Source organism: Chinchilla lanigera, unplaced genomic scaffold (genome assembly GCF_000276665.1).
Source record: "Chinchilla lanigera isolate Chin_1 unplaced genomic scaffold, ChiLan1.0 scaffold00014, whole genome shotgun sequence".
NCBI lineage: Eukaryota > Metazoa > Chordata > Mammalia > Rodentia > Chinchillidae > Chinchilla > Chinchilla lanigera.
The window spans coordinates 28,725,920-28,797,754 of record NW_004955415.1 but is presented as its reverse complement, the minus strand read 5'-3'; the positions used below and the strand labels follow the sequence as shown (position 1 = coordinate 28,797,754).

The 71,835-nt window shown below is 48.2% G+C and overlaps 1 long non-coding RNA gene across 6 annotated transcripts; it reads right to left on the bottom strand.

The window, feature by feature from the left end:
• Positions 1–28,462: 28,462 nt before the first annotated feature.
• Positions 28,463–54,528, bottom strand: LOC106148105. Of its 6 annotated transcripts, none has more exons than XR_001233269.1 (6): positions 54,285–54,528; positions 46,809–46,906; positions 38,856–38,935; positions 37,547–37,643; positions 29,000–30,066; positions 28,463–28,852 (listed from the first exon to the last, which is right to left on the bottom strand). It is a non-coding gene; the product is annotated as an uncharacterized LOC106148105 (long non-coding RNA). The 6 variants fall into 6 exon arrangements; XR_001233267.1 differs by lacking the exons at positions 38,856–38,935; positions 46,809–46,906 and adding exons at positions 30,169–30,305; positions 32,256–32,488; XR_001233268.1 differs by lacking the exon at positions 46,809–46,906.
• Between the last annotated feature and the right edge of the window lie 17,307 nt (positions 54,529–71,835).

Here is a 71,835-nt window from a genome sequence, read left to right as displayed (position 1 = left end):
AGAAATGTTTTTAAAAGAAACCCCACTCTCTACCAGGGGCAAGGATTTGTAGGTAGGTCTCTTAGGGTGAGCTTTTTGTTGATATTTCCTAAACAACTTTGTTGTGCTGTCCTGAGCAATTTTCAATTTGCTTTAATCTCTGCTTCCGAGGGCTGAGTTGAATCACCCACTAAGCTCACAGATTTTATTTACCCATAGCTTTTTAGTTAGCCTTTGCTTTATATTTTTCAAAGTGAAATTGCTAGGTTCATGATTGTTTTTTCTCCTTCTTCTTCTTCTCCTTCTTCTATTTCTTTTATTTGTTTGTTTTTTCAATGGTCAGGCTTGAACCCAAGGCCTTAGACCTGCTAGGGAAATGTTCTACCCCTGAGCTATATCCCCAGCCTTCATTATTATTATTTTTTTAAATAAATTTTCAGACACATAATACTTGTATGTGGTTGAGGGCACGATGTAATGCTTTGATGCACACATGCATTGCATAGTATTCAAGGCAGGGTTGCCATGTTGCTATAGTTTGGAGCTCCAAAGGCTCCTTATTTGCAACTTGATGCTATTGGGAGGTGACAGAAAGAAGGAGTGGGACCAAGTAGGAGGTCTTATATCACTGGGGCCCTGGCCCCTTCATCTGCTATTTTGCCTCTTGACTCCACCACACGTCCCCTGCCATTCTGGGCTGTCCTCATCACAGGCCAAAACCAGCAAGGTCAAGTGGCCATGGACCAAAACTTCTGAAACTGTGAACTAAATAAACTGTTTGTCTTTATAAGTTAACTGTCTCAGGTACCTGTTATAGTAACAGAACGTTGACTAACATACTTTGTCTATGTTCTTAAATATTTATCATCTTTTATGGTCAAAACATTCAAAATCCTTTCTTTTAGTGTTTTTTTTTTTTTTTAAATAAATAGTGCATTGCCATTATCTATGGTCACCTACTGTAGGATAGAGCACCAGAGCTTATCCTTCTTACAGCCCTAACTTCCCACCTATGGACTGACATTTCCCCATCCTTCCTTTCCCCCATGCTGCAGTTCCAGATGGCTTTGTCATAATTACAGGTGTTTCCTCTTTTTAAAATATCTGTTGCACATGCCTCTTCTCACTTTAACACTTTTATTGTAAATCCTTTTTTGTCTGCTATGAACACAAGCTTCCTTTGGCTTAGCTTTGCTCCGGATATCTTTTCTCAATATTTTATTTTCAATCTTTCTGCATCAAGTTGGCATAAACTCATTTGTAAAGACTCTGACTTATTTTTTGTTTTTCAAAAAACACAAATAGCATCCAGTCATAAATCTGGGATGATTAAAAAAGAGAAGAAAAGAAAAAATTGTCCTCAGAACCAGGCTTTCAAATACTTTAAACAACCTGAAAATCCATAGGAGTCATAGAAATAAAATTAGTTCCTTTCTTTATTTGCCCATCTGGACTTGGGAGTTTTTCACACCCCAAGCTGCTGGCTTTTTTTTTTTTCTTATCTTTCAGGGAAATCTTGGACCACAGCTCCGAGATGCTCAGCCTTAAAGATCATCCCTAGTATGAAGGCAATAATGGTGTAACAGCTCTCCACACCCTTCAGGGAGTGTTATGTTTAGATGAGAAAAACATCCCTAAAAGCATTTGTGAGAGATGACTGAGTGTTTTTATCATCGGTGATAGGGACTTTTCCCCCACAAATATGTGGCATTCAATAACACAATCTCCTTCCCAGACTCCCTGCACGTGTCCTTCAAAGGTACTCTCCCTCCAGCCATGTGACCATTCAGCAGAGAAGCATCAGCCAGTTTACATAACAGCTGTTATGTGCGCGCTGACATATTACTTCAGGGCCTTCCGCCTATAATGGGTTTTTCAAATGTGTTGCCGTGTTCAGTTGATTAGTTGTGGGTGATCTGAAATGTCAAACTATTAGCCTTGACAACTACTGCCAAGGTTACTATCTTCAGAAAATATCTTTTTAATAATATAACTGTTTGTAAGTGGAAAAGGTGATGTTTGAAACACAAAGTGACAATAAGTATGGATTGCTGAACCGCCGATGGCTCCAGTCCCTCCTTCTGTTTACCTTGCCTGGTCTGGGCAGACACCCCGGGACCCCCTAGGCCTCTATGAGTGACACACACACGGATTCTAGGGTGGGAGATGGAAGGCAGAGAAGAGAAGAGACAAAAACTTTTCACTGGAGATTCTACCACCTTCCTCCCACCCATGGTTCAAATGTCATGGTTAAAAAGTCACCTCAAAAACCACTCACGGATGAACATTTCTGAGTTAGGCTTTGGTATGGAGGCAGCTTAAAATCTGAATTTATACATCTCAGACATGGAGCTGGAGCCAGCAGTGAGGGTTCCTAGGATGGGACCCCTCTCTGCTCGTCACTTTTTCCTCTTCGCTATATTCCTCCCCTCAAGGCCCCCCTGCCAAGGGCACTGGTGTTTTCAGCAGTCTTCTCACCAGTGACCTGCCTATGATAGTGAACCCTTCCCTGGCCTTGTCCTCTATATCGGAGTGAGATTTCCATCGCCTTCCATTCTTCTATCTGTCCCCTCCTCTCCTGATAAGCCCTCCCTACCTGACAGCTATTCCCAACCAGCAGGGGACTATGACTTCTCTCTGTGACATTCTCTAGAGTGAAATGGACACTATGAATATCACAGTGGGGCCCAGGGTAGCCGGGAACACAGCCAGGTATGCGGGACGTGTGATCATCCCAAAGTACGGGGTCAGGTGGCACTGTGATTGGCCCCTCCTGGAAACTTGATCTTCATGAGAACACCAGCTTCCTGGAAATTATACTTGAGCAGGGGGAGTAGGGGGTGCTGCACTGGGGAGAGCTGTAAAGCGAACCAACACCCATCTTCTATTATCAGAGTGACCCTGAGACCCATACAACCAAAGAAATGAAAATCCACAACTAGACTGAGCCACCAAAGCTACCATTTCCCCAGGCACCATGTCCCAAGTCACTGCCACGACCTGACCCTCACCAGGAAGGTTTCAGCTAGAGGCAAACACCTGTCACGATGTGCGCCCTCTAACAGGACTTGAGACTAGGTGGTGTTTTCTTTGTCTTGTGTTTCCCAGAAACAGCAGCTGACCTCTTCTGCAGCAGTCTGCTTTGTTCAGTGGGTAACGAGAAGAGGTTGTGTGGAGAGATGGAGCGATGTGGCATTTTATAATGCATGGAGACAGCGGAAGCTACACCTTTTCTGTGTGGTTTTTCAGTGTCACCAGACCCCAGTCCAAAACAGATGAACAGTGCCAGGCTGGAGGGGTGAAGGAAACTTTATCACAATTTAGAGGACACTGAGGAAGGCTGCCAGCTCTTGTGAGAAGCACTTGAAGACAAGTGTGGGATTTTCAGGTTCAGTATGATTCTGGCTTTTGCCGTGTGCCCTGCACCCCACCCCCCATCCTGGAATAGACTACCCGGAGACAGGGATGCCGACTCTCATTGGCATATTCCCCATAAGATAAATGTAAATTTCAAAAGAGGGCTTATTTAGTCATCTCTATATGACCATGATTAATAAAAATTGAATGAACATCAATTGTAGCAGATTTTAGTCAGAATAGGCACAAAGGTAGGACAGAAGAGACCCTGACTGGGCGTGGCCCTGAATGAGCTCCAGTAGTCCCCAATCAGATGGCATCAGGGGAGGGAGTTCTGCATGTGTGCGTTGCTTATTTGCACAGGTCTCGACTTCTTTTTGTTGAGAATAGTCTCAGAATACCAAATGCATAAAGCACATAGAATTACAAAGGGAACCGCTACTTGGAAATACAGTTATCAAAATGTTTTCAAGTGTAATGCAATAATATGTGCATTGCTTTTTTTTTTTTCCAGTACTGGAGATTGAACCCAAACCCTTCATGCTGAGCTACACTGCAGACCATCTTTCATATATTATTTTGACACAGGGTCTCACTAACTCACTAAGCTGCCCAGTCTGGGTTCAAACTTGTGGTCTTTCAGCCTCACATGCTTCTTTATTAGTACATTAAATCACAGGGCTTTGTCATGAGCCTAGTCACCCCAGAATTTGCCACATATGCAGCTTGGTGTCTTTGCAACACCAGTAATGTGAGGTGACATAGTCAGATTTCTACAGTGACACAGCATGGGCACTTCAGATACTGCTGTGCTTTCCTATTAAAGGGGATGGAGTTCCACCAGAGGTCTGTGGAAATCAGGCTATCATTTTTCCTCTTCTAAGTTCCAGGCCCTCTGAAGTTCCACCATAGACCTTGTCTTGGTTACTTTTCTCTCCTTGCTGAGACAAAATACCCAACGCCCAAAATGAAGGAAGGAAAGGTTTATTTAGCTTACAGTTTGTGGAGGTTTCAGTCCATACTTGGCTGGCTCCGAGGCAGAAGGTAGCAAAGCAACAAGAGCAAGGGGGAATGGCAGCCGAACAGCAATGCAGCGAGAGCAAAAGGGAGAAATGGCGGCAAGCAGCTTCTTTCCCTGCCTTACATTGTAAACAGGCTACCCCCACCTAAGGGGCATGTAGCTCTCACATAATCTCCATGCCCTCCTCTTCCACAGGCTCAGAATGTATACAAAGTAAGCACCCTGGCTTCCTGCTGAGTCACTTAGCCAAACCTCTAGACTCCCCAGGTTGACACAACGTATCAACCATAACAGACCTCTTGGGGATCGCAGGCCAAGATTAAGAACTGAAATAGCCCTGTACACTAGGCTGGCTGTGTCAGTGCCTGGCTGATACCACAGCCCCGCCACCATCCTGCCTGTGAAGCTCACTGAGGCCACCTTGGAATCCTTGTCCTTCCCAGCTTTGGTCCTGTTGTCCTGGGGCAGTGGTGGTGATGTAGCAGAAAATGCCCCCACCCCAGCCAGTATACTGTTTCTGTTAGTTGCCCAGGTAACAGTTCCTGTTACAGTTCCTCTTCTGTCTCCTAGAAACAGCTGGTCACTATGATGCATATTGTAAGAACCAATCAGAGACAGCCAAGTACTCTACTTCTGTACTTCCCCTTTGCAACCCCATAAAAACCTCCCTCCCTGAGTCTTTGGGGCCTGACTTCTTTTTTTTTTTTTTTTTTTTTTGATTCCTTGTCAGCGCCCATTTACATAAAATAAATCTGCCTCAAAATCCTGCGTGACCTTTTTGGTGTTTCTGTTTGCTGTTGCAGTGGCAGCTCCCAAGCCTTGAGAACCTTCTCTGCACCACATCAACCTCCCAATAGCAAATCTATGGAAGGTGAGATGGAGCAGGGAAATGCCGCTCACATAGATAACGCCTTTGGTGAGTCTTGAAATTCAAAAAATTCCCAACTCCTGCTCAGAAGCTGTGGCAGAACAGTCTTTGGCTAGTCAGTTTCCAAGAGGAAAAAAGGAAATGGATTTTTCCTGCAAAATTTCTTTCACTTAAAAAATTATTTTCCTTAGAGTAAGGTCATTGCAGAAACCAACACAAATTGAACTACCATGAAAGGCAACAGGCCCAGAAATCTTCAGGACTACAAATCTGGGTTTTCATTCCATCAGATATTTGCTAAATGTGACCCTGGGCAAGTATTCAATCTCCCTGAGCCTCAGTTTCCGTTGAAGTGAAATGTAGACAGTAACAGGTATCCCCAGACTGTCGCAGGAAGAAGCGCAGAGGTGAGATGTCTGCCATTAGTGTCCAGGCCAATAAGGGGAAGGTCCCATGACTCTCCCCAGTGCAGTTGTGCCAGACACCCCCTTTCTGTCCTGTGGGTCCTTCTAGGAATGGCACACATGTCAGTGCCCCATCAGAAAAATTGGTGCCTGCTCTTGAGATTTCTCATGAAAATGTTAATTTGAAAAATGTATTTTTACAGCACCTGGCAACTCTCCAACAAGGAATAAATGCTAAATTGCTAGCACAGAAAAAGTATTCCAAATAGAGAGGGAAAGGAGAATCAAAGTTAGAAACTGGTAAGAAACAAGCATATTCTGTCTTTTGAAGTTCTGGGCCAAATATCAAAATCCTAAAGGGATAAATTGGGATTCCCAACACCAAACACATTCAGCTCTTCCCAAGGACAAAGCTACTGATTCAAATAACAAAGCATGCTGTATGAATTATTGTGTTCTTTTTTATTTTGAGCCTGGCAAAAAATTGATTGTCTTAAGCATCGCTTCAGTGCCATTTACATTGGCTCCACATTGTTTTAAGTTCAGTTTTTGATACACATTGTATCACGCAATGGTTTTTGATACACAATGGTTAGCATATAATCTAAAAAGATTGATGCAGGTAAGATAGCAAGGGAGTTTTACTATGTCATGGGTTGATCTTGCTGCTTCCTGGGTCTACTTAGTAAATTTGGGTCAGGTTTTGAGATTGAAATGTAAAGAGCTCACCTGTGAGGTAAACAACCTGCAGCACCCTTCCTTGTGCACACACTTCTTCCCTCTAGCTGTATTTCAACATCAAATATCTTCACTAGTTAAGAATTATAACAGTCAACTTTTCTTGAGCACTTTTATATGTCAGTCATATGAATTCCCTCATTATCCTTCACCAAAACCCCAGTGAGCAGGTATAGTACTATTATACCTGTGTTACAGATGTAGAAACTGGTTGATAGAGATGCAGTGGATGTGGAACAGAAAGTAGTTGGGAAATTTTCTGTATCAGTCAGCTTTCCTGTTCATTGCTGGACACAATACCGGACACCCACAATTTAAAGGAAGACAGGTTCAATGTGGCTCACACTTCTAGGGCACTCAGCCCATGGTCAGTTGCTCCAAGCCTAGAGCATCATGGTGGAAGGGTGTGGAGGAGCAAAGCCACTTGACTGATGACAGCCAGGAAGCAGAGCTGGGAAACAGCACTGAAGAGGAGGGGACAGGGACCAAACATAGACCCAAGGCCAGGCCTCCAAGAGCTACCCAGACACACCTGAACGTGTGCTCCACCAATCTCACAGGATCCCAAAGCCAATCACCCTAACTGCTACAAGCATCCCCTGAGGGCTGTATATGGCACAAAGACACATGCTCAGTGTTGACTCTCACCATCACCAACTGAAATGCATCACAGCTAGCTGTCTGTCCACAGCTCTGCTTTACATGAAACTACAAACTCCCCAGCATACTGCTGGCCAGCAGCTCTCACCACCCCTGAAGTGCTCAGCCCAGGAGATTGGGTCCCAGAAGTCTGGGCAGCAGAACCAGCCAAGGCAGGCACAGCAGACTCTATATCACGGCTTCCCCTGTGGCTGCCCAAGGGCAGGGTGACCACCAGGAGCCAAGGTCTGGGAGGTGAGGACAAGGTCAGCAGTCGGTCAAGGACAGACCCTCTTCCTTACCAGCACTGAGAGGTAGGAAACCACTCCTACCCTTCACAATGTTTCCTACTGTGGGGGTGGGGGAGAGGGAACCTCTCAGAAAGACACTAAACGAGCAGCATTGTGGGTAGAGAGGTAACTTCGGAGATGGGGGCAACTAGAATTTCAGCGTTTCAGAGTTGCTTCCCTCTGAATGTGATCATCTAAGTCCCCAAGGAAGTGCCAATGTCAGGAAAGTCCAGCTCTGCAGTCCTGGACTCCTCCCAAGACACAAGAAAAGCACCTACTCTGCAATGCTACCAAAACAAAGTTTCCCTTGCAGATTTCAGAGTAAGAGCTGCATTTTAACAGCTTCTACACTGGCTGAGATGAAGCCCTCAGGACATTACCAATGGTTTTTGATTGGTGAGTTAAGCTCAGTTGTGTAAAACCAGTCAATAAAATTGAGGAGTTTAACTTTAACATTCCATCCCAGTCATGCGGTGTCAGTGACAGCACCAGAACAAATTTTAATATTTAGCTTTCCAGGAGTCTTCCCAACCTACTAAAGGAAACTACTACATGTGCTTCCTTATGCACTGAATTTCCATCATCTTACTTTTAAGAGTAAATATGTCCTGGACCACATACAGTGCTACCTGAGTTTATGAACTTAGTTTGTTTTATGATTCTGGGGAAGATGGCTGTGTTTGTTTCTGTGGGAAAGAAGGCCGTGGTTGTATTTGTCACCCAATGCAGAGTGCAAATAGAGGCAAAATGTTGCCAGATTCTTGTTTGTGAACCAACTTGTTAGGGTTTGTGAATCGAGATATGCTGTATACAGAGGGATCAAAGACCAAGGAAAGAAGGACCATGACGGCTGTCATCAGGCAGCACCATGTACTCAATCAGTAGGTGTAGCTTGTCACCTTCCAGCTTCCCAACACTTCTCCAGGCTCTGAGGAGTGAGCAAGAGAAAGAATTCAGCATGAAAATAATCAGCGGCACCATTTACCAGGTTTCATTCCAGGCTAGGCCCTTCCCACTCATGGTGTGCACACCTTGACCCCGAGTCAGTCCCGCATAGGAGGGCTCTGCACCTGTGGATTCAACCAGCTGTGGAAAGAAAATATCTGGAAACATACTGCATCTATACTGAATACGGACAGGATTTTTCTTAACACCAACCCAAACAATAGAGCGCAACGATGATTTGCATACCATTCCCAGTGTGTCGGGTATTACAAGTGCCCTTTAGAGTACACAGAAGGACAGGGCCAGCCATAGGCAGACTCTTCTATTTTAGAAAAGGTTGCTATAATTTGAATCTTAAAGGTCCCCCAAAGGCTCACGTGTTGAGGGTTTGGTCCCCAGCACACGGCACTCCTGGGAAGTGATAAACACTTTAAGAGGTGCAGCCTGGTGGCCTTCTGGTCACTGAGGAATTGCCCTGAAAGAGGACAGAGAAACCCCAACCGTATCATCTGCCCCTCGGCTCCTGGTTGGGAGGTTCACGGCCCCAAAGCAATGAGGCCAAGCGAGCGAGCATGGGTGAAAACTTCCCAGGCAGATCTTCTCTCTTTACAAGCTGATGGCCTGAGCTCTCTGAGAGAAAGCTGGCTAACTCAAGGTACTTTGGCATTTATGGATTTTGGGGTTGGGGGTGTCCTTGAACCAGTGTTTCTAAAGCTCTCCTGTGGTATCCAGAGGAGGTTCCTGGAACTAAGTTCCTGGAACCATAAGACAACAGGATCCTAACTTCCATTTAGACACCAGGCAGCTTAGACTCAGAGAGGGGAGGAGAGTCCCAGGCTCCCCTACATGGTGAGTGGCAGAGCTAGGACTTGAACTCATGTCCTTAATCACTGGTCCTCACATGATCTCTGTCCTGAAGAATCACATCAGCCACCTGGGAATGACTCATGCACCTCCAAGCGTGATGGTGGTAATCCCACCAATTGGGAGGCTGAGGCAGGAGGATCACTGTGAGTTCGAAATCAGCCTGGACTACAAAGTGAGTTCAAGGCCAGCCTGAACTGCATAGCGAGACCCTGTCTCAAAAAGACCAAAAAAAAAAAAAAAAAAAAAAAAAAAAAAAGACTCATGCACAAAGTGTAGCTGGGTGACCTGCTTAGAAGAGCATTTACAGGGAGGCTGGAAGAATACAAAATAGGATCCCCATGAAATGTGCACATCTGTTAGATAAACTTCCTACTGGGATTATTTTAGCAAGTTTTTTCCCCAGTACTGGAGATTGAACCCAGAACCTTCGCACTGAGCAACTCACCCAGCCCTTGTTATTTTGTTTTTTAAGACAGAGTCTCACTCAGTTGTTAAGTTGCCCAGGCTGACCTTGAACCTGCAGTCCTCAGCTTCCCAAAATTCTAGGGTTGCAGGAGTGCCCATCACACCCAACTGGAGCAAGATTTTAGAGCCTGAATTTCTCACTTTGTGCCATGCTCCAGTCAGAGGTGGCCTGACACTCATGTTTCGCACTAATTTACCCAGCCAGCTATTTCCCTTTAGGCCATAACAAATGGGCTTTCAAAACCTCAAGAGTAACAGCACTCCCTTTCATATTCAGATCGACTTCTAATGATATTCCAGGGAATTGCTCAATAATAACTCTCCCCACATCCTGATGAAAAGATAACGGTGTTTCCGCAGGGTAACTTTTCTTCGCCATGGGTGAAAAACGAAGGCACATAAAGGCTAATAACGTTATCTAAGGTTTAACAGCAAATCAAATGAAATTATAGGTGTGAAACAGCTTCACCAGTGTAAAGAGTGCTATCCAAATATAAGCCATCATTATGAAGAACTCTGGTACTCCATAACTTTTTGACCGTCACACTCCAAGTAAATTTTTCTGATTTTCACCTCGGACTTCCTACTTCAAGTATGGTTTTTCTAATTCCTTCATTCACTCAACACACTCTCAAATGCTAGACGCCACGCTTTTGAACTAGGAGCCAGAGACTACAAAGGAGAAGAGAGAAGAGACAGAGACAAGCAGCTTTTCTTCCTGCTAGTAAGAAATAGAATTTAGGGTACCCAGAATTATACAGTAAAGCGTGTGCTGAGTGAGGAAATTTTGCTTCAATCCTGCACACCCCAGGCAACCAGGAAATGGGCGTGGATTAATTAGCAGGCTAAATGACAGCCAGTGAGGGAGGCATGTTGGGAGAGCAAGGTGATATGCCTGACATCCAGGATGCTCCAGGCCTCCGTTATTCAAATGCCACACATCAAGACATGTAATCCATTGATAAAATATATCTTTGCCAAATAATTTTTCACAGCTCTTTGCCTGAGAGCCACGGTTATATGGTCACTTTGGAACCCTGGTCTTTTCTCTTAAGAATTTGAATTTTTTGCTGCAGTTGTTGTTGAAGAAAGTGCTTCCCATGGCTGTCCGGGACTGTGCTGTCTGCCCCGGGTACCCTGCCTTGACTTGGTGCCTGCCCTCATCAGAGGCCCAGCCTTTCCTGCCCATGAGCCACGGAGCTCATGTAAGCTCCAACATCCCCACCTGCAGGAAATTGTGCAAAACTCACCTCAGCTCCAGGCTGTTTTAGCAATAGGATCAAGTAGCACACCTAGGACAATCTCATCTGGATTTCCTTTTCCTCTCTCTCTGTCCCAACTTTCCAACTCTCTTCTCATAGAAGTGCTCTCTCTGAAGGCCACTCTCAAGCCATCTTCTGCCTGGTCCCAGAAGATAATGGCAAAAGGAAGCATTCCAACCTCCCTGCCTACCGAGCAGCAGCCTTTGTTGAAAGGCACCCAGACGTCATGGCAGGGACGCAACACCTGAGACCTCCAGCTGCCAGAGGAAAAGGAACAAAAATAGAGATCCAAGGATTCCACGCATTTCTCTGACTATGTTGAAAGTATTGGCAAGAGTTTCAGTGAGTGATGAAGTTAACAGCAGAGCAATCTCAGAAGAGCTCATGCTGGCACCGAGGCATTCCAACAATGCCGCCTTCTCAGAACATTTTTATGTCCCTTTATGAAGGTCTATTGGATTCAGCTTAAGCCAGTGAGTGATTCTATCCTGACATTATTCAATAAACTCCACCAACATCAGAGGAAATCATTCCTTTGCATGGTAGCTAGGCAGTTCATCCTCTTTAGGTTTTCTCCGGTAATAACTGTTAGCCCAGCATTTCTGACAGAACTTTCTGGAATGGTGGAGAGACTCCTCGTCTGTACTGTCCAATGTTCTAACACTGTGACATGTGATCCTGAGCGCTGGGAATATGTAGTGGGACTAAGCAGCTGAATGTGTAGTTGTCTTTAATTTTAGTTAATTTAAATTTCAATAGCCACAGGAGACCAGTAGCTACTGTGGTGGACAATGTGGTCTGTGGCAGCCAAGTTGCAGTCACAGCCTGGAGTTTGCAAGCATCTGGCTTCTGATGACTTTTGTCAGCCGCATCGACAGCAAATCTGCTGCCTCCAGTTTCTTTCTGCTTCCTACACAAGTGCATTTCTGCTCTTAATTTTCTTACCTCCATATGTTAAAAATAGTCCCTCCCCCGAAAAGAAAGAAAAATGGGCAAACATCTCAGAGAGATTCTTGAGTTTACAATTAAAGTCTTTTGTTTTCCCCAAGCTGCATTTGTTTCCATATTTTCTATATTTTCTAATTAGAATCAACTCACTATGCCCAGCCTGATGGCTCAGGTGGACATACATATCCACAGGTTCTGCACCTATAGGTTCAACTCCTAAATATTTGTGAATGTAGCATCCTTACTGGATATGCACACACTTTTCTTATTAACATTTTAACAATGCAGTATGATGTCCATTTACAAAGCACTGACAACATTAGGTATCATAAGCAATATAGAGGTAGGGGACCATGGTAGGGGACCACGGTTGGTTATATGCCAACACTATGCCATTTTTGATAAGGGACCCAATGTCTATGGATTTGGGTACTTGCAGTGGTTCTGGAATCCTGTTGCTATACCAAGGTACAACTATTCTCATCATTTGACCTCACTCCCTGATTGGACAGATGGCCTTAGCTCTGCAGCCTGCTGGTCTACCTTTCTAGGGATAAGCATTGGCTAAGCATTTACCTGTGTTTTCCTAAATGGCCTGATGATGCCATCACCTGGGAACTCCTGACCTGAACTTCCAGGACCCCTGCTAGACCTGTTGACTCAGTATGTAGGAACAGAGGCCCCAGTCTTCATATTTGATCAGATCTCCAGTGCTGGTGCAATCATACACCAGCCACCAGCACAAGGGCAGACCTGTGGGAAGTCTTGGTCTTCCCAATACTGAGCATGAAATTACCAACAGAGACATTTTTAGGGGTTATATCACTCCCAAAGCCTCATACAATCACAGGGGGTGTTTTGGGAGGTGACTGGATCATGGGCCATGATACTTATCAGCGGATTTGACCACTGACGGGTTTATAGCTAAATGTAATGTTTGGAGGCAAAGTCTGATGGGAGGAGGGGGTCACTCAGGGTGCGGCCTGGAAGGATCTGTCTCCCCACTTCTCCCTTGACCTCTCTTTCTGCTTCCTGCCTACCATGCCATGAGCTGCTTGTTCTCTGCGCTGCCCCTTTGCCATGCCACCCTCACACACACTTGGTGCCAGCTGATTATGGAGTGAAACCTCTACAAAGGATGAGCCAAAATGAACTTCCCCTCTTCGGAGTTGTGAGTGTCAGGTATTGTGTCCCAGCAATTAGAATTAACTAAGACAAATATCTTCCCCACTCCATCTCCACAGCTGGTCCAGCAGGGGTTTGAGCAGAGGAAATTGGAGTTGTTTCAGATAGGCAATTTGTGGTTTCAAGGGCGAAAAACTGCTTTAAGCTTACACTCTCATTGGGAAGTTCTCCCCACCTCAGGGAATTTGAAATGCCCATGGTACTGTTGAGATGTGGCAGAAAACGCTGCAGAGCTGACCAGGAAGCATAGTTCCAAGGTGCTCAGCTCAGACGAGAGGAACTCAAGCTGCCATGCCAGCCATCATTCCAGGTTTCAGGTGAGCAGAAAGCCAGCTGAACAGATGGGACCAAGGGCATGCCAGGATGGGATGGCAGAGGACACCAAGAGAAGAGGCTCCAATCCACACCACCTTCGTAATGTCACCAGTTCCTCTGTGAGGAGGAACTAATGGCCTATATCAAACTCTGTCAGATCTTAAGATCTGACAGGCACACACACACACACACACATACACACACATAATCGTCATTATTCTCATCATCATCTTAGGGATGAGAGGAAGGGTTGGGAAATGACTGATGTGTTTATGGCCATGATGGTAGTGATGGTTTCACAAGTGTGTACTTATCCCTGAACTCGTGAAGTTGGATACCCTGAATATGTACAGCCATATACATGTCTATCATACCCAGATGAGGTGGTCTGAAACAAATCTCTTTGCAGTTATATTCCCAGTTTAGTTTCAGTCTGGCAAAATACATATGATCCTAGCTCTCCAGTGGGAGTCCAGTCACCTTGAAGCCCTTGCACTGTCTTCAAACACACCCCAAAAGAATAAACCTTGAACGCCTGAGCTGTCTGCAGCCCCTTGTGCTGAGCAGACCACGGGGTTCAGTGCAACCTCAGCAAGCAGCTTCCAGTACAGAGTGGTGCCTGGCTGAGGTCCCTTCCTTCAGGGCCTCTGAAAAGCAGAACCTTACAGGGTTTGAACTGAAAGCCTAAAGATGATTTGTTTTTTAATCTTTTCTCTCCTTCCCATTGTATTTCTAGACCAAAGACTTTAGCTATTTACCTAAAGTATGTTGGTTCCATCTTTGTCTTCCTCTCTTATTCCCCTCTCTCTCTCTTTGGGGAGCTGAGGCAAGTTTTCCAGAGCTTTTTTCCACAGTGTGGAGAAGAGGAGATGCATAGCACTGATCACACAAGGGAGCGGCAGGAGAGAAGCTGATTAGGTGCCATGCTGTGCGCCATGAATGCTTCATTTGGATTGTGATTGAGAATTGAGCCTTAAGAATTAAGCCTGAAATGTATAAATGTGTCATCTCCTTTGAATGTGGGTAGATACTGGAGACTCGGCCACCTCGTTCCACTGAGCACTCAATAATTCAAGAGGTTTCCCTTTATTTCTTCACTGGAAATTTCTTGGGGTCTTCCAGAAGTGGGGACCTGAAACCCAAGAGGTCTGCCCTTTCCCTGGTTGTCACCCTGAGCGTGGGAAGACACAGGCTACTGGGGAGAAGGGGATATGAACAAAGCAGTCAGACTCCCACACCCCTCACCCAGGGCCTGACACTAACTCGCTCATCGTGATTCCGGGGGCTCTTGTTTTCTGCTTTTGAACATTTCTGCTCTTGCTGTATTACACATCTTGCTTCTGTTATTAGGTGCATCCGTGCAGGCAAGTTTGCCATCATTTATCTCACTTATGGTTACCTTGAGCGCACCATTAGTATTGCTTGGAATCATCCCAGCACCAATGAAGATGCCTTAATAGTTTTGAAGGAAAGCCACCCACACTGCAGTGCGTGGGGGAGAGAGTTAGCGGGTCTATAAATGTGGAGATCGCCAAGCATTGGGCTGCATTCTTTCTCATTCATTTTCCCTGGAGCAGGTTAAGCCTCTTGAATTAAGATCCATGCTCAGATGCCAATGGAAATGGAGTGTGTGTGGAAACTGGTGTTTACTTGAACGTGTTTATTGCTTAAGTGTCATTTCTCCCTTTATCCCTTTCATGGCCTTTTTGAGCTTTCAGAAAGGAATGCAATATTTTCAATTATTTTATCCTTTCTCCCCAGTATGTGCTATTTGAGCCTGCTGACAGCCTTAACGACTTTGGCTTGTTTTTTAATCATTGCTCTCGCCAATTATTAAAATAATAGTTGTGGAAGCTCTAGTTGTTTTCAATTAAGAGATGCTATATAATTGCCTTCAATTCCAACGGTAAAGCAACAGTCATGCTGCTTTTAAGATTCTGCACGCCTCTTCAGTCCACGGACAGCCTGAGGCCATCCTCTTTCTCTCCGGAATTGCATCTCAGAGGCAGGAAAACAGCTGTGGCCAGTGGTAGAAAGGCTCTCAGCGGTCCTCTTCCTCCATGCCTCTGTGCTTGTGCGCCCCCTGCTGGTATGCTTTATGGTAACAGATGCTGAAGAACGACCTAAAGGATACAGTTACACAGAAGAAACTGAAATATCTTTCATGATCTAAGCTTTAAGGAACTGACACTGTCACCCCAGTGGGCAATAATGAATATTTTTAGAAATTTTCTCCTTTTTTCATGACTGTCCCAGGAATCACCCATGTTTTCAAAGCACCTACTCACAGCACTGTTTAACATTTATTTTATGTGCATATGTGTCTGTGTGTCTGTGTGTCTGTGTGTCCCTTCAGTATGGGCGATTGACCCCAGGGCCTTTCGCTGTGAGCTACATCCTCAGCCCATTTTTTATGTTTTATTTCAAGACAGCATCTAAGTTACTAAATTGTCCAGGCTTGGCCCAATCTTGTGTTCTTCCTACCTCAGCCTCCCAGAGGTGCCGGGATTGCAGGTGCACACCGCCATGTCCAGTGAGGCCCTCCAGTTCTTAGAAATACAGGCCCTACTGCTTCCTCTGTCCTCTGCCAGGTGTTATCCAAATGCAGCTCCAGGCCTCATATCCACTTCCACCATTTGCAGCCAGGCAGCTGCTTCTGGATGGGAACTCTGGCCACACCCCTCTTCCTGGGGCTGAGATGTCTCTGTTTCAGTGTTCACCTGTACACAATGGAAATTTACCAAAAAAAAAAAAAAAAAAAAACAATGGAAATTTACCAAGCGGTGATTCTGAAATTCTCTTGAGCCTGCCAAACGTACTTGCCTCCCCAGCAGCCACACTCTGCTAATCAGCCGCTCCCCTAAGCGGAGCCGTCTCACTGCAAGCAGCCAGCTGCAGCTCCAGCTGTGCTGGCTCTGGATCCCGTCAGTCATGAGACTGTTGGAGAGGGGTGGGCTGGGCCTCTGGGCACACTTTGAACAAGATTCTGGCAGTGTCAGACAACTCTCCTTTAGGTTCGAGACTTAGGACAATCACTGTAGGACAAATAGAGCATGTCCTTGGATGGGTGCAGAACACATACAGCTTCAGTCTTCATGCCACCATCCTGGCAGGAAGGACCTGTGTGTCAGGCCTGGGCTGAGGTGCATCTCACCAAGCCAATCTCACTTTACACCACCAACATCCTGTCTGCACCCTGATGTCAGCCCGCCACTGTTCATCCCATTTCCTATGTCCTTTGTACAATCTGCTCTTCCACTCCCAGCCAGAAGGCACCTCAGCATCTCCAACTGGTCCATCTCACCCTTTGGATGAAAACTTTTCAAAGGCTTCCATTGCTTTCACACAGGAAACCTTCTAATTCCTATCCCGCAACATAGCTTGCAAGGCCAGTGAGGCCTCTTAGTGACCTTTCCAATCAATGTTGCATCTGGATGGTCCCCTCTGTTTGCACTTTGTATTTTACAAGTGCATCAAAGATCTAACTTTGAACCATTAAAGACAGCACAGGAGCCAGTCACTGTACCCATGGCACCTCATGGTGAGCCTGGCATAGAGGAGGTCATCAGTGATTGTGACTCTTAGCTCGGTAAACAGGTAACTCAGGCATGGAGAGCTCCAGCCACTGTGAGAAGCAGTGCCCAAGGCAAGGAGCACCACCCTTCCCGGAGTAGCAGGAAAGAACTCTCTTAGCAGCAACACTGATGACGTGGCTGGCTTTCCTACTCAGGTGGTCACGTGGGTAACAAGTAATGAATTGCAGATCATCAAATGGACCAGAAGACAAGGTACTGTGCTCTAGCAGAGAGAGCTTGGGGATGAGCAAAGCCATGACGTCCCCTGCTCAGATGTGGAGAAATATGAAGAGGACCAGAGTTCCAAAAATGTATCCAACACAGCTCAAAGAAATAGGCTTTCTCTTCTCATTATCACTTGCCAAGTTTTTAAGCGTAGGCGCATCAAATCACCAAGCAGTGTGCATACTTGCGGCCATAAAACACTGGACGACGAGCATAGTATAGTGGTTCAGAAAATGCGATAGAGACTATGTGTTTTAAGAGTTCCAGCCTATGTTGACCCACAGGATCTTAGCACAAAAGTCGGCTTTGTCTTGAGATATTGTCTCCCCTGACTGCATTTCTAATGCGATGCTGAAAGTTTAAACATGCTTACAATCTCAAAACAAAGTTTAAATGCATCTCAGTGCCATTTATAAACCTAAATTTGAGGCAATTGCACGGTCTCATCAATGTATTTACTTGGAGACCTTTTATCATACAAACGCCGACCAAAGTTAGGGGGATCTTTGTGTTCACTTCGCGTGTATTTTGGCTGCAGCAGTAAGTCAGGTAAATCCTAGGTGGCTTTGCTTTGAAGAGTCAGTGTACACATTGCTTCATAAGAAAGCCTCCTGGTGCCCAAGAGTTTCTCTTCCCCCGGTCTTCCTGGAAGTATAAAGTTGGAGGTCGATTTAGGCTCAGTGCATTAAAAATGCTCCCATCAGACCATACTGCTTCAGTCCTTCTCCTTTGAACCTGGACAGCCCAGAGCCCACTCCAAAGCTCCCAGCAGCTTCTGTTGTCAAAGAACTGAACTCCAACCCCTCTGCAGTCCCTGAGACCCCTGCAGCCTGACACTGCCCCCCCCCCAGCCCCTCTCTTCCACACCAGTCTCCTCCTGGCCCTTTCCAAGCCTTGGCCTCCTCCCCTGAGGGAAACACAGGCTGTGGATGGAAGCACTTACCAGCGGGGAACATTTCTAGACATCTCTGTCCAAGAAACTCTCCTGCAGACTTCTGCCAAGAGCCCAGCAGAAAGGTGTCCTTTGGCCACCCCCGCCCCCCCGAACTCTTCTGCTGCCTCTGATGGTCTTGCCCCTCCCTGGAGCAGGACATATCCTTCAAGGCTTGGGGCCACAGTTCACTCCAGCCCAGAGGACTGTCTCAGGATGTTCCTGCTGTAGGTGGCTTGCTGGTTTGAGTGTCTTCTTTCCTCCCCAGAGCTCCTCCCTAAGTGGCACTACTCTCTACCCCAGTCAGGGGAACACCCTGATCCACAACTGCACTTCTGCACCCAAAGAACCTGACCTTACTGGAAAATTGAAAAATATACATTTTCCTATTTTTCCCCATCCAAGAAGCAAAGGGACAAAGGCCAAGGATTAAAACGCAGTTTGGTTTTCTAAGTTCATGAGGAAAAGAGTCATGCTAGGAGCCGACAGGAAGCTCGGGTGACAGTGCAGGTGTTGACGACCTTCACCTAAGAGTTACTGTCTCATTTTAGAAGCTCTTATGCAAAATGGCTCTGGCGGACATCACCCTGCTTTGACTTCAAACAAATACTTGACTTCTATTTCTTTCATTCAAGTCTTTGGATTAAAAAAAAAAAAAAATGAACCAGAAATGTTAACTCCAAGCAGATGCCCTGGCACCAGAACCCTGATTTCTAACAGAGAGTTCTGTTGATTTCTTGTAAGTGACCCAGAATGACATCTCTGTGTGTCTAGCAGTCTCAGCTTTGACTCTGAGACCCATTTCTGCTGCTGTTAACAATGATTCCTAAGAATTCTGTCATCAACCGGAGCATATCTTGCTGGTTTCAACAAAAATCTACTTAACTCGGGTCCTTTCTCCAGGAAGGCATCACTACCACTGGGTCTGGTGCTGTCCTGACTGCACATCTCTGAGGGGCCGTGGGGCTTGAGTGTGAGACCCTGGATGACGATGCCATTCCTGGGGGGACAGGGTCCCCTCGGCCACCTGTCCCCAGCCCCTCACCCACCTCAAGAAACAAGTGTTTGCTCTCTCTCCCTGGGCCTTCCTGCAACAGAAAGCTCAAGTAGGAGTTCTACTCATTGTAAAACTTTCCAGACAAGAAGGAAACCCATCTTTCTTGTCTCTCGACGCAGTCCCACCCAACCCGTCTGACAGTCACTTCTCGGAACCCCTGGGAAAACTCCAAGCACCCATGACAGCATCCCCCAGCTATTTTGTTTTGTCTTAGTTTTGTTTTCTTTTAAGTTGAATTTAACTGACAAATACCATCGTATCTATTTAAGGTGGACATCATGTTTTGAGACGCCTCTACACTGAGAGATGATTACGACAATTAAGCTAATGAATGTGTCTTCACCTCACACACTTATAGCCGTTCTTCATCCCCTCCTCTTAGAACCCCAACAACTCTAAACAAAAAGAAAACGCGTCTCATTTGCAGGAATAGATTGTAAAAGTTAAGTGAACACTATTGGAGACCATTTCGTGATAGCTCTAATGCATTTTTAAAAATAAAAATTTGGCACTGGTTGTATACTATTTTGTGTAACCTGCTGTTTCACTTAACAGATTGGAGTAGATTCTTTCTGATTTTTGTCAGTTTTTGAGACAGGGTCCCACTAAATAGTTTGGGCTGGCCTTGAACTCATATGAAGCTCACACTGGCCTGAATTCTTGGCAGTCTCCTGCCTCAGCCTTCCAGTGCTCCCAAGGTGTGTGCCACCATGACTGGCTTTTTTTCTGATTTTTAAATTTTAGTGTATTAGTACGTGGGTGTAGTACGCAATGCTTACTTTCCTTGTGGGGCTGGTACATGTATATCACCTTCTTCATTCCCTTTTTCATCCCCCCATCTCTGTATCTTGTTCCCCATGAAGGCTGATCTATCTCCCTACCTCCTGTTACTTTTTATTCTGTTCTTGACTTTTACTCTATTTGTTTCCTACACTAACCCTTGTGCACTTGCTCACCTCATCTCCTGCCACTGACAGTCCCTCACATGCAGGACTTTGTTTGTCCCTGTCCCCACTCTGTCCCCAGCACCTACAACAGTGCCTGGCACACGACAGGAGCTTGGTACAAATCCGTCACTGGATTGTGGTCAGAGTAAGTTCGTTAGCGGGGCATCAGTTTTCCTGATACTTTCACACAAGATATGGATCTGTGCAAAGCGACCAAATGGAATGAAAATGTGGTCAGGGATAAGGAGACAGAGAAAGCAAGACTTAAGATCTGGGTGAGCCACACGGAGGCCAGTGGGTGACAGATCCCACCACAGCCTTGGACCAGGGCTCCCCAACCTTGAATGTGCACCAGAAGCCCAGGGGACGGATTTTGACTCGGGGTTCCAGGGGGCGCATCCTCCAGGGTCACGTTACACCCATGCCTTGGCCTGGGGGCCACAACACGTATCGCCTCTGGCGCTTGAAATAATCAAACCGCTCCTTTCACTTCCAGGACTGAAAACCAATCAGGTGGCCGTGTTGACTGTGTTTTTGTTTCTGCTGACTCTCCTAATTCCAGGAAGCACACAAACAGCCACAGCAGAAGTCTCCCAAATAGGGAAATAAGCAGTCTGATGGGTGGCAGGCTGAGATAACGGGGGAGAAACACAGTTTGAGGAGTTCTGTGGAGGTGGTTCCACGCCTGTTAGATGGCATATCCTGTCTCTTTATGGCCCTGATGGAGAACAAATATGCGCGGGCAGATAAGGAAGGGAATCTGGAGTCTGCACACACCAGTTCACGCCCCACAGAAGTTTGGCAAGGAAAGAAAAGTGCTTCAGAGCCCAGAGCGTCTCCAGCCCACCCCGCAGAGAGCCCGTCCAGATCCTGCGCTGGTGTGGCCCACGCACCGTTCGCCTCTTCATAGGGAATATAAGATGTATTCTTCCTTGACTAGGGCAGAAATGGTGCTCGGCCCTCCAGATGTGTACACAACAGAGAGCTAAAGACAGAGGGACAAAAGAAGACCAGTTCTGTGCGGGACACTGAGAGGTCCATTCATCGTGCAGGACCCGCTGACTTCCACGCTGGAGCAGCTGTTTATGTAAAGTCACCAGACTAGGGAGGCTGCTTCCCTGCTGCACAGGCCCTGGCAGGAGAAACCCCGAGGAGGACAGGGGTGCCTGGCCCCCTCCGCGCAAGGCAGCCTCGGGGGCGCCTTGGAAGGGACAAAGTCACTCAGAGTTCCAACCTGTTTTCTAGCCCTGTCCCTCAGAGGGCTGTGGCCCCCTCACCCTGTGTTCTGAAGAACGGGGAGCTCACTGTCTGTATGGCATGAAGACCCAGGGAGAGGCTCCTGAAGGACAAATGCTCTGCCCAGAGCTCGGTGGCCGAGACGGGACTAGCTGTGTCACAGCTCGTCTATCGGTTTGCCCATCTGATGAGTGGAAATTAAAGGCAGGAGGCGCCTGCTGAGAAAATGAAAGTGGGACCCTGGCCCTGGATGACAGATGTCGGGGACCGGGTTATTGCTCTGAGCCAGCTCTCCATCTTCCAGCCCCCAGAAGGGTGTGGCCTGTGTGTGTACACTGGTACACGCTCACAGTCGTGCACCCCGCACACCCTCAGCGCTCACTGAGAGCCCCCTGCTTGCACACCCACAACAAGAGCCCTGTGTGCCTCCTATCCACTAAGCTCCAACACAGCTTGAAGGAGTCCCTGCTCCGCCCCACTTCTGGGTCACCTGTGGGCACAGCAAGTCCTTCCTGAGTGGGAACTTAGCAGATCCTATACAAGCACTTCCCAATTCCTGGTTCTCAGGGCCCTGTACCCCGTGAGGCTCCATTTACATCGAGCCCTGTCACAGGGGAGCCTGCCCTCCACCTCAGCAGCCTACCTCTCTCCCCTGCACCCCCTCCTCAGCAGCTTCCCCCACAGCATCTCCCAGGTCGTGAAACACTGTCTGGCTTGTGCCCTTTGCATGGCCTGGTGTCCTGTCCCTGCTGCTGACAGATGTCCTCAAGGCCGGCCACCTGCTTGGGTCTCTGTGAAGTACCTACCTCCGTGGCTGGGTTCCATGGCTCACTCTGTGTGCCCAGAAGTCCAATTATCTGGGCCCACTATCACCTCTTGTTGGACTCCCCCAACCCCACGGTTGCCTGGGTGACCGCTAGTTGCCTAGAGCCGCCTTTAGCCAGCCAGATGGGCTTCCTGTCATTGACCGTCCTGGGGCTATCTCAGCCCTCCAACACCTGGACCACCAAGATCCATCTCCCAGGCTACTCCAGCCCCCATTCCTGCATCCATCTTTGTCAAGAGAGGAAATTCTTAGATAAGCAACACTAAGATAAGCCATTCTAACAACCTTCAGGCTGTGTGCAATATCACTGCTGTATTACAACAACCATGTGATGCCACCTCCAAGAAATGGAATCCAAAGCCCCCTCCTAAATGTCCTTTAGCGAATTAGCATTTCTTCCGAGCACGCCACTATAATGGACCTAACGGGTTTCCCCGGACAAACCAGATCTTGTAAAAGGCACACACAGCATTTCACATAAAATGTAAAGAGCTCTGAATTCCTCTTTAAGCAAATCAAGGAAATATTTTAAATCAATCTAATAATGTTCAAGGAAGCTACCATCAATATCAACAGGATGTCACATCCCAGAAGAGAAACTAGCTGCTAAAGAAGGAAAGTCTGTACATATATGTGTCCAAAACAGAGGTGACAAAGACATCTGTGGCTCTAGTTGGAAGACACGTGCTGTGTGGATTTGTTTCTGTGAGTCGGAACTACCTAATGGAGGGATTCTAGGAAAGCTCTACACAAACCTTTTGAATCCACACTCGGAGGACAGGTTTGAGTCTCTATCAGGCCACACGTGTTTGGGACACAGTGCCTCCACGAGCAGGCGGCTCGTCGGGAGAGAAGGAAAGAAGCAGGTGACTGTCCACAGTTCTAGACAGCAGCCGAGTGGAGGAAAAGGGAAGCAGGAGTGGGGAAGGGATGGTGGGAGGGAGAAGGCCCCCTCAGATGCTGGGAACACCCTGGGTGATGATGGGGGCCCCCATGAGTACAGCTGTTAGTTGCCACCTATCAGAGACGAGGGCCACCAACTTCCACGGAATTTTATTTTAAAAATTACCAGTGCTGCAGTATTTCTAGATGGTCAGAACTAAAGCTCTGGAAATCACCAGGGCATTGAATGGAATCGGCTAAATCCCCTAGTCCTGTCCACAGGACTTATAAGCACCGTGGCCACACGGTAGGCAAGTGCATTGCCTCCTCCCTGAGGTCCGCAGGTTCCTCCACCGCCCCCCAGCCAGGCTTTCTGATGCTCTGTGCCCAGGATGGGTGGTGGGGCTCAAGGGACTTGCCCCCACCTGCACCAGGAGCCTGCATCTTCCCGCTTTCCAGGGATGGAAGCACAACAAAGTGCCTCTCCTGCTTGCCTTGCTGCTTGTGTCCCAACAAAGATCTGGGGACCCCAAAGGCACCCAGTCGCTAAACAGAAGCCCCACCCCTCAACTTCCATTTGAGAAACTCCCCAAAACACCCTGCAGTACAGCTGCCAGTGTGGACAAAGGTGCTGGGGAAACTACCCAACCAATTACCCAGCATGCTGGGCCTGGGCATGAGTTTTCTGTGTGTATGGGAGAGATTCCTCCTCCTCGTCTTCCTCCTCCTGGTCCTCCTCCTTCTCTTCCTCCTCGCCTTTCTTCTCTTCCTCACCCTCCTTACCCTCTTCCAGGTCCTCCTCCTCCTGCTGCTCCTTTTCCTTCTTCTTTTTCTCCTTCTCCTTCTCCTCCTTCTCACCCTTGTCCTCCTCTTTGCCCTCGTCCTCTTCCTTCTCCTTCTTCTGCTCCTCATCCTCCTCCTCTTTGTCTTCCTGGACCTCCTCCTCTTCCTTCTCTTCCCATTCCTCTTCCTCCTTCAGTTCCTCCTCTCCTTCCTCCTTCTCCTCCTGCTCCACAGCAGACTGTAATCTTTCATTTCTCCCTGATGTGTGTGGATAATCACATCCCAAGCCCTCTCCCTGCAGACTGTGCCTGGACAGACACACAGACCATGTCCACGATGGCCAGCTCAAGTCCCTCAGGACCCAGGAAAGAACTCCTGCTACCTGTACAGAACCTTGGGGCAAAACAGTGCTTGTCACCCAGGTTGGGAGAAGCTGCTGGGGACAGCACAGAGCTATGACATCCCTGCTGGCTGTGATGGGCCCTCGGATGCAGAGGGAAAAGACACATGTGACTCGTGGACCAGAAGGGACTTCTCAGACCCCAGGCTCTCAGCACCACCTGCTCCCAGGTTGCAGGATGATTTTGCTGGTGACTTTGGGGCAGGGCAGTCAGTCTTCCAGCACACCTGAGCCCCTGCAGGAGTGCACAAAAAACACTGCTTGCTATAAACCAACCTGACAATCACAGAACAGAAACACTTTCCCAGGGAGCCCTTGCGGGGGGGGGGGGGTGTCTCAAAACCGTCAATAAAGTGAGCAGTACCAGTGACACTGCTCCCTGTGCTCGTACCTCCTCTGGCTTCACCGTGAGAGCAGGGAAAGATCCGCTGGGGAGTGCGGTTCTGGGGGCAGGAAGGGTCCGGTTGGGAGGCAGGGTTAAGGCCCACGGGAGGTGCCGGGGTCACCAGGGGAGAGGATTGATGGCCGTTGTGACATCTACTCAGATCAGTGAGGCCCGACGCCACCTGACAAGAGGTGGGAAGAGGCAGTGACTGCAACCAGCCAAGTGGGTCCCATCCTGCTGGCCCTTCCAGCCTCTGCGGGAGAAGGGCTCAGTCAGGCCTCACAGAGCAGGGCTGCCGGGGCTGGCACAGCCCACACGGGAGCCCTGCACCCTGCTGGACAGCTGATCGCAAGCAGCCAGGAAGGCACATGATTCCTGACTGAACTCCATCTTGGGGAAAGACCTCCATCTTGGGGAAGGCAACAATCCTAGATTTCATAACTCACACTGAGGGAGTGTGACTCCCATCCTGTATGCTCATGGGTGCCGGCCAGCGGTTTGTATCCGCGCCTGACCCCACTGAGTATGATCCAGTTCCCAGCTCTGCAGTTGACACCGATTGCCATGCCATCTCCGCCCCCATTTCTCCACCTGTAAAATGGGCACACTGGGTGCTGTGATTCGGCCTCCAAGCACTGGCACAAAAAACAGAGACTTCCTTGTGGAAAGAGCTGTCTGTGTTACACAACTTTCTCAGTGGAAATATTGGAGAAGAGTGTGTTGATCTATCAGAGAGTTCACTCAGCGCAACATGCCCTAACCAGCATCTTGTTTTTTTTTTAATTTACCAAAAATAAATAAATTCCCTGAGCTCTCGATGCTGTGCATGGGCTGTCCCCACCAGTGCACCAAGTGGCCCATGGCCTGGTGACACAGCTTCACTGGCACATTCATCAAAGGACAGTCCTGGAGCGGCCCCAGGGCCACCTGGGGGCTGAGCTCACCCCCTGGGGTGCTGGAAGGAAGCCTCAGATCTGGACTCAGGCCCTCTGCCAATGGCTGGTTGGTGGCAAGAAAGGAGCCAGGTGTGGGGACAGCGGGGTCCCTGTGCCTCCCTCTTGGGAATCTCCGCCCTGAGTCTACCACATCGAGGGGCCCGGGCCAGGGGCTGGACAGGCCCAGTACTCAAGAGAGAACTCAGGTTTGAAGGAGGCAGCTACACAGCCTGCCAGGTGGCCTGGGACCTGAGGCAGCCGAAGGCTTCAGAGAAGGGTGGGTTGAGAAAGAGATGCAGTTAGGAAGCGTGAGACAGGGCGTCTGACAAGGATGCTAATGAAGTTGTTGCCGCTAGACATTTCCAATCAAATGTCATTTTTGTTTTGTTTTTTTGTTTTTGTTTTTGAGACAGAGTCGCACTGTGAAGTTCAGACTGGGCTTGTACTCACTTTGTAGCCCATGGCCTTGAACTCATGGAGATCCTCCTGCCTCAGCCTCCCGAGCTCTGGGATTACAGGCATGAGCCACCACGCCCAGCCTAAGTGTGCATTTTCTGAGAGGCTGAAGCAAGTATCATCAGACCATGGGAACTGAACTGTGGGTCACCTTGCACAGCCTGTAACCCAGGGAACTCCTGGGTAGGGAAGAGTCACCAGTACAGAAAGTATTTTCATGGCTCTTGTTTACATGTGAATGTAATTGTGCCAATTAGAGTTTAGCTATAAAAGCTGGGCGTGGGGGCACACACCTGTAATCCCAGCACTCTGAGAAGCTGAGGACAGGAAGATTGCAAGTTCTAAACCCAATCTGGGCAATATGGTGACTTAGTGAGACCCTGCAGCAAAATATTTTTAAATTTTATTTTTAAAAGGGGCTGAGGCCCCCCAAATTCAAAGACCCAATCCAAAAATGGGCAACTGAGATGAATACACACTTCTCAGATAAGGAGATACAAATGGCAAATAAATACATGAGAAAATGTTCAGCATCATTAGTCATTCGAGAAATGCAAATTAAAACAACACTGAGATTCCACCTTACCCCAGTAAGAATGGCTAGCATTAAGAAATCAGACAATAACAAGTGCTGACGAGGCTGTGGAGAAATAGGAACCCTTCTCCACTGCTGGTGGGAATGCAGACTGGTGAAACCACTGTGGAAATCAGTTTGGAGATTCCTCAGACAATTAGGTCTAGAGGTCACATTCAACCCAGCTATCCCCCTGCTGGGTATTTTCCCAAAAGATCTAAAAATATCATATCACAGCGATATATGTGCACCTATGTTCATAGCAGCACAATTTGTAATTGCTAAATTGTGAAAGCAACCTAAATGTCCATCCACCAAGGATTGGATAAGAAAATTGTGGTACTTTTATATAATGGAATATTGCACAGCTATAAAGAAAGATAAACTCAAGGCTTTTATAGGTAAATGGTCACAACTAGAGACCATACTCATAAGTGAAATAAATCAGACCTGCATGTGCAAGCACCACATTGTTTCACTAGTGTAAAACCTGAAAGAGTTAATATAAACTAGGAGGTATGATAGACACTGTGAAATGATAGGAAAACACTCAAGGGTAAAGGGCAATTGGGATGTGGGAAAAGAAGGGAAAGAAGGAGAAATTTTGTATGTATGTGTTTACAGGATAGTTAACATAGTTGTTCTACTGTCTTCTGTTTCTTTGCTGAAAGAAACGTCAGTGAGTCCTTGATTGATCAATATTGCATGTCTCTATCTGTTTTCATGAGAAACCACTTTAAAGATATCAATATGTAATACAACAAGCATTGTTAATTTCCTACCATTTTGTTTGTAACTCTGTATAGTCTGTACTGTTCTTTTGCTATTTTGTAAAAGGTTGTCTGTCTGTCAATGTTTTCCTCCTTTTATTTTTAAAATAAATAAAATAAAATAAAATAAAAGGGGCTGAGGATGTAGCTCAGCCTGAAGGCCCCGGGTTCAATCCCCAGCACTGCAATCATCAGTCAATAAGTTGTGTCCCAGCCATACCCTGAGCTGTGTGGCTGCTGTTCCAGTGGGGCTGGCAATGGAACTCACTGGGCTGGTGCTCCCGGGTCTCTGCTGGATGCATGCACACGAGCAGGGTGGCCCTGCAGTTGAGGGGAGACCAGCTGGTAACCAGAGCAATGAGCACTCTGGCCACGTATTGAAAAGGGCACAGTGCAGGGAGGGGAATCATTGAGGTCTTTAGCGGATTGGTTTGTGTTTGCAGTACTGGAGACTGAACTCGGGCCCTTCACACTGAGCTACGTCCCCAGACCATTTTTATTTTTAATTTTGAAACAAAGTCTTGCAAAGTCTCTAAGTTGCCCAGGCTGGGCTGCAACTCCTATCCTCCTGCCTCAGCCTCCCAGAATGCAGGGAGTACAGATGTGCACCACCATGCCCAGCTAACTGGAGCCATTTTGGCCAGCCGCTTACAAGGATCTTAACCCAAAGCAACCCCTCTCTGCAAATGAGGACAGAATGCGCCCCACATTCTGGCCCAGACTCTGGCCTTGCTCCCCGCCCACGGTGAGGCACTATGCTGGGCCCCTAAAACTCAGCTTTCCCACCCCCAAACCCTAGGAGCTGGTTGGAACCTGCCGGCCTCCTCCTGTGACAGTCGGTGGGTCACAGCTCTGAGCAGGACTCGGGCTCCCCAGAGATTTCAGGGCACCGGGGGAGGAGACTGCAGGTTGCAAGTGCAGCTGCAGATGGCCCAGCACCGGCCTGCCTCCCTGCCCCATGTCCGCATGCTGTGTGCTGCCCAGCATGGGCAGGAGAAAGAATACAGGAAGCAGTACCCATCCCAGGCATGCTCTGAGCATTTGGGGATCCTCTCAGAAGCAAATACTTGGGGTCATGACAGCTAGTTTGATGAGTGGCTGTGCCAGGCCATACCACCCAGATCATCCTAGATGTTTCCATGAAGGCACATTTCCGTGAGATTAGTGTTTCAATCAGTAGACTTTGAACAAAGCAGATTATACCCAAATGGTGGGTGGGCCTTGTCTAATCAGTTGATGTCCTTAAGAGGAAAAACAGACCCCTCTCCCCAGCAAGAAGGAATTCTACCAGTGTTCCATCTTTGGGTTTGAACTGTGACTCAAACTGCAACTCCTCACTGGGTTTTCAGTCTGCTGGCCTCCCAGCAGGTTCCCCAGCCTATGCCTGAAGATAAATCTCTCTACACACAGGTTGTTGGTGCTGTCTCTTCGGGGAACTCTGAACGACCCAGGGATGGAGACATTCCACAGGACAGCGAGGGCACCGACGGACCCAGGAGGCTGAATTAGACAAGAGGCCAGCAATGGTGTCATCTGAGAACTGTGGCATCTGTAGTGTCCTGGGGTAAACGCTGAGGTTTTCAGTGGCTGTGGAGGAAAGAAACAGAAAGTACAAATGAGGAAACAAAGTACAAACAAGGAGGGCAAGAAAAGATTCCATCTTCACTGTCCAGCCCCGCATAGATAAAGAAAGCTGAGCTATGCAACTGTATTTCCACCCACAGCCCGGCTGACCTTGCCAACTCCTGGCGTCGCTTTTGTTCCCAGCGCTTGTGTTTGTGCCTTTGTATCCGGACGGTGCAGTGGTGGGACGGTGCGGTGGGATTCGTCAGGCTGGTCTCACCAGGCTTCTACTTTAAGTCGGTTATTCTACCAAGATGCACACGCTAAAAAGTCCGAAGATGGTCAGCACCTGCAGGAGGCCACCACGGGGCCCAGTCCTGAGGCGTTCTGTTGGCCACTGAGTCCCTCCGGAGAGAGCCTGGCACTCCCAGGGTCCAGAGCCTCACAGCAGCCCTGCGGGGCAAAGGAGCGGCTGCTGCCAGGCAGCTCTTCAGGAGCAGAGCGCGGACCTGCACTGTGAGCGCTAAACCGGAGTCTTTTCTTTTTCTGGTCCACACTGCCACCTGCTGGCCACAGTTGTCCGCCCTCCTGGAGCCGAGGCTGTTTCTTCCTCCTAAAATCCCGGTCTGATGCTTTTCTTCCCTTCACGCATGCCGTTACCTGCAGAAACGCTCTTGCTAAGCCAAGTGGTGGAACGCAAGCTCCTCCTGGTGACTTGTGGCCATGAAGAGGAAATGACAGCCAAGAAGCTAAAAGTGATGGGTAACTCTGTGCGCGACAAGTCTCATTGTGATAATTAGTGCCTCTGCTCCTAGTGGTTTGATTGCCCAGTAATTATGGTTTAAGCTGAGCAGGTAATTGTGACAGGTGTGTGTTTGTTTGTGGAGGGGGCCAATGAGGCAGGGGGTGAAGTCTCCCCTTGTCCTTCTGCAGGGGCGCCTCAGTCATTAAGTTTATATATGCAAATAAATGTTTAACAGGGTAATGTCTCCAGATGACAGGCAACAGGTCCAGGAGGAGCAGCGATGTGTCACAAGCAGGGGCAGCTTCAGGGACACCCATCCATGCAGGTGGTCAGGAGGCAGTCAGTGCAGCGGAAGAGCCATTTCAGGGTTTCCAGAACCCGCTAGCCCATTAGCTGTCACACACAGGCACCTACACAGTGCATCACAGGATGGCCGTCCGCGTCTTCCCCTCTTAGCCTTGATTCTACTCTTTGTCACCAGCCTTTTATAAATCTAGGATGGGAATATAAAGGCGGTTGAGGGGCTGGAAGAGGAGAGAAAAGGGAAAGAAGAAAAGAACGTATGCGGTTCGAGGGCACCCATGCCAACCCTCACCTCTGAGGGAAACATCCTAATGACATAGCTCGGTGACATTGGGAGACACAGCACAGACTGTGGGATTCTGATTTATCCCGCCAGGGCACGCAAAATGCACAGGAAGTTTCAGTGGATAGGCAGCTTCTGGGATTCTCCTGGGGACAAACAGCATGCTTAAAACAAAGCATGAGCAGGGGGGTTCAGGGCTGGGTTGTGACCCGTCAAAGATTTTAAGGGGACAATGCACGGGCCCTTGTTTTGGCTGCTGGAACTCTCCTGCCTGCTGATGGGACTGCTAAAGGACCTCGGCCCCTGGGCCCGGCTGATAGAGCCTGGAGCTCCGCACACTCTGTCAAAGGCCACCACCACCTGCTCCAAAAATCCGCACCCGGCCAGAGCCTGGCTTGGTGGCACAGTGGTCCCAGCTACTCCGGAGAATGAGGTGGGAGGGCACCCTGAGCGCGAAAGTTCCACGTCAGCCTGGGCCACACAGCAAGACCCCATCTCCAAAAAACTTGGCCATATCAGGCCTGTGGCCCAAGACTCACTGCAGCAGGACGACAGGGACAGGAGCTGGTGACAGGCTCCAGGATGCGGCTGGCTGGACTCTGACACTGGACTGGTCATGTGCACCGGGCAGCTAAGACAAGCACAACACCCTCCACTCTTTGAAGGTGCCCCTTAAATGTGCAGAGGCCTCAGAGCCCCTCTCAAAATTTCCCATGCTCAGAGGACAGAAGGAATTAATGGCCGTGAGAAAGAAAGAAGCGGCAGGCACACCCTGAACGCATATACAGAAATATCACAGACCTGACCGGTGTGCACATTCGTACATGCTGAGAATTTGGCTAATTTTTTAAAAGGCAGCCGTGCAATGATGCCCCATCTCCCAAGGACTAGTGCACCTTTCTCCCCTGTCACTGCCACTGTTAGCAGAGCGGCCTCTTGCTCTCTGAGCAGGGCAACCCCTCCCCGCCACCACACTGCACCTGTCCATCAGCATCGCCTGGGCTGCGAGGCCCCAGGGCCCCTTGCTCTGCTGGCCAGCTCTCAGGCCGGTTTCAGGCTGGTGTCCCCGGCCCTCACACCTGGACACTGACCCTGCAAGTCAGAGCTCTGACAAAGGGCTCTGGATCATCCCACCATTTTTAAACTCCTAGGGAAACAGAGTGAGCCCACTGTCCAGGGATGCTCTTTGCAAACCTAGCTGTCCAGCTGGGATAGCCGGAAGGGTCTTCAAAGCTTCCAGGGGCTGGATTTGCAGTGTTAGGCAGGGTGGACATATCTTGATGCTCAAACCAAGAAGGTCGCAGACAACGCTGAGCAAACCAGGCCAAGTTGGTCCCTGAGCTGGAGCCCAGCCGGAGACCCTGTGGTGTCGGAACAGGGCTTCTGGAACCCACGTTCTCTCTGGAGCATTCTCGCAGGGAGCAAGTGTGAGCCCCGCAGCCCAGGGCAGGGACCATCAATCTCCCTTTCCTCCTGAGGACCCCAGGGGACTGATCAGTCACCTGTGACTCAGCAGGTCGCATTCTGGGGCTGCTGCTGTTGGCGCCGGGACCACACCTGGCACCTGGTTCCGAGCGTCAGCTCCAGTACCTCCTGACAAATGAGTGCAACAACTGCAGACTTGCTGGGCGTCTGCTGTACCCCCAGGAGATATTTAGATCATCTTTCATTTGAAATCATTGAGATGGAATTCACGCTCCTTTCCACCCTGGCTGCATCAAGGGTCTTTATCTGCCACAACAGCAAAGCCAGGAGACAGCCACTGCCAGCCTGACCCAACCGTCACCTGCTGAGAGTAAGCTGTCACTCAGGCCATCGTGGGCTCTGTCCCCCACCTTGTCCACACCCTAGCTGGCCTCCTCCTTTGGCCCTTTCCTGTGCTGCCCAGCATTCTGGTGTCCAGGGCCTCTGCCAAGGCTCCTCTGCCCTGCCCTTAGGCCGCTGTCCTGTCCTCTCTGCCCCTACACACTGGGCTCCACTGGAACTGGCTAACCCTCCCTGCCCATCCTCCCTGGGTGCTGTCCCCAAGAATCCCCACACCCCATTCCAGGTGCCCCCGTCCTCAGTAGGGCCCTGGGCTGAACGGCAGGTGTCACCTGGCCACGCTGTTCACGGCAGGGGCCTGGGAAGCGCGTACGCACCGCAAAGGATTCTGGGTAGCCTCGGGACTTAGACAAAGCACAGTGATTTTTCTGAGCATAGCTCATAGGCTTCCTCCAGATGTGGCTTGCGCTGATAAGGTGCAGAACTTTGAAAACTGATTTTTAAGAAAATGTAGAGCAGCTCCCCTTGATCGGTGGGGATATCTTCCAGAATCCCTAGTGGGCATCTGAAACACAGAGCCTGTCATTTAACGCCATTGCACTTAACAAACACGCAGTACCCAGGGTGGGGGTGACTTTTACAGCAGCACTTCTTTTGCCACAATTTCACAAAGAGATTTGTTCTCACTGTAGATCTCAGCACCCTTGGCTAGTTTCTTTTCTTTCTTTCCTTCTTCCTTCTTTATTAAGTCAAGAATCTTCACCTTTCAGAAGTGATTCCTGACATCTCTTTGGCCTATCGCAGCACCGGCACCCCTGCTGCGGGTCAGGGTCATTACTCAGTCAAGTGAGGGCTCCTGAGACAGAGGGTCCGGTGTCAAGTGACTCCCAGGCAGCGGGTGTAGACTGTGGATACGCTGGCCTGGGGACGGTTCAGGTCCTTGGAGGGACCGAGCAGGATGGCTGCGGACTCCACCACCCTGCTCAGAGCGGCCCCTTGCTGCTTACAACTTCTGAATCCTGTGTCTTCAGCCAGGGAATTGAAAGCTGCAGACCAGAGGGCTGTGTAAAGTGACCAGGCCAGGTGGACTGGCGACCTGACTCTCTCCTGACTCATTACTGCTATTTCCTGAGTGCTACTTCTGAGTCCTGTGCCCATCAGTTTGTATGCTGTGGGGTGACCAGCTGCTGCAGGCTGCTCTGAGCCTCCCATGGATGGAAAGGCCACCCAGGGCCAGCTCCATGTCCTCGGGATGCCAGCGGGGGGACGGGGCAGGCTGGGGGGTTCAGCCACTGTGATGGACAGTGTGACATTTCTGCAGATATTCCTTCCACTCACCCACCCACCCAGGTCACCCTGGAGCCGCCTTGCATGGGTCATGGCCTGCCTCAGTGGTCTGAGTTAACAATTATTCCACGTTGAAGGTGCTGCAGTTACTCAAACTTTGTCTTCCTCCAAGGGAGATAACAGTACATAACATTAACCAAAGCAGCCATTTGTAAGGTGTTTGGCATAGGCTGACTTCCAGCCGTGTGGGCTGTAAGAGAGAAGGACAGTACATAAGATGCTCAGAGTCTCCCTGGCCACCTCCTGGGACACTCTCCCCAGGTTCCCACCAAACCACAGCTGCCCCGGTGGGCAGCAGCCTTTCTCTCCCTGCGTCTCTGTCCCCAGGAGCTCCCGAGATCCCAGCAGGCCAAGGGCACGGGCCACGCGGTCACAGCTGCCTCCTGCCGTCCCCTCCATCTCCTTTGTGGCATCATCCATTTTCCTGCCTCGGTGTCAGTGTCTTGACGTGGCCGCCCTGGGGCCAAGCTCCCCAGCTCTGTATCTGGGGATGCAGCAAACACAGGAGGCAGAGTGTTGGGAGACAAAGCAGGGATGTTCAAGTGAGGGACGGTCACAAAGCCAAGTCCTGTGGCACTGGGAAGCAGGTAGAGTGCTCTCCCAGGCTGACCCTGCAGGGCCGGAGCCAGGTGTTGATGGCCTGGCGTTTGCGCCTTGGGGCCTGCAGGAGAGGTCTGGGACAGTCACCCCACAGGACAAGGCAGTCACCCTGCAGGACAAGGCCAGGGCCCAGCGTGTCCACTGCATCTTGCCTCTGGCCCTCAGTCCTGAAGTCCAGTTGAGCCTTCTGTGGCTGCTGGTCACTGGGGCTGGTAGAAGAGGGCAGGCAGCCTGAGCACGGCCTCCCTCTTTCACTCCCAGCCACTACCCACACCCCCGAGTCAGGAGGTGATCTCTCCTCTCCGCGGGCCAAATTGAAGCTCCAACCCTTGCAGCAGCCCACAGCTCCCTAGAAAGAACCCTTTGCCACCGGATTTAAAAAGCAACTGGTCCCTGCCAGTCGTTCCAGCTTTGGGGGCGAGCCTGGAAGGGGTGACCAAGCTCCCTAGGAAAAGACGTCACACAGGATGGCATTGCACACAGGCCAGGTCACCCCATCACGGTCGGGATGGTGGAGAAGGACTGACTCACCTCTGCCAGGGTGATCAGAGGGGCTCCCTTCCGCCACCTGGGGACGACCCCCGCTTCCTGCACACAGTGCAGTGATAGCACTTTTAAAAGATACAGTGAGTCAGTTGGGCGTGGCGATGCACACTTGTCATGCCAGAACTCAGGAGACTGAGGCAGGAGGATCAGCAGGAGTTTGAGGCCAGCCTGAGCTACATAGCAAGATCCTGTCTCAAAAATCCAATGATCATCACCATTCACCATCTTACTTTCCACCCCGTGGCATCCTGGATCACAGGCGGAGCCCTAGCAAGAGCGAGGGCCCCTTCTATCCTCAGTGGGATCTGACCTCCACCCCGGCACAGCAGCTCCTGGCCTCCCCCACTGTCCCCGATGCTCCTGAGGTAACCCTGGCCCCTGGGCGTCCCATGAGAGTCCGGTCGCTCCTGTAGGCTCTGGGGGAAAAGTCCCTGTCCCCAGGTAAAAGAACCAAATCCTGGGACACGCCTTCCTGCCTTGTCGGCGACACATAATTCTACACTCTGTCCAGCAGAGGGCGCCAGAGAGGAGCCGGCCGCGCCCCTGGCCCGTGTGCAAGCCGCGGGCTGCACTGCCTTTCCTGCTCAGCTCTTCCGGGATCCACCCGGACACAGCCTCCTCCACGCGGACGGAGCGGGGAACAGGCCCTGCAACAGCTGCTGCTCAGAAACAGCCAGGCATGGCAGCACCTGCCTGTAATCCCAGTACTCTAGGAGGCTGAGACAGGAGGGTCACAAGATCAAGCCCAAGCTGGGCAATTTAGTGACTTAGTGAGACCCTGCCTCAAAATTAAAAAAATAAAAATAAAAAGGACTTAGCACAAAGACACTGGGTTCAGTCCCCTGGACCACACACACACACACACACACACACACACACACAGAAAGGGAGGTTATAGTATTCCTGTTTCTAATATAAAAATGACTATTTTTAAATAGAAAGAAGTTGTGTTGACTAGTATTAGGGAAGATAACAAAATGGAAAAATCTATAAAATTTTAAAGGCCATATTACAAAGACATCACTAGAAGTTTGATTGCCTGAAGTCACACCCGTTTCACAATCTAACCTTACCTTTGTCTTTGAAGGATTTTTAATAACAAACTGAATTGCTTTTTCTTTTTCTTTCAGGTTTCTTGGGAAATAAAGGACTGATGCCTCAGCCGCCAGGCGGCTCCAGAGACCCAGGACCGATGGGGAGGCGGACAGATGGAGGGGCCCGAGCTCCGGACAGCTCTGCGGGCTTGGCCCGCGCCAGGCAGCTGGGTGGAACCCGCGGCAGGGTCCTGAGACGCAGGGCGCGAGCGGTGTGCCGGGCAGGAGGTAACGACAAGGACAAATTCCTTCCTGCCCTGTGCTGTCTGCGCCCTCAGCAACCTTGCTGTCGCCCACCACGGAGGCAAGGACCGTCCGCTTCCCTGTCACTGGCTTTCATGCTGACCTCTCCAGAGCGTCCAGGAGATCTTTCCCTCTCAGGCCTCGAGTCCTACACTACATCCCCAGCCTAGAAAAGCGAAGATCACAGACCGGGCAGGCGCCTGACCATCCGTGTCCCTGAAGAGCTCTGTCCCAGGACGCGGAGGGTTGACTTGCTTTCCGGGAGCAGGGTGCACACTCCACCTCTTTGCTGCGCCCGGCTGACCGCGGCCTCCAGCTCCCAAGCACACGGTGACAGTCACCAAGGGGCCTCAAGCTGCCGGGTGAAAACTCGCTCCTACGCGCTGAGCACCTACTCCTGCGCGGGGCAGGTTGAGAAAATGGGCCTGGACATCCAAAGTGCCACGAGTTCCTTGTGCGCTGGAAACACACACACACAGGTAGGGGTCGCTGTACACAGGTAGGGGTCGCTGTTCCTTCCCCGGGCAAAGGGAGCTGCTCCTAACAGGAGATCAAGAGCTGGCACCCACGAACGCGCGGGTTCTCTCTTTGCGTCCTTCGGGCTTTGAGCCTTTCCATCCCACTTGTTTGCTGGCATGAACCATTAAAAAGCTTGTAAACCGTTTTTAAGAGTTAAGGCAGTTTTTATTCCCTCCATTCCCAAATCTTTTTATTTATTTATATTTTCTCAGTACAAGACTGAACCCAGAACCCCCATGCTGAGCTACTGCCCCAGCTCTTTTTAGATTTTTTTTTAATTTTTGGGACAGGGTCTAAGTCACTACGTTGCCCAGGCTAGGCTAGAACTTGCCGTCTTCCTGCCTCAGCTTTCCTGAGTGCTGGGGTTACAGGCCTGGACCACTGCACTTCTCAAATCTTATAAGGTATAGCTCATTCCTTTCTAGATAAGACTCTGTGGCTTAAACATATTAGGGCTTTATTCTCTCATGGAAAAGAAGTCAAGAAGTCATGTCTCTGCGGCCACTCTGGCAGCTTCAAGGACTCAGACTGCATCTGTCTGTCTTCTTCTCTGTCCTCATGGTCACAAGGTGGCTGCAGGAGCTCCAGAGAGGTTGTCCATACTCTAGATCTGACTCAGAGAAAGGAAGGCACAAAGAGTAACAGGTCCCATCCCTCCAGGGGAGTCAGCCTTCCTAAAAGAGAGTATGATAAAAGCCCTAGCAACTCCCTCAGACATGTCACAGGCCATGCCTGGCTGCAAGAGAAGCTGTCAAACATCATCTTCTAAGCAGGCATCTGCTTCTTGGAACAAACTCAGTGTTCCAGGACAGAAAGGAAGTGCAGCTGTACTTCATTGCTAGGTCTGTGGGTCTGGCCCCAGCCTTCCAGCCCAAGGAGTGTGGGGACTCCTGGAGGATTCTGGGAAGCAAGGCAAAGGGATGTGGGCAAGAGGGTGAAGATGGAGGAGGTGCTGGAGAGCCAGGAGGGTGTGAGCAGTGGGGTCGCTGGGAAACAGGCAGCGGGGCATAGCTTTAGCTAGCACTGTCCCTGAGGCGTGGAAGAGTAACGGACGCTTTGTGGAGATAAACAGTGACGTCGGCAGTGCGTCATCAGCACTGCGTCATCAGAGGTGCGTCATCAGCAGTTTCATGTCATTATTTTTCCAGATGCTGCACAATATCTCAGTAAGAGAGAAATTATCTTCCTGTAAAGCTATCCTGAAGTACTTTGAGCTTTGCATCACTGTGACACTAATGTAGCATTTTAAAACTGAGTATTTTAGACTCTCTTACCTTCAAGCCATGTGCAACTGACTTTGGAGATGTTGTCGTCCCTCCTACGTTAGCGCTGAGTCACTTCTCAGTGGTCAAACATCAGGATTTGGAACACCTGGGTTTCAGAGATATTTTATCAGTTGCTGCAGACACTGGGGCAGAGCATTTAACACAGGGCCCGAGCAGTCGCAGAGCTGCTTTGGCTGCCCACATCGTGGATGTGCAGACCTGCAGGGTTTATGGTTGAGCTGCAGGAGTTTCCTTTTATAAAGAGACACAGAAGTGGTGTGATCTAGTTTATAGTCACCAGCAGTCAACGTCAAAAGGCTGGCGCTGTCGCGAGAGACGGCGTGGCAGGGTCAGCGCCCAGGCCGTGAAGCCCTTGGGGGACTCTGGGGACCGAGCCATCAGGACAAGCCCCTCTTCGTTGGCTTGTGGAGAAGAATCGAAATTCAGTCTGCCCCGAGATGCTACCTGCCCACCCCTGACCTTGGTGGGACTTAGACACCTTAAATTCTGCCAAGAGAAATTATAGCTTCACTTTCAAGCAAACTCTCCTGTGAAAAAATGTGATTCCACTTCTAAAAGGCAGATGCTGGAAACAGGTGTCAATGCAGACAGCACTCCTTCCCTTCCTTTCCTACAAGGATTCTGTTCCTAAACAGAATTCCCCTCTGGAGGGCTGCATGGCTCTCGGAGACAGGAAACTGTCCAAGAGCCCTGTGATTCGTGTGACGCTCCAGGCTCAACGGGGTTGAGGTCAGATACAAGAAATAGAAAGGTAGCACGGAGACAAGGAAATCCTAACTAAATTTTTAAGAAGACTGCAACTTCCAGAACCCAGTGGAAGTGACCCCAGGTGACCCACATCTGCCTCCCTGGGTTCCACTGAGGCTCCTTTCCTTCCAGGCCTCTCCCACCCAAACTTCCTCAGGAATGCTGAACTGTATAAATAGAGAATGTCAAGAGCAGGACCCTGATCCTAAGACACACGAACAGGTTGAGAGGGTACTATGAATGTTTGAATGCATAATTACCTATTGAAAAATCAAACTGGACTCACACCCATAAAATGCGTCAGTGCCCTTCCAGAGTGGTCCACCCTTTCCCAGGGTTTCCACCACCCCGAGAGAAGCAGAAATGATCCCCATTCTAGAAAATAAGTGACTGTCTCAAGGGCCTGCACTGTTTGAGTATGTACTTAAATTTCCGCCTAATAAAGCCTTCCCCGCATGTCTTATTGACTGACCCTGAGAACTCTTTCTCCCTGATACGATCCAGTGAGCCTGCAATCTTACCCTATGGGTAGGTGGATTAGGTTCCTTACCTCAGCCTTGGGATGCTCCTTGGAGCCTGTCCATGCCCCTTGATTTTCTCTGTCACTTGCTGTGCCAGGCTCCTGGGACTCTATGGGGCAGGGAGAAGGTTGTCCCTTTATTCTGTCTCACGGTAAGATTTTTTTTTTTTGTCTTTTTGAGACAGGGTTTTGCTATGCAGTTCAGGCTGACCTTGAGCTCACTTTGTAGCCCAGGCTGGCCTCGAACTCACAAAGATCCTCCTGCCTCAGCCTCCTGAGTGCTGGGATTACAGGAATGCTCCACCACACCCAGCCTAACGCAGTAAGATTTGACTTGTCAAAGAGGACAAGTGCTTGCTGTCATAGCAACCATCTCTGACACCAGAGCCCACACCAGTGATGCTTTGGTGACATCTGGTTGTGGTAAATATCCCTGCTACTGGGCTCATCCCTTCTGTGATACACTTGTTACATGGTGTTTGTTTGTAGGGTGTACTGGGGATGAACCCAGGGCCTTCACATTTTGAGACAGGGTCTCACTAAGTCACTAAATTGCCCAGATTGGACTAGAACTTACCACCCTCCTGCCTCAGCCTCCCAGAATGCTGAGATTGCAGGTCTACACAGTATTCCCAGCTTGTAAAGCATTCTTAACAGACATCACCTCCTCTGCCCAAGTTATAACCAGTAGCTTCTCCTGGCCACATGTAAAGGAGAAACTTTGCAGTGTAGGGAAGTGTCCCGCTCATGACGGTCAATGGTTTTCATTCACTCTGTGGGGAAGCAGCTTAGTTTTGAGGTAGGATAGCAAAAACAGACAGGGAAAGAGAAGACAAGGAAAACCGGAGTTTTAAAACTGTAACTTTTAAGAAAAACCGCAGCTTCAGGACACAAGAGTCACTCAAGTTCTTTTCACTTCAGCGAACCTGCAATTTACTTCCAGGCTGTGGTGGACTGAGACCCGCTTCAGCCCCTCGGAAACTCCCAGTGTCACCCGCAGGCCCAGAGGGTGCCAAGCTGAGGTCAGGAAGCCTCCCCATCGCGCCTGGAAGACACTGTGCAGTTCGCTGCTCCTGCTGCAGAGAAGGAGTTTCCAAGACCGGTCAGCAAGAGGCTCAGGAAGGGGTTCTTCGGCAGAAACTGAAAAGTCCACATGCCAAGAAATAGAGTGCTGGCCCCTAAGGGAGCACAGTGAGTTCATTTTTGGAATGCGAAATGTTTATGCTTCTCTTGAGGGGGTGGGAAGCCGGGAAAATGCAGCCCCCCACCAGGAGGACACTGATCCATCTTACAGGCTTGGGTCCAGTCCTTTTTTATTTTAGGTACGTAATGTAAACATTCTTTGGATTCTTGCACCCTATCCTTTACCTTAGGTCAGGCTCCTACTCTTTACTTCCTTAAGTAAGCCAGGTTATAGAGCGGAACATTCTGGAGGAATTTCAGGTGGGAGGGATCTGGAAGGAAAGGAGCCTCAGTGGACCCCAGGGAGGCTGATGTGGGTCACCTGGGGCCGCTCGGACCCTACCAGGTCCCGGAAGTTGCAGCCTTTTTAAAAGTACACTTTTAGTTGTGATTTCCTGTCTCTTTCCTGCCTGTCTTTAGCTTCTTCTGTCCTACCTTGCTAGGACCCTGTCTGGCCAAAGCTTAGGTTGGGCGCTAGGACCTCTTGTCCACTTGCCCACTGCCAATATTAAATGTTTCTCTTTGACAGTGAGTTTCTGACCAAATGTCTGTTTCTGATCCGTGAACTGCTGCAAATTGTAAATCCTGAAATCGTGGATCCGGATTGATGCTGTGCTGAAGGGCCTCTCCCAGCCACGCACGGGGACCACCTCGTGTCCTACACAGCGGTGCCAGGGGAGGGGACCCGGTGAGAGTGACTGGTGTTCCCCCAGACACAACTTGTAAGGACAAAGCATGCGCTGTTGGGAGCAGAGCGCTGGCTCTGCCTCATTTCCGGTCACATTCCCACCAGAGTCCTGTGTGCAGGGCGTCTACTGCCTCAGAGCAGGGCCCTTCAGCTTTCCTGCAGTCTCTGCGATCCTCCAAACAGCTCCCTCCCACCATAGCAGCACAACCTGATAAAGATTGGGGTGCTCACTGTGTTAAGGTAGCCCCCAAACAAGTCCCTAAATCCTCTCCTTTCCACCAGATGGCTGCCCCTAAACCCTGCCTCTGTGGAATTCGGACCGATGTCTGCGTGGAGGATTATGTTTATCCCAAGCTGAAGGCGGCTTCTCTCTACATCACTGCAAAGCTGGCAGATAAACCTGCCCGGGGACCAGGTCCCGCCAGACATCTGGGCAGCAGTGCGTCTCCTGTCTTTGGAAGCCCAGACTCAGCCAGCCTTTAGAAGCTTTGTGGTGGCCGGTGGCCATGGAGGAGGCCTGTAACCCCAGTGCTCCCAGAGGCTGAGGCAGGAGGTTTGCAAATTAGAGCCCACTGTGGGAATTTAGCAATTAGCAAGACCCTGTCTCAGAATAAAATTTTAAAAGCAGCCATGGATGTAGCTCAGTGTGAAGGACGTGGGTTCAGTCCGCAGTACAAGAAAGCAAGCTGAGCTGTGGTCCCCAGCACAGGTGAGGAGCGCCTGGCCACCCTGCTCAGATGGCCTGCGAGAGGGGAGCCAAACCTGAGGGCACAGTGATCGCAGTCTCTCGTTGCCCCTCGGCCCCCCAGTCCCTGCCGGTCCACCTTGGTCACCCCTTGACTGCTCACCTTTCCCTTCTCTCTGCCCAATGCCTCAGGGCAGCCAGGAAGGGGCAGGCACATAATGTCCTGACCTGGGCTCCAGGGAGGACCGGGCTAAGATGGGTCTGAGAAAGCCAGTGGCCCTGAACTGGCAACAGACTCGGGAAGCTGATACACCTGAAGGGCTTGGATGTCCCACTCTGTCCAGTGGCTTCAGGACAGAGACCTTGCAGGTGCCCCGGATATCCCCAGTGTCCTGACCTCAGCAAGCGCAGAGATGGAGCACAGGACCCCTTGGGCGGACTCGTAGGGCCAGGTGGTTTTCAGAATCGGAACTGAACTGGATATAATACCACCTCTGGCGGAGTCAGGCTGCACTCTAATCATAGAGAGTAAACTGAGGCATCAAGCATGGAACATGAGTTTGTCCCAAGCCCATGGCATCTTTTGACTCTCAGAATACTTAGGGCTTCAGAAAAAGGACTGGGGACGACAGGACGTTCATCCAGCGAATGAGGACACTTCCAGGCTCTGTCATGGCTAACTCTGGACTCTGAAGGACTCATGGAGGTGGAAGTCCATGACACACGATGCGGTGTTTGCAGGATTCTGCTCTTCTCTAAGTGCTTCCTTGCACCCTGGTCACTTTGGCCCCACTGATAAATCCTGAAAGGTAGGAGCTGTGTTTCAGCCTAGATGTTGCATTGGGCCAGGCTCTCTCTCTCTTCCTGGGGGAAAACAGCCCACACTGGTATGTGAAGAGCTGACCTGGCTTTCCTTCCTCAAAAACGCAAGAGTAGCCGCTGCTTTGGGCCCAGCTGGATCCAGGGGCTTGGCAAATCGCTCAGGAATCTCTATCATTGATCTTCTACATCTTTTTCTCATCTTTTTCCTTCTTTGCTTGTGCCACTTGTAGCCTAACTTTCTCTACATGGAAACTCAAGGCCAATAAGAGTCCATGGAGCCAGTGCCAGGGAGAGACCGCTTCCCTGTTCTGCCACTTCAAAACCCCATCAGCTGCTCTTGTTGGCCAGAGTGGTGAGGACGGAACTCCATGGCCAAGGGCATGTGCTGGCTCCTCGGCCAGCGCTGAGCTCCCATTCCCCACCAGAGCAAGTGCTTTCAGACAGTTCTGGTGAGGTGGGAGCTGAGCAGCCTCTGGGGAGGGGTGGCTACCTGTACTTCTACCCTCTGCTCCACAATTTCCCTTCTCGGGAGCCATCGCTCCAATAGGAGCCGATTGTGTATTCGAGAGGTTGTTTATCACAGCACTACTCATGGTAACAAAATATTGTAAGAAAGGCAAAGATCTATGGTCAGTGGGCTAGCTAATAAGCTTTGGCACATCTTTGTGACAAAGTCACTAAAGAAGGAAAGAATTACCCTCAGGAGGCTGAGGCAGAAGGATCATTGTGAGTTTGAGGCCAGCCCTGAGCTACACAGTGAGCTCAAAGACAGCCTGAACTGCATAGTGAGACCTTGTCTCAAAAAGACCAAAAAAAAAAAAAAATGAAGTAAAGAATTACGACGGTCAATTTGGTATGTCAACTTGATGGGTTATAAGGTGCCTGATATTTGGTTCAGAATGAACACATCATCCTGCGATCTCTGCAGGGGTGGATTTGGATGGTATTAACACTCAAATCAGAGACCGGGTAAAGCAAATTGCCTTCCCCAACATGGGTGGGCCTCATACAATCAGTTGAAGGCCCTCGTAGAACTTAGAAGCTGACCCTGCCCAAAGTAAGATAGAATTCTTCCTGCCTGACACTGCTTTTGAGCTGACACCCTGGCCTCTTCCTGCCTTTAAACTCAAACTCAACACCAGCTCTTTCTGCTTGTCAAGCTGCTGCCTTCAGACCGGATCTGCAGAGGTTGGGGCTTAGCAGACTGTGTAAGCCCAGGAGCCAGTGTCCTAGCAGAATCTGCCTCTACCTGCCTATATCCCACAAAATCTGACTCTCCAAAAACCACTGCAGAAATATACATGCCCAGTGCTTTGGAGTGAGGTCCAGGACACTCCCCAGAGACCAGCCAGGGGGCGGGTGTGTGTGCAGCCTTCACCAAGCAGCAGATACACCACCACATGCACCACTTCACACATTTTTCTAAATGGAAGGATGAATAAGAAAAAATGCACCTGCGGGAGAGGGTAAAGAAGAAAGTAGAGGGTCACAGGTGAAAGCTACACTTCTTTTGCTACACCTTTTTTTATAAATTTGAGTTTGGAATCTCGTAAGTATTTTTAAATGCTTGTGAAAAAATAATGTGAGATAGTTCCCCTATAATTTTCTATATTAAAATCAGGAAACCTGGCCTGGTAAACATGTGTGAGTCACCTCCAATTGGAGGTCATCTGGGAGCAAGAAAGATGTTGCATTTTCTAGGAAAACTGGATAGCCCAAGGAGGGGACAGAACCTTTGATACCAGGACCGTGCAAGAAAAGAGCAGCTCCGTGGTGGCTGTGTCCCCTGTGCAGGTCTCCAGGATGCACTTGGTACCACTTCCTGAACAATGAATGCACCGATCAACCAGCCCGCCTAGGGGTGGCTCAATCCAGAAAAGGGAAATGACTCCGATTGGTACAAATCTATGCTAGAGATTGAAAGTTTGCCGATTTTAGGTAGCAGATGGGACAAAGCAGGCAAAGCTGTGGCCTGAATTAGCCTGTGAGATGGTAAAAGTCTGAAAAGGAGAAAGGTGTACACATCCAGAAGCGTTTGGCTGAGGTCTGAGGCAGAACCTATGCATCAGAACATGGATTTGTCAGAACCCACTCTGTATTTTTGGAGCAGGGCAAGCTCAGGAGCCCACACTGCCAGCTTCATGCTGCATCTTTGAGATACTGAGCCACTTTAAGCTCTTCCCACAGTTAACCTGCTTTGTGTCCAGCTGTTCAAGCCCATTGTATACTTCCAAATCTTGAGGCTGCAAGGGATTAACCTAATGTGTGCAGGAATCCATCATTCTGTGTAACTAACTATTTTACAAGACATGGCTGGAGCACCCAGTGCCCCATGCACAGACCCGGTGTGGTGGGGCATTCTGGGTGGGAGGCAGTGGCTCATGTGCACGGGGCGTCCCATCATGCTCATCCATGGCAGAGCATGGCAGGGGCAGTCTGCAGCCTCAAGGGCCTAGAACATGGCATCCAGCCCTCGCAGGCCCTCATACCTTCTGGTCACTGTGCACCAAGGAAAAACATGTCAGACTTGCTGGGGTGCTGCTGGAGGGAGTCACCTCTGTGTTTTGTGACTGTCCACTGCTCCCCAGACATGCAAACGTTACTCATGGAGGACCGACAAGAGCTACAAAGGGTCCTTGTTGACCAGGCTGAACCCAGCACAGGACCAGCAGCACCTTCCAGGGAATCCTCGAGGAGAGACTCTTGGGGGACCCTGTCTGTCAGGTATTCCATTCCCTCACCCTTTGAATAGGATCCCCCTGAGCAATGTCCCCAGGCAATGTCGACCCTCTCCCTCCTCTTTCCTCATTAAGCCCTGGTATTGGCTCTCTCGCCTTCTGTATCATACTTCCCCTCCTCCCCATGGTCCTCTCTGCATAAACTGCTTATGCTCAAACTTTCTTAGTTGCTTGGAACACAGTTGAAAAGAGCCCAGGAGTCTCACAAAGCCCTGAGTTCAGCAGCTCATGCGAGAGAATCCATCCTAGTTACTTCCCTCCATGCTGGGAGAAAATACCCAACACCCACAAGTTAAGGAAGGAGGAGTTTATTTTTGGCTCCTGATTTAGTCCATGGTTGGCTGCTCTAGGGCAGGAAGGTATGGCAGAGGGGCATGGTGGGGGAGAGCAGCTCACGGCATGGGGCACAGGAAGCAGAGAGAGAAGGGAGGATCCAGGAAAGGAGAAAGAACTTTCCAAGTCACATCCACAGTGATCACCTGGTCCAACCAGGCCTTACCTCCTAACAGCAAGTCACCCCCATAACCTAGTCACCTTCCAAAGGCCCTGCCTACGATCCAGTGAGGATTAGGGGGACATCTAGATAGAAACCACAACAGAATGGCTATGTATGGCTTTGAGTCAGGGGCTCAGGTCTGCAGCAGCATGTGAACAGCAGCATGTTCAGGAACCACTAAAGCACCATGAAAGCACAGCTGGGGATGCCCACAGGTAGGCAGCTGGAGGAGGATCATCCATATCCACTCCCAAGGTGGGCAGGTACCACGCAACATCCAGAGGGCCTGGAGAAAAGAGCAATTTCTTCTCTTTCTTTCTCTCTCGCTCTCTCTTTCTCACCTGGAACAGAAAAACACCCTTCTTCTCCTTCCCCTGGACATCAGAACTTCAAACTCCAAGAATGACACCAATAGCCCTAGTTCGAAAGTCCCAGATAGCCTGTCAGAGAGTCACATTTTCACTTCCCCGGTCTGAGGCTCGGGCTTGAACGGGGCCACACTGCGGCTCCCAGCCACCCACTGGCAGAGGATCTACAGTGGGACTCATCCTCCACAAGCAGGAGCTCCAACTCCCCTTGCCGCCCCCTTCCGGATCTCTATCTCCCTTGTTCTGTGCTCTCTAGAGGGCTGGTGCGACAAGGACTTGAACCGGAGCCATGGAGGTGGGAAGAATGCAGCCGTGAGGAACTCAGAGACCGGATCCTGCGCAAACAGAGGCCCAGCATCCATAAGACTATGTGTAGGACTGAGATGAGATCCTCATGTAGGCCGGCCACTGCAGCTTCCCACCAGGCCCTGTCCTCAGTGCGGATGCGGCTGTCCTGAGGTCACCTTCCAGGTCAAGGCCAAGCTGGCAACCGGTCTTCCCAGATCCCAACCCAGACCTGTGCATGATCACTGGGTCCCAGGGCTTCCCAAGCTCTCCATAACTGCCCAGTGCTTTCCTCACATTACGATTTCCCCCGCGTGCTGTGTGAGATCGTTTTATCCAAAATTCAGAGTTTTGAAGGGAGGTCTAGGAAATTGGTCCCAGCTTTCCTCACCCCATTGTGTCCCAAGCCCCAGATAAACAGTTCCTTGGCCCCAGAGTCTCTTTGATCACTAGGCCTCTCCTCCTCCATGCTCACCCTCCCTCCCAAACCCTGTGAGGCCGGACTCCGCTGGGGTAATCTGTGCACCCGCCTGCCACACAGACGCTTGGCTGGATTCAGAAATGCCTGCATTATTCCGGACCACCCAGCTGATATTTTATTTTCAATATGAATGCCCAGGCCATACAATGGCCTCGTTGTACAGCACCCTCAGGCTGTGGCAAAGCCTGGCCATAATCTCCTGGTCATAAAAGGCCGGCAGAGCTCAGGTTATCCTTACCACTTTTGTGAGCAGTTGCCAAATCCTTTGGGAAGCCGGTGCAGTCTGCAGCAGTGTCTTCAGCCACTGCCTCCCCAGAGCCATTCATGGGGATTTCCCTGCGTGCAACACACACAGGTGGTGACTGCCCATGCCAGCGCATCCATGTGCTGAGACGACCCGAATGCTCAACCCGACACTGGGACCCCTTTCCCTTCCTCCCAGCCTCCTTTCCCACTCCCACCGCCCCTGGCTCTTGAAAGGAGTTTGTGCTCTGCTGCACCCTTAGAAATACAGGCGGGCTTGGGAAGATAAAGCCCCGGGGCCAAAGAAAACCCTGCAGCATGAGCCGCAAGGCATGGGCCTCTATGTACCCCGGGGGAGCAAGAGGAGATGCTTGAGCTGTGAATAGCAAAACTCACTCTGGCTATTTGTTTTTTCCATTGCTAAAAATGCCTCTGCTGCTTCTGAAGTGTTGCTGACAATCCAGTTTTTAGGCACTGAGAAAGAAGCAGTTTTGAAGAATTGTCTATGGGCACCTTGATTTTCAGTGCCGGGTGGAGCAGGAGTGTCAATGCCACACAGGAGCTTGTGCAAGGAAGCAGAGTGCAAGGTCAGGATCTGAATTTAACAAGATCTCTAGGTGGCCAGAGTTTGAGACATTACATATTCCAGAGAGAGTGAGAGAGAGACAGAGACAGAGACAGAGAGAGGTAGAGACAGAAGAAAGAGAGAGAGAGAGAATGGGCTACTTTATATCAACCACCTTGAAAACAGATGGGGCTGTTTCCCAGGATTTGGGGCAGATTCCAGCATTCCAGGATTCCCTTAAAGAGCTGGATCTGGAAGCCGCGTGGACACGGCTCTGCAGGAAGGCATCTAGCAGAGTGCAGGGTGAGGTTGGAGCATGTGGTTTGGTATGTTCTTGGCAAGGGGCCCAGGGGGCACAGGCAAAGTCACAGGTGACGAACATCACATCATTGGGAGCCGCCCAGGACCGCCCGCTCATGGGTCCCGGCAGGCAACAGCTTCATCAGTCCTCATAAATCTCAATCACAGACTATGAAAACGCTGCTATTTAGGATGTTTCCTTTTGGTAAAAGTATTTCAGTTCCTTCTGCTTTTAGACCTGTTTTTCCATCACACACACACACACACACACACACACACACACACACACACACACACACGCATGCTCAGAAGCCACAGCCTCTCTGATCTTGGTGCTCCCAGGGTCAGCTCTTCTGGGCTGCTGAGCTGCCCTCACCAGCTCTGTCTGGAACAGGGGTTCTCTGCTGGGGAGACCTCACCCCCAGGAGACATCTCTCAGATGCTGAGGACAAAACTATCCATTTAAAATTACCCCTGGCAATCTTTTCTCCAAAAAGAGTCAGCACCAGGAGGCCAAGAGCTTGCTGAGGGGCCAAGAAGCATGCTGTTCCCTCCAACCAAGCAGTCCTGCTGCAGTCCTCTCCTCTCTGGATGGGAGTGGGCCGGAGGACCCAGCACTGCCAAATTCTCCCCCACCAAGCACAGACCACCCTCTGCCCTCACTTCTGATCCAACCAAACGCTGGACTGAAAACACAGGGGAAAAACTGCTTCTGAACCAAATGCCTACAGACTTTTCCTTGTTAATGTTCCCTAAATAACGCAGTAGAGCAGCTATGAAACTAGCACTTGATTGCAGCAGCCTGGTAGTAATTCAGAGGAGTAGCTTGCACGGCAGGAGCTGTTTTCTTTGGCCCGGGGCTTTATCTTCCCAAGCCTGCCTGTCTTTCTAAGGGTGCAGCAGAGCGCAAACTCTTCGCAGATATCTTGTCCATTTATAGCAGGGGTGGAGTAGTCCTGGATTTTGGCATCTGTGGGCTTCCTGGAGCCTCCCCCCGGGAGTAGAGAGACAACCATGATGTGTACAGAGGGCTGTTCAAGCAGGTGGAGCCATCTGCTTCGACAAAGTCCCTGTGTTTCCAATCACCTCCGTGCAGCATTTGGGTCAGGAAATATGTTCATAGGTGACTTCAACATGCACTGAAGTCGGGCATGGTGCTGCAAGCCTGTAAGCCAGCACTCTGGAAGGCTGAGGCAGGAGGATTCCAAGTTACTTCAGAACCTAATGAGACCTTATTCATATTAAATAATAATTTAAAAAGCTGGGGATGTAGCTCAGTGGGATGGCCCTGGGGTCAATCCTCCCCACTCCAAAAAATTTTTTTTAAAAAAAGTAAATCACAAGTTGTTCTGAAAGTGCTTTGAGAAATAGAGTTATAGATTTATTTTCCTTCTTTTCAGTATTTCTTCTCTCAGATCTCTAAAGAGAAGATTCCAGAAAGAAGCCTCAGGGCTCATTTCTGTGGCTATTAGAGGGGTGGTAGCCGGTTCAAAGCCTTCCTACCACAAACTGAAGCTCAGTCAGATTTTCTGCAGTTCATTTGACCATTGTTAATAATAAAACCAGGTACCTTGGACCCTCACTTGGTGGCACTTGGAATCCAAGTTTTATCCCTGTGGACAGTTTGGGTTAGGTTAGCTAGAAACTGTCAAACTGCCGTTGGGTATTCCATCAGTACCTGCGGTGTAACTCAATGTTCCTTTTCTTTTGCTTATTTTATTTGTTTTTTAGTTTTCGAGTTATGGAAAAACTGAGTAAATAGTGTAAGCTCCCACATAGCCCTTTCCTGGAGCATAGTGTCACTGGCGTCTCACAGGAACATGGTACCACGGCTATAACCACTGAGCCGCACTGACGCTTGGTGATTAAATGCACCACAGTCTGTGGCGGAGTCAGAGTTCTTTCATTTTTAACCTAATGCTTTCTCTGTCCCAGGATTCCATCCGGAGCTCTGTATTACATGGTGTCTCTTTGTGACCCTCTTGACTCTCAGAGTTTTTCAGATTTGCCTCATTTTTTATGCCTGTCATCACCCTGACGGTACTGGTCAGGTGGACTTTGGGTTGCTTCTGGCATTGGGAACTGCCTGGTGTTTTCCTCATGACTAGAAGGGTTGGGGAGGAGGCCAGCAAAGACAAAGTACCCTTCACATGCAGGGTGCCTGTGATGGACAGGAGGATGACTGCCAATGTTGACCTCGATCACCTGTATTTAATGTACTTTAGATTTATAAATTTGAAGTAATGTTGCCCTGCCCAGAGGTTCTCCCCATTCAGCTGCAGCCATTAGGCACTGTGAGTAGAAAAAACATTTTCACTCATAATCCAGTGGGGTTGTTATCCAGTATCTGTGGTTGTAGATAGTATAAGTTGTCATGCCAGGTGGCAGGGATGGGGGCAAATGACAACTCCCACATGCCTTGGTTTCCCTTTCTGTACTATCAGATTACAACAATACTGCTTTCTACCTCCTAGGATTTTTATTGAGATTCAAGTGAGTTTGATGTGTACAGGATCCTGAGAATAATGTAGAAAAGTCTTCCCAAATGTACCTGTGATTATCACCAAGTTTTCTGTGGGAAAGCACAATGGCGTGACTGACATTTTTATGTACCACTCTGGAATCTACAAACAGTGAGACCAGAGAAGAAGCTGTCATAGAAACCTGGCAGAGGAACGGGCATGCCGGCCAGGGGATGCCCATGATATGATGAGGTGTGCGACAGAGGGAGAAGAGACAAGGGGAACACCTGTGCTTGTTTTGAACCACCAGGCACCAGGAGAAGGTTGGAGAAGATAAGGTTTTGGTTTGGTGATCTTGAAACTGAGCTTTCAACAGGGACTTGGACACAGGAAGTTTCCTTGCAAAATGATGCCAGGAAACTGACTTCAGAGCCACACACAACAGGGTTATGGGTGCCATTTTCCAGCTAGGCAATCTCAAGACACGTCAGTTATCTCTGAGAGAGCTTCCTCGTTTGTAAAACCAGTAACATCAGGTCCTTCTTGTGGAAGTTCCCACCAAGTATTTTATGAAATGATGCAAATGAGGTGGCTCATGCAGGGAGAAAGCCCAGTAACTGTGGGCTCCCACTATTGCTGCTGTTAAAAAGAGATTTTGCCACTATCCTTGTAAGGAAAAAAGAGTTTCATTAGAAGCCAAAGTCCTATCTCTCACTCTTCTCCTAGTTACTTCTAGGTGCAGAATTTTGAGGAAGAAAACCCAAAATAGGCCTAATGCATGATTATCTCCATGGCTACAGAATCAATATTATAAAAGAAGCGACATTTAATCTTAATTCAGTCTTCTCATCTCCAGAATCAGAATTCAGTCATTATAGCTTTAGAATCTCCCACTCCTTTCAATAAATAAACTATGGGATAATGTTTTCACAGAACTATAAGCCATACCACCATCACTCAATCATGCTGCATCTTCAGACCATATCTCTATCATTTTTAGTTTTTCCTCTACAGTTTTAAATCAGTGACTCTCAGTCTGAGACAGTGCATCTTTGTGTGTGTGATATACACATGCTAGAGAAAGAGGGAGGGAAGGCAGGAAGAATAAGGTGTGTCAGTCATCTGCTATTACGATCCTGCTGCATAACAAGCAATCAGAAACCTGGTTCTTTAAATCAAGAAGCATTTATTTAGTGCATGCATCTGTGCTCACTGATGTAGGCTTTCCTAGGCTGCACAGATCTGCTTTCACCGAAGCCCATTCACAGTTGGCTCTTGGCTGATGTGGTTGACCGAGGCTTGGCTAGAATGGCTAGGGCAGTTGGACTTGGTGTCACATGCCTCATCCTCCTGCAGGCTGGCTCCTGCCTTGACCTCCTAGAGTTCTGGGATAAAATATGTGCACCACCACACCTAGCCCCATCAGGTTCTTAGTTTCAAACAACAAGTGCTAGCCAGGATTAAGGTGTTCATCACAAGAAGCCAGAGGTGCAGCCAGAGGCAGGACGCACAAAGCTGATGTGCACCAGAACCTGTCTTAACATGCACTGTGCCACCCTTCCCCTCTGTGCCTATAATGTGGCCATCCCAGTCCTGTCTGGTCTGCAGGTTGCAGGAGGGCGCAGGAGTGTACCAGCCCCTCCGCTGTGATCTTCAGTGACACAGGGGGCAGCAAGCCACCCTGTTCCATGTGACAACCCCTTCACCTTCCACCTGGCTTCCCCAAAGGTGACTTTCTGACAAAACGTGAGTTTCATCCTGAGGGAGGTGAGGAGTCAGGCTGGAAGCTTAGGACAGCCTCCCATGGGGCCACCCCAGGGTCAGCAAAGTGCTGGGACTGAGATGGTGGGACCAGGGCAGGGAGGCTTCCGGATGTGGCAGATAATACCCCAGAGCAAACGAGCCAGCAGTAGATGGCCCCCAGGGTACGCGCCATCTGTGCTTCTGAAAGAAACCAGCTTTAACCAGTTTTCTTGAAACAATGACTTTCTGTGATGGAAAAGTGTGATGAATGTTTAACTTTTATACCTTTACAATGTAAAAGACACATTGCCATGAATCCCCTTCAAAATCCTTCCTCACTTTGAACACATTTATCCCATGGTTCTTGCCACTTTCTGAAGCAGTTCTGGAAGTGGTCTTTCCTGAGTGTCTTTAGTTGCACTGCTGTGGCTTCCCCCATGTCCTGAATCCATTCAAAATATTTACCTTCTGTGGTAATTTTGACTCTGGGGAAGAGTGAGAAGTCACTCAGTGCCAGGTCTGGTGGATATGGTGGAGGAAGACACAGCCTCATGTTACAGCCCTGCCTTTTCCTTTGGATGGCACTTGACAGCAGCATTCACTGTATTTTTGTTCATATCTCATAAAGACATTCACAAAAGAGGACTCCAGAGCTGCTTCAGAAGGTGGCAAGAAGCGTGGGATATGTGTGCTCGGAGGGGATTAGTGATGATGTGTCTTTTATTGTAATAAAAGTTTTAAAATGTAAACACACAGTATTTTTGATCACCCTTTGTATACTTTTCCCTCTTTGGGTGTGGGGCATGGCCATAAAAAATATTTTATTTCCCTCTTCCCTGTAAGCAAATTAACAGAGCAAGACAGCCAACCGCTGGCAGCTGCTTATATCCAGCCCAGACCTAGGAAGGGTGGGGTGGGAGTGAGGACAGGGGTGACCTGGAAGGTGTGGCTGCTGTCAGCTCTCAGGAGTCAAGGTGGCTGGGCTTCCCCCTGCTAAAGAAAACCACAAAGGTGGACATTTGCACAGAATCTAATTCTTAAAGTTTGGTAATGTGTTCATGTCATCCGTTACCGAAACGTACATTTTCTATATGTAGGCTTCCCCTCTCAACAGGCAGAGGGACAGCACATAGAGAAGAGTTTATGTCTTAAGTAAAATGCAAGAATACAGGCTTCTTGTAGAAGCCAAGAAAATGCCTGCTTCCCTCGGCCTACGTGGGCCGGGCAGGTTGTTCAGGGCAGCTGAGCTTCTCACACAGAGCAGCACAGGCCAGGCTAACGGGGCACGTCAGAGGCTGAACTCCAGCTCTCAGCCCACCAGTCAGCAGCTTCTGCAGTAGCTAATAAGGAAAACCTAACCCTGACCACACTGTCCTCACAAAAACGGCACTCCTTGGCAGTGGCACTTTCTCACATTTCTTTTTGTATTTGATTTGCAAGGCATAAATAAAAAAGTGCTTCCTGACAGGTGGACTTTCACCTCCCTGACAAAGTAGAAACATTTCCCATGCGCTGCTAGGCTCCGTACTTCATGAGTCCTTTGCCTTTAAGAACCTCCTTTATCTCGTTCCTTTGGGCCACAAGACTACTTCGCTGAGAAAACTTGGCAGAAAGTTATATTTAGAAAATGTGGAGCCAAGCAAATTCCCATATCAGCTGCCCTGAAACCCATGACCCCACGGAGCGAGAGCCTGGATGCTGCTATTTCTGCCTGCCCTTGGGAAGACTTTGTATTAAAAAACACATAATTGGGCACTCCTGGCTCAGATACCCAAGAGAAGTTTATAGGCAGCAACTTAAAAGGGCATAATGAATACCTCTTTGTAATAATCGCAGTTGCCTGATTTTACTGTTACCTTAATTGCCAGAAGGTTAAAAAAAAGTTTTTATGCTTAGTAGAAAAAAAGGAGTTTTCTCCTTTTCCTTGCCAAGCCCACCTAGGACAGGAGTTCGCTTCTTAACCCCTTCTCCCTACATCCCCCTGTTCCTACACAGACAAAACCACGCTTTATGTTTTCAGCTTACAGGAAAAGGTATTTGGTGGGCTTGTACTTGGGTAATGGGTTTGTCTACCTCAAGGCAAGATGAGGGACAAGGGTGATGGCATCTTTCAGGAACTCGCAGATCTTTGAGCCAAGTGAGGTCAGCCAGGGGCTGGGATCCAGAATCCCTGTGTGGACTCCAAGAAGAGCTGGACACTCAGCTCACAGGGGGAGAGCCCCTGCCTCCCGCCTGTACAGGTTCTCTGGATTGAATTGTGCCTCCCTGTTTCTAGGTTGATGTCCTAACCTCCCAAACCCCATAATGTAACCTTCTTAGGAGATATTTTACTCTGTATTCTGTGGCTAATACAAATTCCAGAAGCTGGCTGACTCCAAGACAAGAACTTTCCTAAACTCACAGTTTAGAGGCTGGAAGTCCGAGATCGAGAGGTTCCATCAACTCAGCCCCTCAGGGGTGGAGCTTTGGTGTCGTCTCATCATGGCAGGTGGCATCGCAGCGGGAATGTGTGGAAGAAAGAGAGGTCACAGGGCAGGGTGAGAGGCCGACAGCAGGGAAGGGCAGCTCTTGCTGTTTTGTAACTACTCACTGCAGGGAGACCCAGCTCAGGCACTGGGAGGACTACGTGAACCCGTGCCAGGTCAGCACCCAGCATTTCCCTCTGGGCTCCACCCCTTAAAGATTCACCACTTCCCAGCCTACCCTGCTGGGAACCAGGCTTCCTGCCCCAGAACTCAGAGGACACACTCAACCCACATCCAGTCACCACTGGCATCAAGGCCTCAGAGAGAGGTGAGGAGGGTGAAGTGAGGACATGTGGGTGGCCCTGAGGTGACAGCTGTCCTTCGGAGAACAGAAAAGGAGGGCACAGACCCTGGGAAGTATGGCCACATGAAAACACAGGAAGAAGGAACCATCAGCAAGCCAAGGGCCGAGGCCCTCCAAGGAAGCCAACACCGAAACACTTCAATCTCAGGCCTGAGATCTGCGAGAAGTTAGCATCTGTCACTTAAGCCACTGGGTTAAAGACACTCTAGCAAATTCCCACAGGGGCTGCATCTGCTTTGGCTCTGCCACCCCAGCCACTGCACCCCATCCTCCCCCAGTGTCTAGACTACGACCGTGCTGACTCACAGCTCTGCTCCTGTGGGGTTGCTATGGCTTCTCAGCTCCTCCAGTCAACCTGCTTTGCAGGTGCTGGTCAGGTCCCCCACCTTGTTCTAGGTCTGCAGCCAGGAGGTCATAGGACATACTTGGAAGCCACCTACAGCTGCTCACCTTAGTGTACCACTGTGGGAAGGGCCCCCAATTAGAACAGGGTGCGTGGGTGCACATGTATGCATCCTTGTATGTGTGTGCATGCATGGAAAGCATGTTTAGATGTGGCCCATGGCTGCACTCACATGTTCAAAGATCAGCTTATCCCAGAAATTACAAAGCAACTTCTAGTGACAATGAGGTGGGGCAGCGCGACAGGGTTAGAGATACTTGGGGAATGGAAATCTTTTGCGATATGGTGGCAGCCATAGTTTCATGGACATATTTATCCTCTCAAAATTCACAAAGTGGTGCCCTTTACAACATGCATGCTGTTGGGGGTAGTAACTGGGGGCCTGCTCAGGGGAGGATTTTAAAAGTTTGGCTTCTGGACATTTGATACCCTTGGGGTATGACCAGGAAACAAGGAGGCTTAGACCAACTTTCAGAGACAGCTTGAGGACTTCCCCGGCTCAGCTGGGCCTTGAGTGTGTGGTTTCTCCACCTTCTCAGTCTGGTAAACAGTGTTGTCAGTGGCAGGGCCAGGGGAAATGCCCACACCAGCCCTGTTCCCTGCGTGAGCCACAGAGGCAAGGGTGGGAATTGAGCAACTGTGAAGAGGAAGTCTGGGCTGGTTGCAGGGGTTGTTGCTGTAAGAGTGACGCTGCGCCTCAGATTCAGGGCACAGAGAAAGCGCCCTCTGGTCAGGTCTTATTCCCGGGCCTCCTACTTTGCTCAGGAACTGAATTATCTTTTGATTCGAATGCAAACGCAGCTCAGTTTCTGCCTTGGAGCAGGCTGTGCTAGGGCTGCCAGCTGTCAGCCCCACGTGTAATGAGGCAACTCAGATTGCAACAGCACCTGGAAGGGATCCTGCTCACATCTGAAAGGACACGTCCGCAGCAAGCCCGAGGGCTTACGTCACCCTCAGGCTTTCCTGTGTGCTGAGGTGGGCAGGGAGAGATGGAAAAATATATTGCTATTTATTAATTCAAAACAGTACAGTTTAAAGATGCAGTAAACTGTTTTAAGAAAAGGTATGGGAAACAATGCACGGGGAACAGAGGCAGAGGCATCTAGGTTCTCTTTTTTATAACCTTGTATTAAGGTACAGAATACATACAGAAGGGCGCACCCGTTCTAAAAGAAAAGCTTGATCATGTATCACAAATAGTGCACATTCAGGCGCTATGTGAGTCTGTTTTCAGTGACAGTAACAAAATGCTTGAGTCTGGGGAAGAAAAATAGGTTGACTCAGCTCACAGTGTAGAGGCTGAAAGTCCCAGATCCGGATGAGGCAGCTACAGAAATCTGAGCTCTGGTGAGGGCCTCCGGGTCATTGCACAGGTGGGCACACAAGCGAAGGGACCTCGCGGCAAGACAGGAAGCCAGAGACAGGAGCATCAGGTGTGGTCTCCTGCAACAACTCACTCTTGGGGGAAGTTACTATTTACTCTAGGAGGCCAGCCGGCTCCAAGAGCAGTGCCCCATGACTGAATCACCTTCCAATGGGCCCCTCTTAAAGGTCACCACCTGTTACATCACCCCTGGAGACCATGCATCTGGCACATGAACCATAGAGGACAAACCCCATCCAGGCTAAGACTGGTGAGCACCCAGCTTGAGAGAGAAGCTGTTATAGCATCCTAGAAGCCTTCCCATGCCACCAGCTCTTTACACTGCAATGGGGAGGAGAAAGGAGGAAGGTCGGAGACCTTGCTTCTGGGGCTGTCCAACTTCCTTCCAGGTGAAGTGTCCACATACCAAGTGCCCTTCTTGGGGGCACTGTACCCCAAGCCAGGCAGGGTTAACAGGGTGAGTGTCCATAGCGCTGGTATAAACATTTTATTCCATTTCTTTAGAGAAATACACATTGAGCATTCTGCACCATGTGTTGTGTGTGTGTGTGTGGGAATTGTCAGCTTTTAAGTATATTTTTTTCAAATCATGGGAGCTCCCTCCATTTGATAAAAGACATCTATAAAAAAACCAAGAGCTAACATCACATTTAATGGTAAAAGCTGTAAAGCCTTCCTCCTAAATTCAGAAAAAGACAGGATATATATCCTTGTCCTTTCTATTCCACAATGTAGTGAAAAGTCTAGGCTGGTCAATTAGTCAAGAAAATAAATAAAAGGCATTCAAATCGGAAAAATAGAAATAAAATTATTTCTATGTACAGATGACATGCTCTTGCACACAGAAAATCTTAAGGAGCCCACAAATATACCCTAAAAAGTATTAGAGCCAGTAAACAAATTTGACAAAGTTACATAATTGAAAAAAATAAACTATATTTATATATATCTAACAAAACACAACACAAATATGAATTTTTTAAAAATTCCATATACAATAGCATCAACAAAGATAAAATATTTTGTAACAAATTTAACCAAAAACACAAAACTTAAACAGTAAAACTGTAAAATATTACTAGAAAGCTTAAAGACCAAATAAACAGAAAATATATTTGTAGATTTGTACAAACCTATATTTGTAGGTTGGAAGGCTTTATATATTGCTAAAATAGCAAAACAAAAACTTTTACTGATTCAATGTTTTTCCTATAAAAACCCATTTGGATTTTTTGTAGACATAAACAAGCTGCTCCTAAATTTCATATGAAAATGAGAGTGATCCAGAATAGTCAACACAATGAAGGAGGAAGAAGAAATTTAGAAGACTCACACAGTGTCAAAGCTGAGAGCAAAAGATTATGTGGCAGTAGCATAAGTACTGATGTGTAGATCAATGGGATAAAATCAAGAGTCCAGAATTAAAACTGTACATTTATTCAATTGATTTGTGATAAGAGTGCTCAACACATGGTGTGGGCCAACTAAATATCCACAAGCAAAAAAAATATATATATATAGCTGGTCCCTGTGGTGGATTGACAACTGGTGGTCAACTTGTAACACCCAGCTGAACTGAATCAGTGTGGTGCTGGGTGTGGAGGGCCCACCTGAGGATTGTTGCCAACAATATAAAAAGGAGAATTGGAGGGGACGAGGTGTACTATTGATTCTCCTGGAGAAGCTTATCACACTGGCTTTCCTGATATGAATTTGGCTGTTCTCATCATTGGTGGAGCTCAGGTCCTCCCTGTTGCTGAGGATGGCTGCGGTTCTCTTTAGGGGAGCTCTGGTCTGTACCTTGAGCGTTGCTTCCTGGCTCCAGTGCAGATCCCTCAGCCTGCTGGCACAGGTCCTTCATCCTGCTGGTGCAGACTTTCTAGTTTCCACCACTACCTTTGGACTTTTCCAGTGCAGATCCTTGAAGTAGATTTGCATGAGACATTGTTGGGGCTGTTGGCCTCCAGCTGGACTCATAGAGGATGTTGCTATGGGCTCTAGGTCCTCAGCTGGACTCATGCAGAACATTGCTGTGGGATCCAGGCCCTCACCTGCATTCTTTGGGTCTCTAGTGTGTGGACAGATCTCCCACATTCTTTTGCATTTGACTCATGGGGTGCATATTATAAAATAATCCTATCAATCATGTGTTCTCTATTAATTCCTTTTCCTTGCAAACCCTGACTACAACAGTCCCTTACCTCAGAACATATACAAAAACTATCCCAAAAAAATCAAAGACCTAAACATAAGAGATAAGTTATAAAACTCTATACCTAAGGTATAAATCTTTTGGGTTGGGCAATGATTTCTTAGGTATGATATCAAAAACACAAGCAATAAAAAAAGAAGACAAATTAGATTTCATTGAAATTAAAAATATTTATACTCCAAAAGATACTTTCAAGAGAGTTAAATGGCAAATCACAGAATGGGAAATAAAATTATAAATCATACATCAGATAAGAGATTTGCATCCAGAATGTAAAAAGAACACTTAAAAGCTCAACGATAAAAACCAAATAACTCAATCTAAGAGTGGGCAAAGGATTTCAATAGATATTGCTCCAAAGGTAATATACAAATGACTAAGAAACACCTGAAAAGATGGGCACCGTCTTTAGTCACTAGAGAAATGCAAGTCAAAACTGTGAGACACCACTTCATGCGCCCAGGATGGCTACAACCAAAAGACCAACAACAAATGTTGGTGATGCTGTGGAGAATTAGGAGCCTGTAATCCTAGCACTTAGGAGGCTGAGGCAGGAGCCTCATATATTGCTGATAGGAGTGTGAAGTGATCCAGTCACTTTGGAAAGCAGTTTTCCACTTGCTAAAAATGTTAAACATCATATTGCCATATAACCTAGAAGTTGTAGTCCTAAATATATTCCTGTAAACACTGAAAAATATAAATTTATACAAATACTTGTATATGAATGATCACAGTAGCATTATCCATAACAATAAAAAAATGAAGACAATCCAATGGTCCATCCACTGATAGAGCAATTAGAAAAATGTGGTATATTCATATAGTGGAATACTACTCAGCCAAGTACTGATATGAGCTACTATATGAATAAACCTTAAAAACATTATGCTAAGTGAAAAAAAACAGATGCAGAAAGTCATAGGTTTATATGAAATGACCAGACTAGGAAAATCCACAGAGACAAAGTAGATTAGTGTTCACTGCCTGGGAGTAGAGGGGTGAGGAGGGATTGCTCATGTGTATGGATTTCCTTAGATGGTGATGGAAATGTCCTGGAATAAGGGAGTGTTGTAATTGCACAACCTATAAAAAGGGGAATTTGGGGCTAAGAATGTAGCTCAGTGTTAGAGCACTTGCTTATTACTTATTATGTGCAAAGCCCTGTGTTCTGCCCCTGCTGCCAAAAACAAACAAACAAAAAACTAAGTGAACTTTATGGTCGGTGAATTATACCTCAGTTTTTAAAATTTACTTATTTTTGGCACAGGATCTTGCTATGTAGCCCAGGCTAGCCTCAATTCTCCTGCCTCAGCCTCCTAAGTGCTAGGATTACAGGAGTATGCCACTACAACCTGCTAATTTTTAAAAGCTTTTTTCTACTTCTATATATTATACATATCTAAAGGATATATATATGTTTATTGACCATTCCAATTTAATTGAAATTTACTGAGATATAATGTGCTGTGTTTTATAGTTTAATTGGATTAAGAAAGAAAGAAATCTGAAGCAATTTTTTACCAATCCAGTTTTTATTAAAGATCAGAAAGTTAGGTTCCTATTTCCAAGTATTTCTCAAACTGGGTTGTGGGTTGTATTGTGATGAGATCTTAATTCTCAGTAGCTGAGAATATGCCCTGAATTGGAAATAGGGTCTTCACAGAGGCAGTCGATGTAAGAAAGTTAGGGTGAGCTCCAGTCCAACATAACTAATCCACTCTAAGAAGAAATGTGGCACAGGGATAGGCAGGCACAGAGGAAGGGGAGGTGAGGAGGTACGGAGGTGGAAGACCTTGTAAAGACAGAGGCAGGTGTGGGGCCTCTCAAGTCAAAGAAAACCAAAGATCGCCCAGGAATCTCCAAAAGCTAGGAAGCAGCCAGGATGGCATCTCCCCCAGAGGCTGTAATAAATTCTACATCTAAGGCCATGTCTACCACATTCCATGGGCAAAGCAAACCACAAAGCCAGCTCAGAATCCTGGAGGAGGGAAATAGCCTCTAATTCTTGATGGAAGTTTGATCTGGCTCCAAACTGCATCTCCTTCATCTGGTGTCAAGACTCTGGACTCTAGTCATGGTAGGTGCAACCAGGCAGGTTGGACCTGGGTGCCAGGGCTGCTGCTGCTTCTGTCCTGATGGGGACATGGACACGTTGGTGAGTGTTAGGAGATGGAACAGCAGCTGCTGCCAGGTCTCCCACAGGTCAGAGGCAGTGGGCAAGGGTGAGTGTCCAGAAGATGCACATGTCAGGTCCTTGCTGCAGGACGCTTATGCACAGGACAGTAGATTACAACACAGAAAGACCCAGTGTGGTTTAGGAAATGGAAGGAGTGGTCCAGGAAGGAAGGAAGAAAGGAGGAAGTATGGTAGGATGTTCAGGTCAGGGAACAGGATGCCCAGCACGGCAAATGGGGACAAGGACATTCTTTCTCCCTGTTGCCTCTGATCAGAACACATGTGAGCTCAAATCAAGCTATCAGTCATAACATTCTTTAATTCATTCCATCATTAGCCATCTAGTTTTGGGCATATTTTCAACATTGCATAGACTGCTGGGTTTTATGTTGGTCTTAGCCGACATATGTGGGTTTCCTCAGAAGAGACCCTACGACATGGCCAAGCCTGCAAAGATTTGTATTTTCATGTGACAGAAACATTGGTAGAAGTGGTGAGAAGAGGCAAGGCAGGAAAACAACCAACAAAGGCCCCATGGCCTAGTGGGTTACTGTGAGGACCTTGGGGACGTGATGTGGAGCTCACCTCAGGGAATCCTAACCAACCTGCAAGGCTGCTGGAGTAGGAATTGATTCCCAGCAGCCAGGAGCAGAGCACTGCTCACAAGCACAGAGACCCCCAGGAGTTCCTCTCGGGCCCACTCCTGGGGGTGAGGGGACTCAGGTGTCAAGGAGGGAGACCCCAACAATGCCTCTTCTAGGTCTATGTTTTCAGAATCACCCCTGTCGTGTAATGGGCGTGGGAAAGACCAGGTCCTTACTTTTCACAGTCACTCCAGTCATTTCTTTCCATATAGCTCCATGTTTCCCCATCTCTGAGTCTCAGAAAATACAAACTACCAAAAAAGCAGCCTTGCAAGTGCCAAGGACTGCTAGGCAGTGACACTTACTAGGGATAGGGGTTGTTTTGCCCCAGGCTGAAATGACTTCATTCTCGTTCAATACAGAGTTTATGCAGCCGCTGGCTCATAACTTCCGTTTATGTTGTCAAAGTCCTACAGAGCTTTCTGGTTTGGCAATCCTGACTTCCTGGAGGCCACGGAGACAATGCAAATTGAAGACCTTGGGCAAGGACTGCCTGGGCCAGCTGACAGTGCTCAAAGGACAACAAGGCACTACCCAGCAGCAGTCTTCAGGCTATTAGTACATGTTTGCTGCATATAATGAATACCCTTGTCTGGGGAGCTGGGACAGACACAGGTCACATCTTAATCCTTTTACTTCCCTTCTCCACCTCCCTCCCATCTCCCCCATCCCCAGACCCCCTTCCCATCTCCACAGTCTCCCTCCCTGTTTCCTGTCATCTGTCTTTTACTTTGCTCTTTCTTTATACTTGGGTTTCTGGTATAAGAGAAGCCACGTGATATTTAACCCGGGCGTGACTGCTTTCTTGCCCTTGCTTACCAAGTTTCTCACTGAGCTGCCACAACCCTGCCTTTTCAAGACTGTCCCTCTGCCCCATAGGCAGCCATACCACGCTCCAGAGCCTGCCTGGCCTGGCTGCCAGTGAGCTGCGGAGTCCGCAGGCAGAGGGGTCCAATTCTACCTGGTCTAAATCTGTGAATAGTGCCCGACCCCGTGGAGCCCTCCCAGTGGCCCAAAATGCAGTTCCACAAAAATGATCACTTGATGTCTGCAGCAGTGCAGGGTCTGCTAGCATCTAGGAGGACTGTCATTTCAGAGAGGTTAAGAAAAGAGACAGGGAAAGCAAGTGAAAGAAGAACGAAGGGGGTTGAAGAGCAGCAGAGGGAGAGGAACTAGGAGAGAGATGGGAGGATAGAAAATGACAGGAAAGTTGCTTGCAGTGCCCTTGAGAAATGGATTTTCTCTTGCTCTGGTTCCCTCCGAGGCTGGCTGAACTGTGGATAAGAACTGAATGAGGGCGGTGGCATTCATGTGTAGCATGAATCTTCAGGCTGCTCCCCAGGGATACACTTCCCCTGGTGCCTTTGCCCTGCTGCAAGGAAACACTGGGTGAGAAAAAAGGCGCGGGCATGAAGGAAGAGGTGGTTGGGAGGTGGGCAAGGCACTAGTGTCTTCCCGGCTTTCCTTGTACACTCCCCTCTAGTGACCCGTTACTGACATTTCAGAGGAAGACAAGGATGACATCTCTCTGCGGCTTGAATTTGACTCCAGTGCTGTTACAACCTCTCAGACACAGGTGACCTGGTGACATCTCTCCCTGGGGCATATGATGCGCCAGGACAGCTCCTCTTGGGAGCAGAGTTGGTGGGCACCTCTGGGACACAGCCAAGGCACCGCTTCCTGTATAGTCCACCCAGCCGCCACCAGTTCTCCAGGAGAAAAGCTGCATTTCACACGAATGCCTTTCAGAAAGAAGTTCTCACTCCTGGGGGCAACTACTGCGGGCAGATGAGCTGCCCTAAGCAAAGGATGGAAACTTCAGAGCCCTCCAGGGCCAACAGAACAGGCTGCCTCTCACAGAGTTGTAGTTTGAGTCAGTCAAGGACTTAACTAATCATATGATGTGGAAGTCTCTGCTAAAAGGTGGGTCAGCAGTATGGACTTCAAGGGCAAGTTTAATGTGTCTACACAAGATGGGACCCACTGGCAGCCTCAAAAATGAGTACTGGGTCACTCCTTTCAAATATTCATTCAACAACCATCCTTGGTTTGTGTATAAAAGGTTCTAGTTTATTAGCCTGAAGGAGGAAATTGCCTTTGCTGAGTTGCACCTGGCTGGGACTCAACTCTGTAGTTTTTCTGTCACCAAGCTCTTCAGCGGCAGGGCAGACCCTGTAACTCCTGGTCCTCTGGACCCTGCACTCCCCAGTCCTCAGCAGGAAAGGATGGATCTGACTGATCCCAAATGGAACTTTCTTTGAACTTTATTTGAGTGAGTTCAGTCCTTCCTGGCCAACAGCTAACCATGGTGCTGTTCAGTTAGCTGGTGGAGCCCAGGACAGAGAGAAAAATATGCCCTAAATGCCCTCACACAGAGCAAGAAAACCTGGAAATTCACTGGATGGAGTGTACATGGCCACTTAAACTGGAGGGCTGGGGTATGGCTCGGCAGTATGTATAAGGTCCTGGGTTTGAGCCCCAGCACTGCCATAAATACATAAAAATGGCTATTATTATAGGCAGCTAAGTTAAATAAACCTAACATCAGAGAGAGACCGGGCTCTGAAGAAAGGCAATGAAAAGTAGACATCTGAACTGTAGCTGGAGGTGCCTCTGAAGGCCAGGCCTCCCTAAGGAATACAGGGCACCTCGAGATCATAAGTAATTAGAACCACTTGGCCCAGGAAGTCTAGACAGGCGTCAGTCACCCAAGTGGATAACCAGAGTGTCCAGCTCCATCCCTTTTCCAAAATGACTTTGTTGTTTCCATGCACACTTGCTACATGATTCATTTCCCTACTGGATCCATATTAGCTAAGCAGCTGTATTTGTAATGCTATAGAATGATCATAGTCTGACTCACGGTGTACCCACATTGTGACTTTGCTGTATAAATTGCCCCTGGCAAAGGGCCTCAGTGGCCACCCACTTGGGACCCCTCCTGTCTCTCAGGGACTATCTCTCTATAAACCTGTCATACTGTTAACATCTGTTGCCTTTTGGAATTCATTCTTTGATTTCAGGGGACACGAACTAGGCACGTATGACATCTAGAAGGTTGGGAGTTTTATATCTCTCATATCAATCACTATGATGGTGATGCAGAAGAAATCTGTAAGAAATGCTTCCAGTAAAAAGAAAACAAAATGCAAAACTGCACACCTGCCATAATTACAAATATGCATTTTCAGAAAAAAGTCAGAAAAAGCCAGGAAGAACACATTAAAATGGCAAAAGTGTAATGATAGTTGCGTTCCACTGTTATCATTGCCTGTATTTATTTTTCTACGTTGTTTTGAAGTTTAGGTTGCTGTAGATCTAGCTCCAAGAGAGTCTACTTTCTGAGGACAGACAATTTAAAGCTCTGACTGAGGCTCTGGAAGGGGCTGTTTTCTCTTGTGCCTGTGTAGGAGGCCAATGTTTGGGTCATACTGTCCCTTTCAAGGTCCCTGGGAACAATGTAACAATTTCCTGGCAGAGATCACTAGTTATCAGCAAAGTAAACTAACAGAGATACACGATATTGTCTTTCCTCTTTCCCTGTCCTTTCTCTTCAGAAATTTCCTCAAACAGGAATTTCAAAGGTCACTTTTCTTGCCACCTGACTTTAATTCCTTTCTAACAATCTCAGACACTTTCCTGCAGATTTAATAAGTAAAACGAGCAATCTTTGTTAAACACACATTGAGGGAGGAAATTAAAGCTTTGAGTTTTAGCTTGTAACGAGGGGTAAAAATATGTTTTATGAAAAAGTCAGAGTTAATAGAGTAAAAGGCTTAAGACACTTGATTCCACATGCTTATGCCTATGTAGGGACTTCCAAATAAATAATATTTTTAGGGAAGTAATTTATATAATTATTCAAGAGCTTAATTCTGCCCCCAGTAGGATTTTTTTAAAAACCTTACTGCTCCAAAAGACTGCAATGATAGTGGGTGAGCACTTCATAAATGCAATTTATTTTTATGCTATTAAACAAGCTCCATGTGCCCCCAAAAAAGATTGGATTTATTTTTTATTTTCTAGATAAACATCTAGTTAGAAAGATGTTCTCAAACAAAAATTGTAGAATTTTATAGCTGTTTCTCCTTCCCTCCTTTCCTCTCTTCTTTGCTTCTTCCCTTTCTTCCTACTTTCCTTCCTTCCTTCCTTCCTGATTACAAACTAAAATAATCATTAGCCCCCTAGGCTTATACCACCATATTTCTAGTGACCTGAGTTTATTGAGAGTATCTTACAGGCAAATTTCATTTTTAACTTTTAAAAGGCAATAGTCACCCTCTCCAACGTTTCCTCAGCTCCTTCCTCTCTCCTGCCTTTTTTTTTCTTGCCATGCCTTTGTCCTCTTGCAAATAGGAATGTGGGAAAGCTACACCAAAATTTGAAGAACTGAAATGAGGCTCCATCACTAATTACTACTCCAATTAGCCTCATTGGAAGCAGTCTCCTAATGAACCATGGTGCTGGGTCCCACAGCTCAGATCTCACTCTTTGATGTTGCTCTCATGTGGCTCTGTCTTCAACCATAGTTGTGAAAAGCAGACCCATGGCCAGTTGGCACCCACCGTGGTTGCCGTGGTACCTTGCCATCCCTCAGAACCTGCCCTCCTCTGTCTGCTTTGAGCCATCTTGGCTTGCCCTTCCCTTCTGCCATGTTCTGCTGGATGACATGGCTGGCATGCAGATGATAGTGACTTGGACTAAACATTTCTAACACCCCTGAATCTCAGCTTCCCTGATACCAGGGACTGAACTATTATCCTTCACTGTCATAATCTCTGTCTAATTGCCAACCAAGCCCTCTTTCTGAGTCTGAACTTAACCTGCTTCAGACATCCTCCTCCCCAAGCAATAAGCCAACTTTGTGGCTAAAGAAACTCTTAATCTTGCTTTCCAAAATAGGTACCCAGCTGGGCATGGTGGCATAGACCTGTAACCCCAGGACCCTAGTACTTGGGAGGCTGAGGGAGGAGGATCTCCACAAGTTCAAGGCCAGCCCAGGCTACAGTAAGTTCAAGACCAGCCTGAACTACATACAAAGACCCCCATCTCAACAAAACGATAATAACAAAAAAATAGGTATCTGGATCCACATCTTCACAGCTCTGTATATGATAACACAGCAGGAATTGTACCCACACATCCAATGTGCAAATAACCTCATTTATTCTGGCAATGGGCATCCAGAATCTATAAATGGGGCAAATGCATTGTAAATAGATTGGTTCCCAAATAATATGCCAGGTAGCCATTCAATTGCAGCAATGCCTGGAACAAGATCTGAAACTACCCAGGCAATCTCATGCCTCTGTGAGTAATTTGTTAGCTAGAGCTAACAGGCTAGAGCTAAGCGACTTGCTTGCTGAAATAAAGACTTAAAAGTGAAGGGAAGGTTTTTATTGAGGTATAAAGAATGTACAGGAAAGTTCACACATCAAGACTATTGCTGAATTTCTCAAACTGAATACTCCCTTATAAGTAGATCTAGATCAAGAGTCAGAGCATTCCCATCTCCCAATCCACCCCTGCGCCAAGACCCTCCCAGACACTGCCCTCTAGTAGGTGTAATTGCTATAATTTCAACCAGGACTGTCCATCTAAAGCTTGGTCCCAAGCCTGGTGCTATCAGGTGGTAGAAACCTTGAGATGTGGGGCCTCCAGCTTATTGGTGACCCACTCTTTCGTTCCTTTGTTTCCCACATACTCAGCCATGACATGCTGCCCCATCTCAGGCCCCAAAGCAACAGGGCCAACAGACCATGGACTGACACTTCTAAAACTGTGAGCTGAAATAAACTTTTCCTCCTTAATAGATCAATTATCTCAGGTATTGTTTTGCAGTAGTGGAAACTTGACTAATGCAGTGACTATCTCCTGACTTCTAACTGCATAGACTCATTTCTTCTCTCCTACTTCTGAGCATGGCTTCTTTTATTCAGTATTACATTTGCAATACTTATTTACATGGTTTCTTGTAATTATAGATCATTTATTTTTATCACTATAGAGATTTGCTTTTTCATGATGTGAATAGCCTATAATTCATTTAGCTATTGCTAAGAATTTGATTGTTTTCTGTTCTATGAGCATATGTCTTTTGGCATGCATATGTGCACATATCTTACTGGTATACCCAGAGTGGAATCATTGGGCAATGGGGTCATATTGGATAGTGCCAAAGAGTTTTCCAAAGTGGAACTGTGTCAATTTACACTCCTATGAGCCATGTATGAGATTTTCACTTGTCCCAAATATTCCCCAGCATATGGGCTTGTGTCTGTTTTCCATTTCATCCATCCTCATGGTAATTATAGCTTGTTTTTCAGGGACAATTAACTCAGGGAAGGGTATTTCACATGCTCTTTCTCTATTGATATCTAAGGGTATAAAGTTTTGATATTTTTAATTGCTAATTTATGTGATAAATGAAGTAAACATTTTGCATTAAAAATAAAAATACAAAATTAATATTTCACCCGCACTAAACTTTTCAGCCAATGCATGAATATGGATGTTTATCAATTTCCTGGTGGAGTAGGAAGTGACTTCTGCGAGCAAGGTTGGAAGAGGCTGAAGAAAAACCTGAGGTCAACATCAGTGGGAAACCACTGTCTCCCAGAGCTACAGAGGCAGAGGACAGAGTGCATCTCAGGGCTGTCATGGGAAGGGCTACCAGGCAGGGGCTGTGGCCAAGGAGGGGTGCAAGTCCTGGCAGATCACATGCCCAAAGCACAGAATCAGGGAAGAAATGCCCAGCCTCTGCCCCCTCCCCTGATGGTGACTGCCACTGGCCAAATCCAACCAAGAGCCTTAAACAAGGGATCTTGTGAGTGACCCCCATACAGGTGGGAGAGGGGAGACCTGGTGGGAGAGGGGAGAGCTGAAGGGACCAGCCCGAGGACAAAGGTGAGCAAACAGAGGTGCACATGCAAGCTTGCTTCTGGTCCTGAAGTCAGATTTGTCTTACACATTCTGTGGAAACTGTTGAGTCACTCACTGAGGAGCTGTGCTGTCTTCATCAGGATAGGCCCCCACTGTCCCTGTGGGTCTCCCACTTCCTTTGCTCTTCCTTTTTTTCTTTCCTCCTCCCCTTCCTTCCTTCCTTCCTTCCTTCCAACCCCCATAGACATTTGGATTTGCCAGCCACAATCTAAGGTTCTGAGGTAGAGGAAGTTCAAAACTCAGACCTCCTCTAAACAGATAGACCTCACATTACCACCTGTGAATACTCCCTGGCTTCCCTGGAAAAGTGCCACCAGAACACCAGAAGCAAGGGACACAGCTGCTCTGGGCTGCAGACGCTCCTCCCTCTCCAGCAGGAAGCTGTCAAAACTCAGTGCAGTCTCCTCAGCAAACACTGACGTGTCATAAACCAGAGGGTGGCACCGAATGCACAGAGGACAGGGAAGTACAGGGTCTGCCCCAGAGGCTGGCCCAACGTGAGAGTATACACCTGAAGAGCCAGGACACCACCCCAAACTGTCCCCACAGCCTCTGGAGCCTAAGATGAGCCATCCTGTGACCTGTGACCCAGCACCTCAATTCTAGAACTTTCCCCACAGAAGCCCTAGTGGGTAAGGCTGTTCTGCCTCAGGAACTTGAACAGGGTCCATTTCGTAGCACCTATTTATTCCTTCTCTGTTTATTACCTATTCTGTGTGATCTTAGTGTACCTGCTGGTGGATGATTTATTTTGACCCTGAATTTGAGGAGATTGTTCTCTGAGTTTCACTGATGAGCTTGATTTTTGCAGCCCGTTGGAGTGTTTTTGTTAAGAGTTGTGCCAGGCAGAGAAATTCAGTGCCCAGAAGTGTTGCCTAATATGTAGAGGGCAAAGGGAATGCTGGAAAGCTGACTGTACCCGCTGATGGCTCCTGAGATTGTGGCTGACCCGGGGTAACTCCCATCCCCTGAGCTCTTCTTTCCCTTATCTGTGTGTGGACCTCTTCACCCTGGGCCCTGAGGTCAGTTTCTATATCAGTACCTCTTCTGCTGCAGCAACTGAACACCACAGACTGGGTAATTTATTCAGATTAGAAGATTGTTTGGCTCACGGCTCCAGAGGCTGGACAGTCCTAGAGCCTGCATCCAGGGAGGACCTCCTTGCTTCCCCTTAACATGGCAGAGGGTGTCAGTACATGAGGAAACACAGCAAGGTACCAGCTACAGCCTCTCTTCCTCTTAGCAATGTCACTGACACCATCCTGGTGGCTCCATCTTCACAACTTCATGTCATCCTAACTACAGTACCTCCAGGAGGGCCCAGATCCAAACACCACCCTATCAGCAGAATGTGAGGACTTAGTTTCTAACATGTGAACATTCAAGCCAATCATCAGAAGTGAATACCGTCTTCCCTTGACAATTACACTTAAGTTGTTGGTGTAAGAGAAATAGCCGTTCAGATACAGCCCATGGACATATTTTGTTAAAGGAGGCTGCAGTCAAACTGACATTTATAACCTCAGGCAAGTCAGTGGAGTTACGTGGTGAAAATTCTATTCGGCCATGTGGCTTTTCATCTGTTTTCTAGTTTGAAAGTGGAAATGCAACCTGATTGAACAGTTGATGAACATGGGACACCACTTAAATTACAAGAATAATTACTCAGAATTATTATGGTATTGCAAAACATTGCCTTCAAAAAGTTGAGATGGATAGGAATCAAGGAAATAGATCTTTTCCAAATGCGAAGGAGAACAAGAGATGGAGGGAGTAGAAAGGGATTTTCTTTTCTTTTATTTATTTATTTATTTTTTTAGAAAGGGATTTTTAAAAAAGAGTTAAGAGGTGTTCTGTACATGTACCAACTCCTCAAGATGAAAGTAAAGATGTACTAATAAAAATTTTTAAAAGCTTGAAATGGTAAGATGACAAGTGAGTCGAGGCATGGAATTTTAACTTAGTTGCAGTCCTCCAATTTTGTCTAATACAAAGATGAGCTGTAATAACCTAGGTTCTTCATTAGTTTTTATAAGGGCACATTGTATAGCAAAACAAATAAGAAACACAAGAATAGGGATGGGTTTCACAGACACAGTGTTGGGGAAAGGAAGTCAAACCCAGGGGTACATACTGTGGATCCCATATGTATGAAGTTCAAAACCAAGATTGATCCACCCTGATGAAGGCACAGTGGGTATTTGGGGGCGTGGTTAGAGGATACGGCGGGAGAAGGCTCCGCAGCTGTGCTGTAGTTTGAATCTTCACTTGATCTTAGCCAAAAGGCAGAGAAGCGATGTAGTCTGGATCTTAAATGTCTCTGAAAGGCCACATGTTAAGGGCTTTGTCCTCCACATGGCGCTACTAGGAGGTGGAGGAACCTTTAAGATGTGGGGCCTGGCAGGAGGCCTTTAGGTCCTTGGGGATCTGCTCTTGGAAGGGACCATGATACCCCAGCCCCTTCCTCTTCCGGTCTTTCACTTCCTGGTCATGAGGGGAGTGGTTCTGCTCTGACTGCCCTCCCACCACCACGTCTGCCCCAGTGGAAGCCTAAAAGCATGGATCCACCCAACCAAGGGCCAGAAATTCCAAAACTTCCAAATAAGTCTTTTCATAAACTGATTCTCTCAAGTATGTATTATAGTGCTATGCATGGTACTTAAAGTATTTCCTATCTTTGTGGTTTCACGGGTATAGACACACGTAAAATTATGAAACTCTGTGCTTGATACTTTTGCTCTTTGCTGTATAATTTTTGAAGGAAAGTGAAAATGAAATGAGCAAGAAACAGAATACAGCAAGTAGTATTTCAAGACTACTTTTTGCAAATAATCTGTCTATAATTTAGAATTATTTTCTAATATTTTAGAAGACTCTGAAAATAAGAAAAATGATCTATAAATAGCTTGATCTGTACTTAGAAAATAAATGGTTTAGAGAACTAATGAATCAATTTTTTTTTTTTTTTTTTTTTGGTTTTTCTCCGGTACCGGGAACCGAACTCATGACCTTGCGCTTGCCAGGCAGGCGCTTTTGCCACTGAGCTAACTCCCCAGCCCCTGAATCAATTTTTATATGACTGTCTTGGAATGAGTAATGATGAAAAGGCATAGTCGTTACTAAATCTGATTGATTTCTACCAACATGGCTATGCGGGTTGGAGATGGATCTTGTGGGTATTTGATATCAATGACTTGGGACAAATAGATTTCACCGTAGTCTCCTAAAATTTATTACCTTATTGCTCAAATGTCCATATCTAATTAAAATTATCCTATAATATTTTCTCGTGTATACTTCCTTGTTCAGACATCTTGTGAGGAATAAGTTGACTAACATTTTTCTTTTAATATGTTTTCA